A 72,089-nucleotide genomic window follows, 5' to 3' on the forward strand; every position below is an offset into this window, starting at 1 on the left:
TTGTGTGCAACACCTGTGAAAGGTCAAGTCCAGTGTTCAGAGGTCATGGGGAGATTTCATACATCTGTGAATATAGTTTGCATTGTACTTTTAAGCTGAGGTCATTAGGTGGTATTTATGTGATGTTCATTCATGTGTAACAGACTTCGAACTGCCGAACCAAAACTAGTCTTTCCAAAACCAATTAACATTTCGTGCTTTCAGTTTCAGTGCCTGTGCAGCAGCAGTCCGCCATGGGTGCATCCGGCCTGTCTGCTCTACCTGGCCCAGAGACACACCTGCTAGTGTTACTGGCCTCAAGCCTAGCAGTACCTGGACCAATAACTACGCTGCTGCAGTTAACTTGAGCTGCAACAGGGGCTTGAGTTGTCGGTCTCCAGCTGTGCCTGGTCTAACATTATACAACAAGTAGTTCCGACCAAGCAATCTGATTGGTCAACAAGACATTTAGACCGTGCTCAAATCAGCATGACAGCACGCCTGACTCATTACTAAAAATAATAATCCGCCAAGTCTGTGGCAATAGTGTATCAATCTCCATGGCAACATAGTAACTGTCAGAGCTGGAGCAAAAAAAAAAAAAGTACGGCTTGAAATTCAAGCCGAAAAAGTCGGGAGAAGCAGCCGCTAGACGTTTCTCTGTTGACCCCAAGAGAGTGAGTGATTGGTGATAAAATAAAACGGAGCTGTCCGAGGAGGACAGCAGCAGGGCCAGGCTGCCTGCTGGAGGGAGGAAGACGGCCAGCGAGGAGCTGGAGATAAATATGCGGGATAAAGTTATCAGCAAACGGGCACACCACGAGAGAGTGTCCCGCAAAATGATCAGGGCGATGGAGAAACAAATGTACGTCACCACACTATTGTGACCACGGTGAAAACGTTTTATAAAAAATATAAAAGAAAAAAAAAATCAACTTCTCTGTTATTTGCACTAAATTGTCCTGTACTTATGCTGTCTTTTGTTGTACTTTGTTGTTATGTGCGGTGTCCTTGAGTGCTTTGAAAGGCGCCTTAAAAAAAAAAGATGCATTATTATTATTATTATTATTATTATTATTATTATTATTATTATTATAACTTGGGCGATGAAAATAAGCATTTTCTGTTTATCTGTGCAGTATTGATTTAGTTCGGGAAATTCCGAGTCCGCAATAAAACATAAATGTCAGCTCAGACTTCACTCATCTGGGACTAGAAAATCATTTCTGTTGCTAGGTCGTTACTAAGGTTTGGATTATTTGCTGAAGGGGTAAACTACGTTCCATTACACATATGAGTCTACTGACGTGACTGATTTGGTTTCAGTTATTAGTCAGACACCATGTGTTTCCATGGAAACGCAACACACACTCGCAAAAACCTTTAAAATTTGGGAGCAAATTGTCCATCAACATGGATATATTTTGATTATACATTTTATTTTTGTTGGTATTAGTTGTATAATCGCAATATTACCCTCGAGAATGTGCTTTAACGTCATTTGAGCACTTCAGTGCTGCTTGCGGACCTCGGCTCAAGCGCCTCGGTTCTGACCGCATCACTGTTGTGCTCAAATGACGTTAAAGCACACCCTCTCAGTTAATATTGCTTAAGCGACACCTACTGTCACAAGACAATAACAGCAACAAAATGTCCTCTAAATGAGAGAGGGACTGGTTTATATCCGTGAGGCACTACTTTATTAAGTAGCCGTTTACATGTAAAATACATGAAGAAAAAATAAGGGTGTTGTTTTTATTTTTTCCACCCTCTACACTGGTGGAGCCGAAGAGGACCATTTTTTTTTCTAGGGGAAACACAGCTGGCAGTCGGCTGTTTCACCACCACTGCTGGCTATTTGTAATAGGAACCAACCACCACAAAAACACAGACACAACTAGAGAAATGCCTGTCAGAAAATCTTTGACACTGCTGTGTCAAAAATATAAGCTTTTTCCACAGATCACCACAGGGGGGCGTCAAACCACACTAACTGATACTGACACAATGCATGTGCTCCTTTTTACCTCTGAGACGAGGTCGGCTGCAGTGAAGTCCCAGGATGCCAAGTCAAGGTTACCTGTGAGCCTCATTCTCAAAGAGTTGTAGTTCTCTCTAAGTAATAATAACTCTGTCAACTCCTCTTATTATAAACTTTTCATGTTCTTTGAATCTTTCGCAGCTGAAAATGCCCCGCTGCTTTTAGTTAGTTTTAGTTGTAGTTTAGTATTCATTTGATTTGATTTTCCCTCATAAGTATTTTATTAGATGTATGTACATGCAATAATTACTGTTCATGCCACTAATTTGATGATTTTGAGGGATCAGGAAGAAACCTTTACATGGTCTCACTTTAAGGCGGGTTTGTCACAACTTCACCCACAGGAAGTGAGCTTGGAGAAAAACAGAAATAGTCTCATAAACAGAAGTGAAAATGAAGAAAGCAGAAAGCTCCCCTCTGTTCCATTGTCTCTCACCATTCACTACTACTTTGACATCATGAGTTAGTGAGCATAGATTGATGATTGAAAAGGGAATTTAATTGATTTTAGCATAAGGCTGTAACTTAACAAAATGTGATAAAGGTGGAGGTACCTGAATACTTTCTGACTGCACTGTGTGTACACACAACACACACCCTCATTGAAATACAGGCACTGTGGATGCAAGAACTGTTGGACGGCATAACATGTACAGATTAGATAACAATAAAATGTTAGTGTGATGTAATATGATTAAATCCAATGATCTTGTGTTTCTTAGATGTTGAATTAGGATGAGGAACAAACCTTTGCAAGAGAGATGAGCTCATAATTTATTTACAGTGGACAGGAAATGTAAAGGTGTCAAAGGATGCTGCGGTTGACGTGACTGCAGTTGTTTGAGCTTTGTGTGAAAGGGAAGAAAGAACAGAGTGAGAACTGCACTCAGATGAGGAAGTGGATGAAAAACTCTGCTCTCACATTTATAAGAAATTTTAACTTCTGTTTTATTTTTGCTGCATTTTTATTAAATGAAGGAAGTTTGATCAGAAACAGAGTGACAGTGTGGGTGCTGGATGTGAAGATGGGGCACACTCTGCTCGGTGTGCTCGGGTTATTCTGTGAGTACATCTGTGACTTTCTATGTGATGTTCAGTATTTATATCAGTGTAGTAGTTGTGTACACATGACCTTTGTTGCTGGTCTTGGTTCAGATTGGAGGATTATGTTAAGTATATCACTCAACTAGTTACTTTTGCTCATACCTGGACAATGCATGTACAGTATATGATCTAAGGTATTATGTATATAGCTGTGGAATTACATGTATTGCTTATTTTACTCGGCCTCTATATATTGAAGAGTTTTAAATGTGTTTCCCACCTCTGTAGCTGTGTAGCAGAATATCATCACAGAAATGTGTGATACTGTTGATTGATAAACAATAGTTGCCACTGATGAAACTCCACCTGGATTTTGTATTTGATTCTGGTCTAATGAAGTTTGAATCTTTATTTTAGTGCTGAATACACTCCTGTACGGACATGCTGAAGGTGACTAGTTATCTTTCCTATATTGACTGATTATGTTTGTCCTATATGTCTCCTACTGTATCACTCTTGATCACTTGTTTTTGCAGTTATGTTTTTCCATATATGTTTCATTTTACTCAGTGCACATTATGAAATGACTGGATTAGTGCTCAGTTGTTAAAGGAAGCTAGTTGGAAAGTGTAGCTCTGCATGATACCACTGACTTCACACTGGAATAAGTTTAATGACTGTAAAGCTGCTTCAGTTTGTGTCTCTGAAGCTGTGTAGAAAAAGCTGTTCAAGCTGCTTTGTTAGAAAGATGAAATTAACAAAACCTTATCTAACATAATAATAAAAATTATTACAGGATTGTTACGAGAAGTTTTAAACACATGAGTTTACCTACACTCATGTAGGAGTAGTGTATGTCGTCCAGGGAGCTGATTGGTTCCAGCCTTGAAGCCAGAAGTTTAAAGGTCGGCTCTTCCAAGTTCCTGTGGGCTCTCCTCTCTCAGCCAGACTGCCAGCATGTCTGTTTGTGTTTTAGATGTGTTTTTAGATAAAACTTTTTAAAATGCTTCGCTGCTCGTGGTCACAATAATGGCGAGTTTTACTGCAAAAAAGTCCACTTGTTCAAATGGCATACATAAAGAAAACAAACCTCACTATTCATGGGTAAGTGCAGAATGTCAGTTTTGGTTTTGTATCTAATGACACTTGTCTTCCAAAAACTAGAGTCCAGATCAGTAATTTAATTTAAAAAAGCACTGAACAACTTCTGTGAACATTTGTTAAAAGACAGCAGTAATCAAATCTTAGGACTAATTGACACCTAATACATGTAAGTGATGAATGGATTGACTTTACATGCCTTCACTGCAGTCAGGATAAAATAAAAAAGGGGAGCGAAGTTGGTGACAAATTATAAACCAAAGTGTCTTAAATAATCTAACTAGTTGTAAATCTCTGAAACTAAAAAATAATTGCTGTATGTCTGCAAACATTATTACTTTAAAGTCTCTTTTTATAATATCACTGCTAAATTACTCAGTTGAAAGATAAATCATGCATTGTTTTGATTGAGCTTATTGATAAAACATCTGTTTACCTCTGTTACATTGGCGTTGATGCAGTCCTGGAAATTCCTGAATTCACTTTGTTTAAAAGGGATTAATTAACAATATTTAATTTCTTTTCAATAAACCAATCAATACAATTCAAGCAACTTTTGTCTCAAAGCTGGAGGTGGCTTAGAGCACTTAATGAACTGCGACTTAAGAAAATGCTGCAAATAAATGAAACTTGAGCAAATCAAAAAACACTTTCACGGATGTGACACTAGTGGAACTGAAGACTGACAAATATCGTGACCACTTTTCAGTGATATTGACAAGTTAATTTTAGATTTCACAAACTGCCTGATTTAATTATTTCAGATATTGGGTTCATGTACTATCATAGTTTTACTACTAGTGGTCTCTAGACATGTGTTTAGTATTGAAACATATTTATCTTGATGTGAACAACTTTTCTCTGTTTTCTTGTGTTTTCTGTTCTTGCAGCTGTTTGTGGTGTCAACATTGTTCAACTAAACAATTCATTGAAACAATAAGTGTTTTCATTGAGTTGTGTAAAAGTGTATAAACATCTTTGATGACATGTCCATGACAGTTATTTCTTTGTTTTCTTGTTCTTCTAAACCAAACAGCAGGTAGACGTGGAGTCACACTGACAGCAGACAGAACAATCATACCACTGGGGGGCAGAGTGACACTGACATGTTCTGTGGAGGATCCTGCTGGATTCAAATATCAGTGGTTCAGACAGACGTCAGACTATTCTTTTAAAACTCCTCTTCAGACCGAAAATGTTGATCAATCATACAGAGTTATCTCACAAGGAGGCAAATACACCTGCAGAGGATGGAGTAGTGAACCACGCGTCATCACACCTGATAGTAATGCAGTCGTCATTGAGGAAACTGGTGAGTTTAGTATTTTCTAATGGAATAAACAACATACAGTCTTTATGTTCTTAAACAATGACCAAAATGCTTTGCTGCTGGTGGTTCTTGGGGGATGGGAAGAGGAGAGTCTCATTTTCATCTGGTTCCAGGTTTTTCCCCTCGACCCTGGTCATAACAAATATTATACAAAAAAGTCACAAAACAGTCCAGTTGTTCACAGGTCATACATAAAGAAAGAACAGAACAACAAACCTCACTATTCATAGTGAAGTGCAGAGTGTCAGTTTTGGTTTTGTATTTAATGTCCATCAGACACTTGTCTTCCAAAAACTAGATGAGTCATTTGTAAAAAAAAAAATAAATAAAATAAAAATGTGAGAGATGAATGGATCGACTCGGCATCAAAGAAAAACGGGGAAAAATTATAAACCAAACTAAAGTGTCTTAAATAATCTAAGTAGTCATAAGTCTTTGAAAACTACAAACCTCCGAAACAGTCTCAATGCTCTTTGGCATCATTTCTGTATGTCCTTAAACTTGATTACTCTTTAGTCTCTATGTATGTGTCAAATCATCAAAACCTATTTAGTGTTGATGTAATATTACAGCTAAATAACTCATATGTTGTCAGATAAATCAAATGTTCTTTTGATTGAATGTATTAATAAAACTCTCTGCCTCTGTTACATAGGTGCTGATGCAGTCCTGGAAGTAACTGAATTCACTTTGTTTGAAGGAGACTTGGTGACTCTGCGCTGTAAGAATCGTACTTCACAACGTACGATGAGAGCTACTTTTTACAAAGATGGATCACCTCTTCAAAACAGAAACCATCAGTTATCCACAGCAGGAGAAATGACAGTTCGAGTGTCAGTGTCAGATGAGGGCAGGTACAAGTGTCAGTTTGCTGATGGGACAGAATCTGAAGAAAGAGAGCTGAGAGTGAAAGGTAAGAAGCTGTCTCACTGTGATGAAGAAACATTATCATTGTTTAAATGCTGCACCAAGAATACAAAGAACAGGTCACACAATCTCTAAACATCAAACATTCACTTCTTAGCTTTTCTAAGCTTTCAGTTGCATTTCACCGTCTTCATCCAGTCGAGTTTTATTCTTCTTGAAGTAGATTCAACATGAAGTCTTCATACTTCTCTTAAATACTATCAAGTGCTGAACGACAAGTTAAGCTTTCATCTGCCTTCAACTAATCAATCAATAAACAGCCTGACAGTCCTCAATTTCAAGAAGCTCTTGTCTCAAGAATACTGGTGGCTAAAAGGGTGATTTTATGATTTCAGATATTGGGTACACGTATACAGTCTTTTACTACTAGTGGTCTCTAGAAATGTGTTTAGTATTGAAACATATTTATCTTGATGTGAACAACTTTTCTCTGTTTTCTTGTGTTTTCTATGCTTGCAGCTGTTTTTGGTGTCAACATTGTTCAACAAATCAGTTCATTGAAACAATAACTGTTTTCATTATATTAGGTAAAAATATAACAACATTTTTGAAGACATGTCCATTACAGTTATTTCCTTGTTTTTCTAAACCAAACAGCAGGTAGACGTAGAGTCACACTGACAGCAGACAGGACAATCATACCACTGGGGGGCAGAGTGACACTGACATGTTCTGTGGAGGATCCTGCTGGATTCAAATATGAGTGGTCCAGACAGACGTCAGACTATTCTGTAAAAACTTTGCTTCAGACTGAGAATCTAGATGACAAATTTAGAGTTATCTCAAAAGGAGGCAAATACACCTGCAGAGGATGGAGAAGAGAACCAGATGTCGTCACACCTGAAAGTAATGAAGTCATCATTGAGGAAACTGGTGAGTTTAGTATTTTCTGATGAAGTAAACAACCTGCAGTCTTTATGTTCTTAAATAATGACCAAAGTGTGAAGGGAAAGTGATTGTTAATCATGTTAGTCCAGTACCTCTCACTTTTCTGACAAAAAGAAAAATAATCTCTTTCATCATGTCAACAATGAGCTACTGGTTTGACCTCCTTCACTTTGTGAACAGAAACAAAGATTTGAGAATGGTTCCTTTATGTTGTTCAGTTTATTTATTAATATCTGGAATTGGGAGGTTGTTCATGAGGAAAAGTTTACACAGTACTGCTGCTAATACTGTAGTTGTGAATAAGAAGAAGTGGAGGTGGCTGAGAAAACACACAATCAGCATGTTGTGCTGGGAGTTAAACATTAATGTTATTAATGCCAAAATCACTACATGTTTCTTTTTTTTAACAAGATTTTAAGCAAAACAAACTTTAAATCCTGATGTTGAAAAGGTGCTGATAATGTGACCCTAACGGCTCATTAGCATTGGTATGACATATTCCTCGTTAAAAGACTGTCATGTTACATAACCTGCTAACATGTAGCCTACTGTTATAGATGCATCTTGTGTTCAGAGTGCAGAGAGAAATTAAAACTCCCCTGGAGGAACATGGATTATTTTCATCTTATTCGGGACATGATGGTGGTGCACTTCAGCCTCTTGTGGTCTAAATGAGTATTACAGAAAGAAACACTTAAAAGAATTAGCCTTAATTTCCTCTTGAAAAAATGTTTTTCACTGAGTTTAACATACAGAAAAAAAAAATCCACCCTAAATGTTTTACACTCTTACTCACACATGAACAAAAAATAAATAAAAAATTACTTTGGAGCACCTGAAAATAATGTCTCACTTGCCCCTCAGGTCTTCTTACATTTTTGTTTCCTTTCTGTGAATTCTTGAACATGAACAGTTCCAAACAAGGCTGTTGTGACTCTGCAGCCAAACTGGTCTGAAATACACAGAGGAGAGACGATCACTCTCAGATGTGAGATCAAAGATGGAGGAGACACTGACTGGGAGTATGAATGGAGAACAACCAGCTCAGAAAAACCTTCAAATCAAAATGAACTCAGCATTAGATCTGTTTCTGCATCCCACAGTGGAGACTACAGGTGTAAGGGCAGAAAGAAAAGAGAAAAGTCTTCAACAGATTGGAGTGATCCCTTCAAACTGACAGTATCAGACAGTAAGTCACATCACATTTCTTTCAAAGTGAAGATTATACAGTTCATTAAAAGGCTGTTTTGGTTCATATATATTTAAAGCAAATCTTCAGTATGTACTGATTGTGCAGAATGTATTTGATCCTCTATCAATACATGTTTTCATTCTGAAAAATCATTTTCCAACAGAACCCCAGTCTGTCCTCACTGTGTCTCCATCATGGCTGAGTGCTGGAGCCTCAGTAACTCTGAACTGCAGTGTTAAAGATCAATCTGCAGGATGGAGGTTCTACTGGTATAAGACTGTTCCTGATCCATCAGACAACTCCTACAGCTATGAGCTGCTACCTGGCAGCAGCAGCAGTGGGACTGAACAGGATTCCTACATTGTTCATGGACAGACACACACAGCAGGATATGTGTGCAGAGCTGGAAGAGGAGATCCAGTGTATTACACTGATTACAGTCAACCTCAGTTTGTCTGGTCTGCAGGTCAGTAAGTCCGTTTAGCTTTTCTCTACCTTTACATGATCTTTTCCTAACTCCTAGTTCTTTTTGTGCTGCCACTGAACTGAGACTAAACACTGAAAGAAGTTTAAAAGATCATTTAAACTGCGCTGTCCTTAATCTCATCCAGTGACTTACTGGGAACAAAAAACGGCCCTGGCATTTTCACCCACCAGCGGCCCACGGAAGGGGGGTGCGCGCGCCCACGCGCACGCGCAATTTTTAACGCACGTAAAGAACAGGCACTTTTGATAGCCCCGGTGATAGTAAACGTAAATTCCCAAGCTATAAACAACTACACCCCAATACATAAAACACATTAATAAATCATCAGAGCCAGCCGCTCCATAATACAAACGTGTCTTACCGTCACGCAGTCATCCATGTCTACCTCTTCATCCTCCTCTTGCTCATATTCCTCAGTCTTGTCTTTCTCCCTGGTGTGTTGGTGCTAGCAGTATTAGCGCTAGTGCTAGCTGAAGCTGCACTTGATTTTAAAAACAAATCAGTCGGTTTGCAGCATTTTTCACCGTCAACCAACAGTGCTCTCTGAGATTTCTCTCTTTTTCTCCACTCCCACCTTGTGTCGCTTGATACCTCGATTCATTTTTTTGCTAGCTTAATCTCAGTCAACTCCCAACCTCCAACTTCCAACAACCACACTCAGACGGTCCACTCGATTCAGTCTTGAAATTCCCAGAAGGCATTGCTTCATTTTAACTTTTGCAAACAACTATTCAAATAAAAAAATGCAGGTAGATTTGTTTTATTTCAAACCATGCATGTTTTTGAACATCTGAATAAGACATTTCGCTACAAAACAATGCAGAGTGATGTAAAAGTTTGTAACCGTAGAAGGTAACCATGACTGTGATATAGAGACTCGTATGTGGCATATAAATAGTGATTAGATAAGTGTTGAAGAAGTATTTAGGATTACGGGAAGTTGGGTATCCCTTTAGTTTAAAAACTTTATTGACACTCGAAACAGCCAGGAGAAATGAGCTTGGAACTGCGCTCATGAGGATCACTTGCCATTTATTTATGGAGTAGCGGCCGCCTTTTGACGCAGCCGCCCCGCTATATTTATTTATTTATTTATTTAGCCTATTTATTCTTTTGCGGCCGCAGCCGCCTATTGATGCAGCCGCTCCGCTATTTATTTATTTATTTATTTGTTTGTGATGCGGCCGCCAGCCCAATGGCCAGTCCATCCCTGATTTCATCATATTCCTGCAATGTTATTTTGCAGATTTTCATCCAGCATCGCTCAGAGTGAGTCCTGACAGAGCACAACACTTTTCCTCTGAGTCTGTCTCTCTGAGCTGTGAGGGAAACTCTGCTGAGTGGAGAGTGATGATGTTTACCAAAGCAGATCATCTGTCCAACTGTTCTGACTTTGGGACGGTGAATGGATCAACATGCAACATCCATAAATTCAATAACAATTCAGCAGTGTACTGGTGCGAGTCTGGATCAGGTCAATTCAGCAATGCAATCAACATCACTGTGCAAAGTAAGTTCATTCTTGGTGATCATGTGTAAATCAATCAAAAATAAATAAACTTGTCATTTTTCTTTCCTCTGACTTCTCATGTCAGTCCTAACCTGTCACCACCAGGCTTTTCTATTAGGGAGGTTTGATTAATGTAAGAATAAGAGCAGAATGTAAGTGTATGTGTGACAAATGTGATTTTCTTACTGTTTCACAGATACAAATATTATCCTGCTGAGCTCTGTCCATCCTGTGACTGAGGGTCATCCCGTTACTCTTGGCTGCAAATCGAAGACAGAAAACTTGGTCTCTAATGTGCTCTTCTATCGCAATGGATATCTCATCCAAAATGACACCAGAGGGCAGCTGAATATCTCTGAAGCGTCAAAGTCAGACGAAGGCTTCTACTGGTGTGAACACTCAGGAAATGTGTCACCGCAGAGTTGGGTGGCCATCAATTGTGAGTATCGTTAAAACTTCCTTTTTCAAAATCTGTCAACGTCTTCAACGAAATGGTGTCGAATATGTCACCTTCCTAGAAGTAATGATGGCTGGAAAATGTCCAATTTACTATAAATGTCTCATACATTTACTATCATCATTGTGAAGAGCTGATTTTAAACTGTATTCTGACATCTTGGTATTTATCGTACTGTCAGTGTTTACTTGTGTATCACATCATGTGTGGCATTGAAACAGGGATCTTCATTGTGTCTGTTCATGTGTATTTATACCTCTGAACATGTAAATATGTGTAATATACTCTTATGTTTGTGTAATTTTTTGTGTTGTGTCTCTACTATGGCTTGATGTGATACAACTGTGGTATTAAATAAATCACTTTATAAATTCAGCAGTGTCCAGGCCTGAAAGCTCTTCAGTTCCTGTTCTGTTGATTGTTGGGCTGGTTTGTGGAATCGTTCCTATTATTCCTCTGCTTGTTTTATTTTGCTACAGAGCATCCAATGGTGAGACCTTCTTCTTCTTTTATTAGATGATTTTTAACTATTCAGATACACACACATACTCTGATCTCATGAGATAGAACAGCAGTATAACAACCATCTGACAACAAATGTCTTTTTCACAGATTCATACTTTGTCAGGTAGGTGCAACACACTCTCATCAAATTTTGAACATAACATCAACACATTTTTATGTTCCTATTTAAATGTATTGTATCTGATACGTGTTGTAGACCAGTTCAGTCTGAGAGCGCCAACGCAGAACATGTGGACTACGAAAATGATAATTACTCTGCTCTCCTCCATGGTAAGCAGTTAAACTAATCATTATTTTTTTACATATTATATTTAAAGTAATCTAAAAAGTTTTAGTTTGTTTAATGAGTATTGTAAACTAACCTTGTCTTGATATTTATTTCTCTGTAGGTGATGTTTGTCTCTATGAAACAATCAGAGGACGTCAAGAATCTGAACATGGTACAGTTTATACCTTTTTATTTAACATGAAGCTGTTAGAAATACTAGAATAAGACAATCTAATTTAACTGTTAGTGTTGTTGTCTTCTTGACAATCCTTGAGCATATTTATTTATCTGGAATGACATATTTTAGACTGAGTTACACATCTAACAACAAATGTGTTTTTTACAGATTCATGCTTTGTCAGGTAGGTGCAACACTCTCTCATCTCATGTTGAACATAACATCAACACATTTTATGTTTCTATTTAAATGTATTGTATCTGATGCGTGTTGTAGACCAGTCCAGTCTGAGAGCGCCAACACAGATCGTGTGGACTCTGAGAATGATCATTACTCCACTCTCCTCCATGGTAAGCAGTTAAACTAATATTATAAATCTAATCTTAAATACTTATACAGTGGGGTCCAAAAGTCTGAGACCATTGAAAATATAGTATTGTCCCGTAAACTTGGAAATGATCAGAAAGTGCTAAGAAAGTGTGAGTCTGAGCATCAAAACATTTCCAGACTCCAGGTTTCTAAAGGAGCAGTGCATGTAACAATATAAACTCTAAAACACTTCACAGAAACTGGATCAGTTGTATCCAAAGCACGATCAGACAGACCCAACGTGACCACACTGTGGGAGAAAGATGTCGTACATACCCTGTATAAAGGTTAGGCCTGATAAGGTATGGATGAGGGCATAGTGACGTCTGATCTATGAGTTTATATCTCTCATGGTCTTTGCAAACTCAGCAGTTGGAAGCTGCTGTAGAAATGTCTACAAAACGGATCTCTGACAAACCAAGGCTGCTGTTTATGTAAACTCATAGGACGGCCTTCGATCTATCTGCAGTAGCAGACTTACTGTCTTCTACACATTTTCTTTCTCTTCCTCACTAAGTCAGAGGTGAGAAGCTCTGCAGTAACTTCACACTTATATGTTGTTAAACAGATAAACATGTATGGGAGGGCTGCTTCCTGAGCTCAGAGGATAGAACCTGAAACTAGAGAAGGTTTTGGGAGGATTAACTTGATGATGCACTGTGCAGACAGTTGTGCTGTCATTCTGTTCCTCCTTCATCAACTTTGTATGAACTACTTCAACGTGAGTCGTCGGCGCCTCTGAGTCTTCTTCTCTCCTGAATGGTCAAGCCAGCCGAAATTCCCCAACACACACTATCAGAAGATCAATAAATCAAGCTTCGTTCCCTGAAAGACAGAAAAACAACTTCATCACAGATACAGAATTTGATAAATACACACACAAGAATCCAATCAGGTGAAGTCTGACAAAGGAAAGCTGTCTTGTAGTCGTCTCGAGGACGGTCACATTGAAAATGGTCAAAAAATCTGAGGTCTCACATGATTAAAGTGTTGTGAACAGTTAAACTGATTAAACTAACCTTAATATTTATTTCTCTGTAGGTGATGTTTGTCACTATCAAACAATCAGAGGCCGTCAAGAAGCTGAACATGGTACAGTTTATACCTTTTTATTTACCATGGAGCTGTTAGAAATACTAGAATAAGACAATTAACTGTAAAAGTTAAAACATTTAGATTTCAAATTAATCCAATAATCTCACATATTCTTTTATTGAGTGTAAAAACACTGCTAAGATTCAGTTCTTTATTGGGAGAGTGACGGGGGGAGAAAGACAGAGGGGGAGGGGGAAGAGAGAAATGGGTGAGAGAAGGATAGGGAGATAGGGGGAGGGAGAGAGAAGGGGAAAGAAAGAGAGAGGTGGAGAGAGGGGGGAGAAAGGGAGACAGACAGAGGGGGAGAAGGGAAGAGAAAGAGAGAGGGGGACAAGGGGAATGAGAGGAAGGAGAGAGGAGAGAGAAAGAGAGGGGGAGAGAGAGACAATGGGGAGAGAAAAGAGGAGAAACACTGGGGGAGAAAGACAAAGGGGGAGGGGGGGGAGGGAGAGTGAAGTGGGAGAGAAAGGGATGAGAGAAGGAGGGGAGGATAGGGAGAGAGAGGGGGGCAAGAAAGAGAGAGAGGATGGAGAGAGAGACAGAGGTGAAACGTCATAAATTATCCTGAATCTCTTTTTTTGTTTACTTTGCTTTTTCTTTCAGGTCAGTAAAGAAATCTGCACGAACTAAACCAATGGAACGGACGACAACATGAAAACTACATCTGTGTACTTTGACAGCTTTTATGGAATCACTGTGTGCAGCTGTGCTGTCCAAATAACAAACAGTGTCAGTAAGATCGAAAAATAGAGAATAACAGAGTCAATCTGTTGTTTTTGTAGGAAACACTGAATGCAACTTTGATACAATATGTTTGAGCTTGTGTAGCAGGGTACCAGCTTTAAAGTCAGCGTCTTTGTTAAGTGTTAGATCCAGGATAGACGTCAACACTGACTTTTGATAGAAGTAATAATCTGCTATCAAACAACATCTCCTATTGCATGTACAGTATGTATGTTTTCTCTCATTTATTTTATTTCATTTTTAAGTTAACTGAGAGATATTGTTTGTAATTTTTCACCTCATATTTTAAAATCTTTTGAATATTTTATACATCAATAAACAGTTTGTTTTCCAGCAGTAAGCTGTCAGTTGTGTTTTTAATTCCTTTTTTGACTGCACAGCCAAACTGCCACAGAGCCCTGTAGCAATGATCATGTCCCTTAATGTCAGTGTGTCTTAAACAGTGTTGATCTGTTTCATCCAAACATCCTGCTGGTTCAGATTTGGAAACTTCAAGACATCTATGTAACTTGTACACATGTACACTGTGTACCTTCAGTGAGAGGGTAGGATCACAGCGTTACATACATGTTGACTTCAACATACAAGTTTTCAACACACAACATTGTCATGATGTAATGAGTTTAATTTGTTGTCAGCAGCTACATTACATCTGACAGTTTGTTACACACCTGAGATTTACGACAGTGTTGTTGCACTCATAAACTGTGGGGGACGCTAAATCACACAAAATTAAAATTTTATTTTGAAGTCCTGCAAGAAGACCTGATCTGACCTGACTTCTTGGATAGACTGCAACGTTTATCTGGATGTACTTGATATGGATGCTGTTTGATGGGCTGTGAATCACCGATATCAACGTCACGTCACTTCAGCACTGGACAGCTCCTCTGAGACTTTCCCAACAGCAGACTAACAGACGGTGAGGCAGCTTCAGCACCGGACAGCGACACCATCTGTTCATCCGGGCCTGTGCTGCCTCAAGATTTCCACAAGCTGTCTCACAAGCCTGACGCAGTTTCATCCTGAAGTTACTGACATATTCCAGCAAACTGTGTTCCGTCCCTTCACACAGCCACTTCTCCCTCAACAGCTTCAAGGGACCACGTACAGTATGGGCAAACACCAGCTCTGAAGGACCAAACCCAAGAGACTGCTGTACCACTTCCCTAATGGCAAACATCTGCAGGTGAACCCCCTCATCCCAGTTCTTTTAAACTGCAGACAATCAGTGTGTAGCATGGTCTTCAATGTCTGGTGAAGCACTGAGCTGTACAGGGAGTCTTCTTCTTCTTAAAGGATGGTAATACAGTGTATCAGTGTGAGTTTACCAGGTAGCAATGATAAGGAGATGTGATTTAAGTTAATACAGAGACAGGTCAATGAAACGTCTTAAACTTTATTTTAAATGAACATCATCAGGTTGATGAGTAAGTCAGTCAGTGTACTTGATAGACTCCATTCACTGTGCAGGTGAAATAAAAGCTTTTTCCACAGATCACCACAGGGGGGCGTCAAACCACACTAACTGATACTGACACAATGCATGTGCTCCTTTTTACCTCTGAGACGAGGGCGGCTGTAGTGAAGTCCCAGGATGCCAAGTCAAGGTTACCTGTGAGCCTCATTCTCAAAGAGTTGGAGTTCTCTCTAAGTGATAATAACTCTGTAAACTTCTCTTATTTCAAACTTTTCAAGTTCTTTGACTCGCAGCCGAAAATGTCCCCCTGCTTTACTCCACTCAGTTTCTACCACAAGAGACAAAAAAAGACAGGTTGTAAATGATGACACTGTCTAATTCTTGGTATCTCAGCATCATGTCTTTATGTGTGAAAAGGAACTGGAAACATATTTCAGTCATGCTGATGAGAACTGGCTTTGCGTGTTGTTCTCACGCTAAGACATGTTAGAGTTTATTTTAGTATTTTGTTTATTTGATTTGATTTTCCCTCATTATTATTCTATTTGATATCTGGAGTCATTCTAGTAACATGAGGTAAAAACTAAGTTATCTCACTTTACTGCTGTCTTTACTCCATCTTATCAGGCTGCAGCTTACAGGCCAGGTTACGTCTTCAAGATCAAACGTTGTGAAACATTGACAGCTGATATAATATTTGGCCTTTTTAGATTAATATGTGAAGACACCTGACTGATAATCTATTCTAACTCATCCTTTAACTGACTAAAAACACCACTTTGAAAACTTCTTTATTCTGAGGTCAAACAAGAAACAGCTGTTTTACTCTGGTGAGTATTTGCTGATGTAGTACTTGAAACAGAATTGTATTTGCGTCATAGTGTACACATAACATCTTTATCTTTACATGGTCTCACTTTCGGGTGGTTTTGCCACAACTTCGTCCACAGGAAGTGACTGAGCTCGTTAAAAACCGAAATAGTCTCATGAACAGAAGTGAGCATGGAGAGAGCAGAAAGCTCCCCTCTGTTCCATTGTCTCTCACCAGTCACTACTGTACATTTCCTTCCTAAAATCAGGTCCCATGAAGTCCACCAGAAGTGGCCTGACTACTTTCTGCTTTGACATTATGAGTTACTGAGCATAGATTGATGAAGTAAAACGGAATTTAATTTATTTTAGCATAAGGCAGCAACATGACAAAATGTGATAAAGGTGGAGGTACCTAAATACTTTCTGACTGCACTGTGTGTACACACAACACACACCCTCATTGAAATACAGCATAACGTGTACAGATTAGTTAGCAAGAAAATGTTAGTGTGATGTAATATGATTAAATCCAATGATCTTGTGTTTCTTTTTAAAGATTTTTTTGGCATAGACACCTTTATTAAGCAGTAGACAGATAGGAAATATGGGAGAGAGAGGGGGATGTGACATGCAGCAAAGGACCTCCGGCCGGAATCGAACCAGGGTCGGCTGCGTTTACGGCATGCGCTCTAACCACTCAACCACCTGCACGCCAGATCTTATCTTATCGCCAGATCTTATCTTTCTTAAATGTGAAATAATAAATACCTTTGCGGGAGGGATTAATTTATAATTTATTCACAGTGGACAGGAAATGTAAACATGTCAAAGGATGCTGCGGTCAACATCACTGCAGTTGTTTGAGCTTTGTGTGAAAGGGAAGCAAGAATAGAGTGAGAACTGCACTCAGACGAGGAAGTTGATGAAAAACTCTGCTCTCACATTCACAGAAAGTTTAACTTCTCTTTTCTTTCTGCTGCATTTTTATTGATACAACGTAGAAAGTTTGATCAGAAACAGAGTGACAGTGTGGGTGCTGGATGTGAAGATGGGGCACACTCTGCTCGGTGTGCTCGGGTTATTCTGTGAGTACATCTGTGACTTTCTATGTGATGTTCAGTATTTATATCAGTGTAGTAGTTGTGTACACATGACCTTTGTTGCTGATTTGTCTTGGTTCAGATTGGAGGATTATGTTAAGTTTATTACTCAACTAGTTACTTTTGCACTAGTTTTTGCTCACATACAATGCAGGTACAGTATATGATCTAAGGTATTATGTATATAGCTGTGGAATCACATGTATTGCTTATTTTACTCGGCCTCTATATATTGAAGAGTATTTAAATGTGTTTCCCACCTCTGTAGCTGTGTAGCAGAATATCATCACAGAAATGTGTGATACTGTTGATTGATAAACAATAGTTGCCACTGATGAAACTCCACCTGGATTTTGTATTTGATTCTGGTCTAATGAAGTTTGAATCTTTATTTTAGTGCTGAATACACTCCTGTACGGACATGCTGAAGGTGACTAGTTATCTTTTCTATATTGACTGATTATGTTTGTCCTATATGTCTCCTACTGTATCACTCTGGATCACTTGTTTCTGCAGTTGTGTTTTTCCATATATGTTTCATTTTACTCAGTGCACATTATGAAATGACTGGATTAGTGCTCAGTTGCTAAGAGAAGCTACTTGGAAATCGTAGCTCTGCATGATACCACTGACTTCACACTGGAATAAGTTTAGTGACTGTAAAGCTGCTTCAGTTTGGTTCACTGAAGCTGTGTAGAAAAAGCTGTTCAAACTGCTTTGTTGGAAAGATGAAATGAACAAAACTTTATTAAACCTAATACAAAATTATAACAAAATATTATACAAAAAAGTCATTAAAAGTGTTTACTGATTACTGATTTACTGCAAAGAGTCCACTTGTTCACAGGTCATACATAAAAAAGAGAACAGAACAATAAACCTCACTATTCATAATGAAGTGCAGAATGTCAGTTTTGGTTTTTTAGCTAATGTCCAACAGACACTTGTCTTCAAAAAACTAGAGTTCAGATGAGTCATTTGGGAAAAAAAAAAAAAAAAAAAAAGCACTCAACAACTTCTCTGAACATTTGCCTTGACATTCCTTCACTGCAGTCAGGAGCAAAAAAAAAAAAGGGCAAGAGATGAGAAGCAGCGGTGAAATAAAAACAATCATTTCATTCTTCTTTTTATTTTTATTTTTATGGCCCAACACTGTTTATAGTTGTGTGAAACTGTCTCTTCCAACAGTCTGTCGCTCACTCCCTCATGTTGGGCAGTGACATGGTGTGTTTGCTGCCTCATGCTGTGTTTCTTGGTATAACCTCCTGCAGCTGCAACAGTCACAAGTTGCCAAATGCTTCACAAACAGATGGCTGACAAATTATAAACCAAACTAAAGTGTCTTTAATAATCTCAGTAGTCGTAAGTGGTATGAGTACAATTATCAAGAAAATATATAGTATTGATGTAATATCACTGCTAAATAACTCATATGATGTCAGATAAATTATACAACATTGTTTTGATTGAGCTTATTGATTTTTATAACCATATTAACTTTCCTCTGATTTCAGATTTTTTTTAGTATACATTCATGTTTTATGAAATATGCCAAAGGATACTCTAGTCACATTATTGCCAAATGTAAAATGTTGTAATCTATATATAACTTCTTTAAATTATATAATGGCTTGTTTCCTAACAGGCATTACAGCAGAGGAATCACCAACGAGGCACTACCGCCTGAAACACGGCTCATTTTGTCTATGATTTGGGAATTCATCACAACGTGACGATATCATGTGGACTTTTAATGAGGACATGATTGTTTTAAATAAAAAAGTCACAACCAAGACAGAAAAAATTGAATATAATCCGAGTGACATGTCCTTGTGTATCAACAATGTCACTGAGACAGACAGTGGCATCTACAAAATATTATTTGTCAATAGTAAAAATAAGCAATCAATGGAGACCCACATCCTAATTGTTGAAGGTAAGTTCTATATAGTTCTTTGTCTTTAGTAGGTGTTTGAGTCTTTTTGTCCTTTAGAGTTCAGTCTATATCCTAGCAATACCAAGTTTCTTTACTTTGCAGTATTTATCTAAAGACCATCTTTAAGATTCAGGACATGAACATATGACCTGTAATGAAGCTAAACCACCCCTTTTTAAGTTGATATACTTTTTTTAAATTCTGACTTCAACCATGTTCTTCAGTCCATTAAAGGTTGCATACAAATCTAAGTAAATGTGTAATCCCTTTCTATGTTCATGTTAGTATTTCATGTTTTAGTCCTCTTGTTTCAACTCTTTCAGTTACGTATGATGTCAGTTTTAAGGATTTGATGTTTTTATATGTTTGATAAAGAATGTTTGATAAAGAACATGACAGTCATGTTACATAACCTGTTAACATGTACTGTAATAGATGCATTTTGTGTTCAGAGTGCAGAGAGAAATTAAAACTCCCCTGGAGGAACATGGATGATTTTTATCTTGTTCAGGACATGATGGTGGTGCACTTCAACCTCTTGTGGTCAAAATGAGTTTTACAGAAAGAAACACTTAAAAAATGAATCTTAATTTCCTCTTGAAACATTTTTTTTTCTCTCTGTTTCACACAAACACAAAAGCAAGAAATCCGTCCTGACTTCTTTTTCACACTTACGCAGACATGAACATAATCATCTAATTAAAATAAACATGAAGCACCAGAAAATAATGTGTCACTTGCCCCTCAGGTCTCCTAACATTTCTGTATCCTTTCTGTGAATTCTTGAACATGAACAGTTCCAAACAAGGCTGTTGTGACTCTGCAGCCAAACTGGTCTGAAATATACAGAGGAGAGACGATCACTCTCAGATGTGAGATCAAAGATGGAGGAGACACTGACTGGGAGTATGAATGGAGAACAACCAACTCAGAAAAACCTTTAAATCAAAATGAACTCAGCATTAGATCTGTTTCTGCATCCCACAGTGGAGTCTACAGGTGTAAGGGCAGAAAGAAAAGTGAAAAGTCTTCAACAGATTGGAGTGATCCCTTCAAACTGACAGTATCAGACAGTAAGTCACATCACATTTCTTTCAAAGTGAAGATTATACAGTTCATTAAAAGGCTGTTTTGGTTCATGTATATTTAAAGTAAATTTTCAATATGTACTGATTGTGCAGAATGTATTTGATCCTCTATCAATACATGTTTTCATTCTGAAAAATCATTTTCCAACAGAAGCCCAGTCTGTCCTCACTGTGTCTCCATCATGGCTGAGTGCTGGAGCCTCAGTAACTCTGAACTGCAGTGTTAAAGATCAATCTGCAGGATGGAGGTTCTACTGGTATAAGACTGTTCCTGATCCATCAGACAACTCCTACAGCTATGAGCTGCTACCTGGCAGCAGCAGTGAGACTGAACAGGATTCCTACATTGTTCATGGACAGACACACACAGCAGGATATGTGTGCAGAGCTGGAAGAGGAGATCCAGTGTATTACACTGATTACAGTCAACCTCAGTTTGTCTGGTTTGCAGGTCAGTCTGTTTCTATCTCTTAAGAAGCAGATGTTATATCAGCTCTGTTCATCTTTTTTCTAAATGATGATAAACATACAGTATGTTGAAAAAAGTATATTCATTTTAATGTAGTCATATGATCTTGATTGTGTCACGTCACACTGTCCACCTTACTGGGTGGAATTGACTTGTTTCCTCACTTTTTAACCTGAAACACAAAAAGAAAGTTGTGATATTGTGGATAAAACTTTACTCTTATTTGCAAAAAGTACTTTTAGTCTAGATACTTAAGCTCTTTTAATTTAATTTAATTTAATTTAATTTAATCATTTAATTGTAGGCAGTTCATATCTAAAGATCTCTGTGCTCTGTTTGACCTCTTATCACATGTTGTTTTTCAGATTTTCACTCATCAGCGTCTCTCACAGTGAGTCCTGACAGAGCTCAACACTTCACCTCTGACTCTGTCTCACTGAGCTGTGAGGGAAACTCTACTGAGTGGAGAGTGAAGAGGTTATCACCTGAGGACAGATACCTGTCAGACTGCACCGCCTGGGGGACAATGACTGGATCTACATGCAAACTAAAGACTTACTGGCGCAGTGCTGAAGTGTACTGGTGTGAGTCTGGATCAGGAGAGTTCAGCAACACAGTCAACATCACTATACAGGGTATGGTTTTATGATATTTTGTTTTTCTTTGACTTATTATTTCAAACATCCCATTGTGTGTTGAGGAGTACAGTACACTGACATGTTAAGAGTTCTGCCCAACACTCTGCTTCATGATCTCTCTAGTAATTAATTGTTTTCACTTAATAAACATAGTTAAGTGTTTCATCACACTGTGATTTTAACCAGATATGGATATAGAATATAGATTTGTGGCTGATCTGTTCTTCAGTTTTTAGGTCCATGATCACCATTTAAAGTCCAGTGTGAAGGATTTAGTGACATTTAGCTGTGAGGTTGCAGATTCAGCAGCTGAAAGGGTTCTTGAAAAGTAAGACACACAAGGTGTATGAAGATAAAACGTCAGATTTTATGATCTCTGTTAAATCAATGAGAAAAGTCAAAGAAAAAAACCCAGTATGTATCTTTTCTTATCTCTCTACATCCACTCATTCTCAAGTTCCTCGACCAGATGATCTCTGACTGAAACCTTGTATTCTTTGACTGTTTAACAGATAAAAATATGATCCTGCTGAGCCCTGCCCGTCCTGTGACTGAGGGAGATTCTGTTAGTCTGAGCTGCAAATTAAGAAGACAAACATTTGACTCCATTGTGTTTTTCTATCACAATGAGAAACTCATTCAACGTGACACCAGATGGGAGTTAAATATCTCTGCAGTGTCAAAGTCAGATGAAGGATTCTACAAGTGTCAGTACTCAAGAACAGAGTCAGCACAGAGCTGGATGTCAGTTCAGGGTGAGTAGGATTAAAATGATTCTTCCATTTTCTTTATGTAAACTGTGTTTCTGTCTGAGAAAGAAACGTTGAATACTTTACTGAGTTTGAAGCAGCATTCATTTCAGATAACTTCCCCTGATAGATTCAGTAGAAAAGAATGTTTCTTTTGAGCAGAAGAAAGTCTCTCTCTTGTGAAGAGCTGATTTCACACTGTATTCTGACATGTTGGTATATATTGTACTGTCAGTGTTTACTTGTGTATCACAACATGTGTGACATTGAAACAGGGATCTTCATTGTGTCTGTTCATGTGTATTTATACCTCTGAACAACAACTGTGCTATTTATTGAAGCACTTTATAAATTCAGTATTAGAAACATGCTATATAAGTTTATGAACAATTATTTGTTATTTACTACAGCAGTGTCCAGGCCTGAACGCTCTTCATTTCCTGTACTGTTGATTGTTGGGCTGATTTGTGGAATCGTTCTTATTATTCTTCTGCTCCTGTTGTATCGCTACACACCTTCCAAGGGTGAGACCTTCTTCTTCTGTTATTAGATGTTTTGTGTTTATGTTGAATTGAAATACAGACATATTCTGATCTGATGAGATAGAACAGCAGTACAACAACTCACAATACAAAACCATGTAACAACAAATCTTCACCTTTTTTACAGATACATGCTTCAAGAGGTTGGTGCAAAACTGTTTTATCGCATTTTGAACATAACAGCAAGACATTCAATGTTCCTGTTTATTAAATGTTTTGTATTTGCTTCATATTTTAGGCCGATCCAGTCTGAGAACTCCAACACAGATCATGTGGTCTACCAGAATGAGGCCCAGTGTGATACATACGACTCTCTCCTCCATGGTAAGCATGCAGTAATCTTCGTATATTCACACTTTTAAAGGACACACATGACCTGAGGATCCTGTCTGCACTGTAGGTGATATCTGTCTGTATGAATCGATCAAACACTCTGAAGACACTGAAAATGGTACAGTTTATACCTTTTATTAACATGAACATCACGTGAGAAATGCAACATCTTCATGATATCAGTTGCAGGTGGATCCCAGGACCCCACATATTCTTCGATTGAACTGGAAGAAGGCTGAAATACAATTTCTTTCCTGTATGGATTCATGTGATTGTCTTCACAGGGCCGCAACATATACCAGAGGAATCAATTCACTCTAATGTGGGGACAGGAGCTGCAGGTCAGTTACAAGTATTTTTTTGGGCCTTTTATGGCTTTATTGACAGTTTAGCTGAAGAAGTGACAGGAAACAGGGTAAGAGGGAGGGGGAGTGACACGCAGCAAAGGGACCCAGGCCGGGAGTCAAACCCGGGTCCGCTGTAGCGAGTACAAAGCCTCTGCACATGGGACGTCTGCTCTACCAACTGAGCTAAATAGCGCCCCAGTTACAACAGACGTTTGTATGCACATCATAACCACATCAGACACTGCTGTATTGTCATGAAATGAAAACAAAGGGCATCCAAAATGTCCATTATTTTTATTCTTCCTGCCAATCCATCTCTTCATCCATCGAGCTGCACAGTGTCAGCCAGATGTCACAAATCATCTTTACGCTTTATCTTTGTTTTCTGTGGCTTTCTTCCAGCTCTGTGTGGAGAGAGAAGAGGAGGAAGAGGAAAATGGTTGACAGAATTTCATTAGACTGCTGTAGAAATATGAGATATGCTCAGTATTGTGTACAGTTAATTTGTTAGCAGAGGATGTAAAATAATGGCTTCATATGGATTTTATTGTCTCTTTTAGCACAAGACTACTGAAGCTAAATCCCTGTTTTATGTACTCACTTCATCATTACTTTTCATTTTTACAGTTATGTTGTCACCTTTTGTTTTTGTTCAGTTTTTGTAGGAAACATTGAATGCAACTTTGATACAATATGTTTGAGCTTGTGTAGCAGGGTACCAGCTTTAAAGTCAGCGTCTTTGTTAAGTGTTAGATCAGGATAGACGTCAACACTGACTTTTGATAGAAGTAATAATCTGCTATCAAACAACATCTCCTATTGCATGTACAGTATGTATGTTTTCTCTCTGTCATTTTTAAGTTAACTGAGAGGTGTTGTGGGTATTTTCTCACCTCAAAGTATTTTATATTCATCGTATTTTAAAATCTCTTGAATATTTTATACATCAATAAACAGTTTGTTTTCCAGCAGTAAGCTGTCAGTTGTGTTTTTAATTCCTTTTTTGACTGCAGAGCCAAACTGCCACAGAGCCCTGTAGCAATGATCATGTCCCTTAATGTCTGTTTGTCTTAACGTGTTTATATTTTTCATCCAAACATCCTGCTGGTGCAGATTTGGAAACTTCAAGACATCTATGTAACTTGTACACATGTACACTGTGTACCGTCAGTGAGAGGGTAGGATCACAGTGTTACGTACAAGTTTTCAACACACAACATGATGTTATGAGTTCTGTTTGTAGTCAGCAGCTACATTACATCTGACAGTTTGTTACACACCTGAGATTTACGACAGTGTTGTTGCACTCAAACTGGGGGGGGGGGGGGGGGCAAATCACACAACATTCCAATTTCTACATAATGTTGTTTTAATTTGTATTTTATGTCATGGTTTTAGTTGTAGTTTTGTTGTTTCCTGTTTTATTTTGAAGTTCTGCCTTATGTTTCCTGTTTAAATTTACATTTTCAAAATGAGGAAGTTATGATCCGTATTAACGATCACAGGAACACTAGAGGAGCCGTTGTAAACGTCGACACAATTTCTGGTGACAGTGGCGAAAAGGAAGAAATCAGGTGCTCAGCTCCATCAGAGTCCTCTTGGAGGAGGACAGCACCCACACTGGTGTCACTTGAATGGACAGCTAACTTAAACGGCAGGTCTGAATGAGGTGTGGAAAGGACAGGCACAGCCACTGAGAGGCTCTTCATCTGCTCAAACGCTGGCTGACAGACATTGGACCACTCGAATCTCACCTTCGGACTCAGTAGTAATAACCAACCATCGCTAAATAACGACGGAGATCAGTTTGGTTGGTTGGAACGGGAAAAGAGGTGATGCTCTCTTAGCCTTAACAGGAAGGACCTGTCACAGTAGCCTGCAAGAACTCGCACAGAAAGGCAAACCAGAGAATAGAATAGAATATACTTTATTGTCCCTATAGGGGAAATTTGTCAGTGACTCAAAGTGCATAGTGCGTAGTAGTAGCTGCCCTAACAGACAATAAACACACATAAAAATACATATAACAGCTAAAGGCTTACACATAGGCTACATACACACTCATAAAAAATCCAATAAAAGATTGAAACAATTTTTTAAAGAAGTAGGCAACGTTCATCAGACTTAGAAAAATGGCTGCCGCATTACGCATACCAAAAGTCATGACCTGTAAGAAGACCTGATCTGACCTGACTTCTTTCATAGACTGCAACGTTTATCTGGATGTACTCGATATGGATGCTGTTTGATGGGTTGTGAATCACCGATATCAACGTCACGTCACTTCAGCGCTGGACAGTTCCTCTGAGACTTTCCCAACAGCAGACTAAGGCTACGTTCACACTGCAGGTCTTAATGCACAATTCCGATTTATTGCTCAAATCCGATTTTTTGTTTGGCTGTTCACATTACCTCTTTAAATGCGGCCTGTCTACGGATTGCTGTGTGAACAGCTCACGCTCCTGAAGTGACCTGCATGCGCAGTTGATCATTGATGACATCACGCCACAGCGGTGTTTACAGAAGCGAACATGGCAACGGCAACCGGTAACGTGGGACTGTATGGCTTAATGCTTAAAACAGTGTGTGGCGGCAGCCGGCAAATTTGTGAGCGGGTGATATCACGAAGGAGGAAGAGGAGAAAGAAAATTCATATTTTAATGATGGCTCTATGCGGAGCAACATCTGTATCCGCCTGCTTCACTGCTGTCCTCCATGTTTGTTTTGATTATGTTCGTGGCTCCCGCTCGCTCCTGCCTGTGGCACACTTTTTTTTCAATCAACTTTGTTTGTCATTCATTTACAAAACAGTGCAGCGCGGGTCAGAATGACGTCAAAGTCGCATTAAATGTGACCTGGCTGTTCAGATTGCGGTCGCATTCAAAAAAATCCGATACGTATCCGATTCAGTACCACATTTAAACGTGGCCTGAATCTGATTAGAAAATGTCAGATTCAATGCAAATCAGATATGGGTCACATATGAGCGAAAAAATCAGATTCAGGTCACTTGTAACTGCAGTGTGAACGTAGACTAACAGACGGTGAGGTAGCTTCAGCACCGGACAGTGGCCCAGGGCTCACAATAGCCTCATCTGTCTCTGAACTGGATTACGCGTCCAACGGAGCTTACTCCCTCTCACAGTAGAATTTGAACATGTTAATGTGACTGTGGCAGGTTCTGCGTCGGAAATCTGGCAATCTACCACTTCCACTTCCACTTCCCTAATGGCAAACATCTGCAGGTGAACCCCCTCATCCCAGTCCTTTTAAACTCCAGACAGTCAGTGTGTAGCATGGTCTTCAATGTCTGGTGAAAATGCTCAAGTGGCTCTCAGGATGATATGCACTGGAATTTCAGTGTTACATTTTTAGTTGCTTTGGCACCTGACCAAACACACGAGACGTACAATTTAACCCAGGTACGCAATGATAAAATGCATTTTACCTGCTGATTCAAATGCGCCTGTTCCACTCATCAATGAAGGACTTACGTCTTAACATTTATTGTATTTTCAAAAGTTACAGATACAGAAGAGTATTCCCACAGTCATTGGTCAACATGTGTTAGAATGATATACTCTGTTTATAGAGCTGGAAGAGGAGACACTGTATTGCACTCCCAGCATTGATTCACTCATTAACAACCTTCTATATACAGTATCTCACAAAAGTGAGTACACCCCTCACATTTTTGTAAATATCTTATTATATCTTTTAATGGGACAACACTGAAGAAATGACACTTTGATACAATGTTAAGTAGTGAGTGTACAGCTTGTATATCAATGTAAATTTACAGACATAAATACAGCCATTAATGTCTGAACCACTGGCAACAAAAGTGAGTACACCCCTAAGTGAAAATGTCCAAATTGGGCCCAATTAACCATTTTCCCTCCCCGGTGTCATGTGACTCGTTAGTGTTACAAGGTCTCAGGTGTGAATGGGGAGCAGGTGTGTTAAATTTGGTGTTATTGCGCTAACACTCTGAAAAAAAGAATCGTTGCTCCACATAAAGATGGCCAAGGCTATAAGAAGATTGCCAACACCCTGAAACTGAGGTACAGCATGGTGATCAAGACCATACAGCGGTTTAACAGGACAGGTTCCACTCAGATCAGGCCTCGCCATGGTCAGCCAAAGAAGATGAGTTCACGTGCTCAGCGTCATATCCAGAGGTTGTCTTTGGAAAGTAGACGTATGAGTGCTGCCAGCATTGCTGCAGAGGTTGAAGGGGTGGGGGTCAGCCTGTCAGTGCTCAGACCATACACCACACTGCATCAAATTGGTCTGCATGGCTGTCGTCCCAGAAGGAAGCCTCTTCTAAAGATGATGCACAAGAAAGTCCGTAAACAGTTTGCTGAAGACAAGTAGACTAAGGGGCCGTCCACACGGGTGAAAACGATCTTTTTTTTCTCCGTCTTCCTCGTCATCGTTTTAAGAATATTTGCGTCCACACGTCTTCACTGAAAACGACTGAAAACGACCGAAAACGCTGTAGTTCATATTCCAGGCCAATAGGTGGCGCTTGACATTCACCAAAAACGGAGAAGAAGACACGGAGCATGCGCATCAAGCTTGCGCTGTAAACAAACAGACAGTAGACGGAGAAACCGAACACAGCAAGAAGAAGATGAAAATGGCTAGTGCAAGGAAACCAGAATCGTTTGTGTGGACCGGTAATGAGATCGAACTGCTGCTACGGCTCACACTCAACTACAAGGCATGTAAGTTGCAAGAAAGGCTCAATATCTTCTGCAGCACGAACACGAGCATGCAGGCCGCCATTGTTGTTGTTGTTATGGGACGTCGCGGGGTGGGGCGATGGCGTCATCGTTTTGGAAAGTATGCGGATTCGCCGTCCACATGAAAACGGGAGGGCTGCGTTTTTGGATTTCTCCACCCTGAGAACCGTTTTCAGAAAAGTGCGTTTTCAGGCGCTGCGTTTTCAGGATCCGTATGGACGGTCGGCCAAAACGATGCAATACATGTGCGTTTTCGCAAAACGGCGTTGTCGTCTGGACGGGGCATAAGGATAGATGGATCACTGGAACCATGTCCTGTGGTCTGATGAGACCAAGATAAACGTATTTGGTTCAGATGGTGTCAAGCGTGTGTGGCGGCAACCAGGTGAGGAGTACAAAGACAAGTGTGTCTTGCCTACAGTCAAGCATGGTGGTGGGAGTGTCATGGTCTGGGGCTGCATGAGTGCTGCGGCACTGGGGAGCTACAGTTCATTGAGGGAACCATGAATACCAACATGTACTGTCATACCGAAGCAGAGCATTAGCCCCTCCCTTCGGAAACTGGGCCGCAGGGCAGCATTCCAACATGGTAACAACCCCAAACACACCTCCAAGACGACCACTGCCTTGCTAAAGAAGCTGAGGGTAAAGGTGATGGACTGGCCAAGCATGTCCCCAGACCTAAACTCTATTGAGCATCTGTTGGGCATCCTCAAACGAAAGGTGGAGGAGCACAAGATCTCTCCCATCCACCAGCTCCATGATGTCGTCATGGAGGAGTGGAAGAGGATTCCAGTGGCAACCTGTGAAGCTCTGGTTAACTCCATGCCGAAGAGGGTTTAGGCAGTGCTCGAAAATAATGGTGGCCACTAGGGCTGCACAAAAAATCGTTAAAAAATCGCGATCTCGATTCACACATACACGTGATCTCATTTCTACACACAGCGATTCTGAAGCATTTTATATCTCGAGCCGAATCACAAACAAATGCTCCTATTTTCCTCCCGGATTTTTTGAAGCGCCCCCAAACGCAGCACGGCCGCTGCCTCCTCCCTCAACCTGTGGTAAAGCGTCTTTACAACACGTGATTCAGTGGCGGAAGCCCACCTGCAGTTGAGTGTTTGGAAGGAGTGTGAGAAGCCGTTTTTAGACAAGGCAGCAAGCCGCCAATCTGCCCGTCCTATTGACGGCTAGGTCCGCGGTTTTAGACAGAGGGCGGCAAATTGGGGGTGTGTTTTGGTCCGCCGATTTGCTGCCTCGGACGGTACACTTATTTCCGCCTCGACTGCTAGCTTGTTGTTGTAGCGACAAGCTAGGAACGGTCGCTACTTTCAAATTAAAAGCCCCCCGCTAAGAACCCAGTTCTAAACTCCAATGGGGTGCAATGTAAAGCTCTTATTTTGAAGACAAATTTGTTGTCAACTGTTTGCAGCCCAACTTCGGGCTTCACGTCACGTCACCTCTGAGGCGGCTTTTGGAAAAGGAAGAATATTATGCCTCCGTTTTAGAAAGCCGATCACAGCAGCTATCACATATCACCTAGCCAAAGCTACGGCCCCAATAAACACTGTACAACATGAGGTTTTAGAGGATGCCCTCTCATCTTGGAGACTAATTTTTTTTTTACTTTTGTAAAAATCATTTATCATCCAATGATAGAACTAACAAAACAAAAAAAACATTGCTTTTTCATACTACAATGGTTTTTTTTTTGTTTTGTTCAAGTTCATCAGTGCAATAAACATTTTGTGAAAAAAATCGTGCCAGAGAATCGTGATCTCAATTCTAAGCAAAAAAATCGTGATTCACATTTTTTCCAGAATCGTGCAGCCCTAGTGGCCACACAAAATATTGACACTTTGGGCACAATTTGGACATTTTGTGTGAGAGCAATAACACCAAATTCAACACACCTTGTCCCCATTCACACCTGAGACCTTGTAACACTAATGAGTCACGTGACACCGAGGAGGGAAAATGGCTAATTGGGCCCAATTTGGACATTTTCACTTAGGTGTGTACTCACTTTTGTTGCCAGCGGTTCAGACATTAATTGCTGTGTGTTGAGTTATTTTGAGGTGACAGCAAATTTACATTGTTATACAAGCTGTTACACTCACTACTTTACATTGTATCAAAGTGTCATTTCTTCAGTGTTGTCCCATGTAAAGATATAACAAAAATTTGCAGAAATCACTTTACTGTATATGCAACCCACAAGTCAGTCTTCAACTTATCATCTAAATTGCTAATTCTGTGTCATTTATTCAGTCTAACTATTTTATCATAATGCTCTTCTAAGAAAGAGAGTTGAAAAAATTGCAGCGCCCAGCTTTAACTAGAACAACAGCACAGTGTCAGAATATATTGTTCATGAAGAACTTGTTTGCTGCTTTCACAGCACCATCACTGTCTTTGTTAATAAACCTCAGACGCTGGTAAGAGAACAACTTCTGATAAAACATCACGGTGTGCTGAGGTATGCAGACTAGTACCTATTATCAGCTCATATCAGACAAAAATAGATTTTTATTGGTTTGAAATGAAGAGGAATATTTTAGTTTTTCAAGCCACTGTTCATTGACTATAACATTAAGTCCTGACGGTGTAGCACTGAGCTGTACAGGGAGGCTTCTTCTTCTTAAAGGATGGTAATACAGTGTACCAGTGTGAGTTTACCAGGTAGCAATGACAAGGAGATGTGATTTAAGTTAATACAGAGACAGGTCAATGAAACGACTTCAACTTTACTTTAAATGAACACCATCAGGTTGATGAGTCAGTCAGTCAGTGTACTTGATAGACTCCAGTCACTGTGCAGGTGAAATAAAAGCTTTTTCCACAGTTCACCACAGGGGGGCGTCAAACCACACTAACTGATACTGACATAATGCATGTGCTCCTTTTTACCTCTGAGACGAGGGCGGCTGTAGTGAAGTCCCAGGATGCCAAGTCAGGGTTACCTGTGAGCCTCATTCTCAAAGAGTTGGAGTTCTCTCTAAGTAATAATAACTGTCAACTCCTCTTATTTTAAACTTTTCATGTTCTTTGAATCTTTCGCAGCTGAAAATGTCCCCCTGCTTTACTCGACTCAGTTTCTACCGGAAGAGACAAAAAAAGAAAAAGGAAAAAAAAAACACTTCTTAGGTGTGAATGATGTCACTGTCTCATTCTTGGTACCTCAGCATCACATCATTATTTTTGAAATGGAACTAGAAAGATATTTCAGTCATGCTGATGAGAGCTGGCTGCATGTTCCTTCTCGCGATAAGACACGCTACACTTTATTTAAGTATTTTGTTCATTTAATTAGATTTTCCCTCATTATTATCCTTCTTGATGTATGTATGTGCAATAATCACAGTTTTTTCCACTTTTTAATTTGACTTTTTTGAGGGAGCAGGAAGAAACCTTTACATGTCCTCACTTTAAGGTGGTTTTGCTACAACTTCACCCACAGGAAGTGACTGAGCTCGGAGAAAAACAGAAATAGTCTCATGAACAGAAGTGAGCATGAAGAGAGCAGAAAGCTCCCCTCTGTTCCATTGTCTCTCACCATTCACTACTGTACATTTTCTTTCTGAAATAAGGTTCCATGAGGTCCACCAGAAGGGGCCTGACTTCACCGCTCTATAATACAGAGTCAAAATCTGTTTTTTAGAATATATTTGCAAATATTTTTTTTGATGCTACATAACAAAATGTGATAAAGGTGGAGGTACCTAAATACTTTCTGACTGCACTGTGTGTACACACAACACACACCCTCATTGAAATACAGGCACTGTGGTTGCAAGAACTGTTGGACGGCCTAACATGTACAGATTATATAACAATAAAATGTTAGTGTGATGTAATATGATTAAATCCAATGGTCTTGTGTTTCTTAGATGTGAAATAAGGATGAGGAACAAATCTTTGCAAGAAGCTTTTTTATTTATTCACAGTGGACAGGAAATGTAAAGGAGTCAAAGGATGCTGCGGTCGACGTCACTGCAGTTGTTTGAGCTTTGTGTAAAAGGGAAGCAAGAACAGAGTGAGAACTGCACTCAGACGAGGAAGTTGATGAAAAACTCTGCTCTCACATTTATAAGATAGTGCCGTCAGTGCCAGTGCTGGATGTGAAGATGGGGCACACTCTGCTCGGTGTGCTCGGGTTATTCTGTGAGTACATCTGTGACTTTCTATGTGATGTTCAGTATTTATTTCAGTGTTGTAGTTGTGTACACATTTGTTGCTGATTTGTCTTGGTTCAGATTGGAGGATTATGTTAAGTATATTACTCAAATAGTTACTTTTGCACTAGTTTTTGCTCACATACCTGGACAATGCATGTACAGTATATGATCTAAGGTATCATGTATATAACTGTGGAATTACATGTATTGCTTATTTTACTCGGCCTCTATATATTGAAGAGTTTTAAATGTGTTTCCCACCTCTGTAGCTGTGTAGCAGAATATCATCACAGAAATGTGTGATACTGTTGATTGATAAACAATAGTTGCCACTGATGAAACTCCACCTGGATTTTGTATTTGATTCTGGTCTAATGAAGTTTGAATCTTTATTTTAGTGCTGAATACACTCCTGTACGGACATGCTGAAGGTGACTAGTTATCTTTTCTATATTGACTGATTATGTTTGTCCTATATGTCTCCTACTGTATCACTCTGGATCACTTGTTTCTGCAGTTGTGTTTTTCCATATATGTTTCATTTTACTCAGTGCACATTATGAAATGACTGGATTAGTGCTCAGTTGCTAAGAGAAGCTACTTGGAAATCGTAGCTCTGCATGATACCACTGACTTCACACTGGAATAAGTTTAGTGACTGTAAAGCTACTTTAGTTTGGTTCACTGAAGCTTTGTAGAAAAAGCTGTTCACACTGCTTTGTTAGAAAAATAAATATCAAATCTATTAAAGATTATTACACAAGAAAGTCATCATAATGCCACTCAGTTGAGTCCACGTGTTCACAGGTTGTACAAAGAGAAAAGAACAGAACAATAATCCTCACTATTCATAGTGAAGTGCAGAATGTCAGTTTTGGTTTTGTATCTAATGTCCAACAGACACTTGTCTTCCAAGAACTAGAGTCCAGATGAGTCATTTGTAAATAATAATTAAAAAAAAGCACTCAACAACTTCTCTGAACGTTTGCCCCGACATTCCTTCACTGTAGTCAGGAGCAAAGAGAAAAGAGGACAGAGAAGTGAAGCTGTTGTAAAATTAAAACAATCATTTCATTCTTATTAGTATTATTTTTATTTGCGTGATACAGTCTTTTACAACAGTCTGTCGCTCACTGACTCATGTTGGGCAGTGACATGGTGTGTTTGCTGCCTCATGCTGTGTTTCTTGGTATTACCTCTGGGAGCTGCAACTGTCAAACTGCTTCACAAACAGATGTGTGACAAATTATAAACCGAACTAAAGTGATTTTAATAATCTAAGTAGTCGTAAGTCTTTGAAAAATCCAAACATCCAGAACCGTTCCAATGCTCTTTGGAATAATTTCTGTATGTCTTTAAACATTATTACTCTAAAGTATATGTATGATTAAAATCATCAAAACAGACTTATTATTGATGTAATATCACAGCTAAATAACTTGTATGTTGTCAGATAAATCAAATGTTCTTTTGATTGAACATATTAATAAAACATCTCTCTACCTCTGTTACATAGGTGCTGATGCAGTCCTGGAAGTTCCTGAATTCACTTTGTTTGAAGGAGACTTGGTGACTCTGCTCTGTAAGAATCGTACTACCAGTCATACGATGAGAGCTACCTTTTACAAAGATGGATTACCTCTTCAAATGGACAGAAAACATTGGTCATCCACAGCAGGAGAAATGACCATTGATCCAGTGTCAGTGTCAGATGAGGGCTGGTACAAGTGTAAGTTAGCTGATGGGACAGAATCTGAAGAAAGAGAGCTGAGACTGAAAGGTAAGAAGCTGTCTCACTGAGATGAAAACACATTATTATTATTTTTAAATGTTGCAGCAAGTGCAGCGTGATACATCACAAAATATCTAAAGTCCACCTAATAGTTTTTCTGAGCTTTCAGTTGAATTACACCGACGTCATCCAGTGACGTTCATTTTTGTTTGCAACTGTCACACACTCGTCCTGGGTTTTTTGTCACGTGAATTTCATGTTTCATTTTGAAAAATAACTCTCCTCTCGTTTCAGGTCACTTGCCCTTCCTCATGTGTCACCTGTCTGACGTCTCCCCTGATCCCTGATTGTTTCCACCTGTTTCCCATTACCCTCATGTGTCTTATATTCCGCGTCTCCCTTTGTCCTGTGCCAGAGTATTTCCTTCATTCGTGTACCTCCAGCCTATGACCACAGTCCTTGCCTTGATCTATGCCAAGTGCTCTCATGTTTGTATTCTCGATTCCTTGTTTCCTCTTAACAAGAGTGATTTTTTTGTTGTCATTTTGTCAACTCAGTTTCTAAGCTTAGTTTAATTTTCTTAGCCGTTCTTCTTTCCTCCGTTGGAGCGTTTTTTTGTTGTTAAATTTTCATAGTTCTGTCCTCGTAAAAGTAGATTAGTTTTCAGCCTTTTCTCTACCTCCATTAGGAGTGATTTTCTGTTTTTTGTTTTTGCTTTGAGGTTTCTCTGTGTTTTGTTTAATGTGTTATTCCTGGATTTCCTGTTTGCCAAGTTTAATAAGAGAGTTCTATAGCCTATTTGTTTGTCACTCTTTCTTAAGAGCAGATAAGTGAATTTTCAGAATAAAAGCCTGCTTGAACTATTGTCGCTCTGCATCTGAGTCCTCCTTTCAGTCCAGGCCTGACAGCAATAAATCCTACATAACCTCTTCATACTTGCAGACTTAAGTGTTTAATTTCAAGCAGATTTTGTCACAAGGGTACAAATCAATTCATTATACAGTAAGATCTCCATTGTGTAATGTATTCAAAATGTTTCCTGTTTTTGTAAACCAAACAGCAGGTAGATGTAGAGTCACACTGACAGCAGACAGGACAATCATACCACTGGGGGGCAGAGTGACACTGACATGTTCTGTGGAGGATCCTGCTGGATTCAAATATCAGTGGTCCAGACAGACATCAGACTCTTCTGGAAGAACTTTTTTTCAGACTGAGAATCTTGATGAATCAAACAGAATTTTCTCACAAGGAGGTAAATACACCTGCAGAGGATGGAGAAGTGAACCATATGTCGTCACACCTGAAAGTAATGAAGTCATCATTTATGAAACTGGTGAGTTTTGTATTTTCCAATGGAATAAACAACCTACAGTCTTTATGTTCTTAAACAATGACCAAAGTGTGAAGAGAAAGTGATTGTTAGTCATGTTAGTGCAGTACCTCTCACTTTTCTGACAACAAAAAAAGAAACAAGTTTAAATCTCCTTCATCATGTCAACAATGAGCTACTGGTTTGACCTCCTTCAATTTGTAAACAGAAACAACGATTTGAGGATGCTTCCTTTATGTTGTTCAGTTTCATTTATCAATATCTGGAATTGGGAGATTGTTCATAAGGAAAAGTTTACACAGTACTGCTGCTAATACTGTAGTTGTGAACAAGAGGAAGTGGAGGTGGCTGAGAAAACACACAATCAGCATGTTGTGCTGGGAGTTAAACAATGTTATTAATGCCGAAATCACTACATGTTATTATTTTAACCAGATTGTAAGCAGAACAAACATTAAATCCTAATGTTAAAGAGGTGTTGATGTTCATGAAGGCCTTTTACCAAACCATTTAAAAAAAAAAAGTATAATCCAGCCTCCATGATAAACTGGACATTAGACAAAAGACTAATACAGAGGGAAAATGAAAATGTTCTTCCATATTGCTGTGGTCAAAACAGCCTTGTGTCTGAACTAAATGCATCCTGTGGAAGGCTGCTTGTATTTATGGCGACTGTTGTTCAACTCTGAAAGCTCTTATCCCTTCAGCAGCTGCTACTGTTAACTCTGCTTGGCACTTCACTGACCTTTGAGTAGTTTCTACTAATTTCAACAATATTACTGGTGTGTTAGTGATGAGTTGGTTTTGAAATGTTTGCTGCAGAACAGAACAACATGCATCTGTTCAGTGTTTAATCCTGTTTGAATCCTAACTGTATATTTTTATGTCAACAGTTTCCGACACGGCCACTTTGACCCTTCAACCCAACTGGCCTCAGATATTCAGAGGAGAGACGATCACCCTCAGATGTGACATCAAAGATGGAGGAGACACTGAGTGGACGTATAAATGGTCAAGAAACAACTTAAACACACGTCCAACATACAATGAATACAGAATTATCCGTGCTACTGAGCCTCACAGTGGAGAATACAGGTGTAAAGGAAGAAGAGACTTATATTCCTCAACAGAGTGGAGTGATGTCATCAAATTGACAGTATCATGTAAGTTGGACTATCTGTCATTCATACTGAAAATGTTTTAATGTTTTCATTAATCTAAATTAACATTTGTATCCAACAATAAGTGATAAGGGATAGTGTCAGTGGTTGTCTGTGTTATGTGTTCACTCTGTGATAGACTGACAGTCTGTCCAGGATGTAACCTCGCTCTCATCAAATGTGAGCTGGGATAATCACCCTGTGAGCCTGCAAAGGATAAGAGGCTACACATCATTGATCATTAAACAGTTGTCTTTCAACAATGAAAAACCACAGTGAAAGTGTTCCGCTTGGCTCTTCAACACTTAAACACAAGGTTTTACCTTCACAAATGTAACATTCAGTAGTGCAGCAGCTAATTCATTAAGAAACCCAGGAAAAGAGAGAGAGGCATGACATGTAAGAGAGCTCCTTGGCCAGGTTTAAACTAGTATGTGTCCAGTATTTATAAATTAATTCACTGTTAATATTAATAAAATTGTAAGTCTTACAGTTGAAGTATTTCTTGTCTGTAGGGGCTGCACTATATAAACTGAAGTAAATCACAGTGATATTAATTTCCTTTTTTATGTCTTTGTTCTGAATTAAACAGCAAACAGACCAAAGGCTGAACTGAGGGCTGATGACAGAGACATTCCTGTAGGGGGCAGTGTGACCCTGACATGCTCTGTGAACCCATCATCATCTGGTTGGAAATACTTCTGGTACAGAGGAGAGAAAACATCTGAACCTCTGACCTCTCAACTCTCAGCTGGACTAATCAGAGTCTCAGAGGAAGGAGTCTACTGGTGCAGAGGAGGAAGAGGAGAGCCAGTTTACTACACAGAGTACAGTGATTCAGTCACTGTCTACATGATTAGTGAGTTTGATATTTGACATACATTGTACTTATATTTGTTGATTGATTAGAAAAATAAACGTGATGTATATTTAACTGTTTGTCATTTTTGTTTCTTTCTGTGAATTCTTGAACATGAACAGTTCCAAACAAGGCTGTTGTGACTCTGCAGCCAAACTGGTCTGAAATATACAGAGGAGAGACGATCACTCTCAGATGTGAGATCAAAGATGGAGGAGACACTGAGTGGGAGTATGAATGGAGAACAACCAGCTCAGAAAAACCTTCAAATCAAAATGAACTCAGCATTAGATCTGTTTCTGCATCCCACAGTGGAGTCTACAGGTGTAAGGGCAGAAAGAAAAGTGAAAAGTCTTCAACAGATTGGAGTGATCCCTTCAAACTGACAGTATCAGACAGTAAGTCACATCACATTTATTTCAAAGTGAAGATTATACAGTTCATTTAAATGCTTTTTTGGTCAATATATATTTTTAAAGTAAGTATTCAGTATATACTGATTGTGCAGAATGTATTTGATCCTCTATCAATACATGTTTTCATTCTGAAAAATCATTTTCCAACAGAACCCCAGTCTGTCCTCACTGTGTCTCCATCATGGCTGAGTGCTGGAGCCTCAGTAACTCTGAACTGCAGTGTTAAAGATCAATCTGCAGGATGGAGGATCTACTGGTATAAGACTGTTCCTGATCCATCAGACAACTCCTACAGCTATGAGCTGCTACCTGGCAGCAGCAGTGGGACTGAACAGGATTCCTACATTGTTCATGGACAGACACACACAGCAGGATATGTGTGCAGAGCTGGAAGAGGAGATCCAGTGTATTACACTGATTACAGTCAACCTAAGTTTGTCTGGTCTGCAGGTCAGTAAGTCCGTTTAGCTTTTCTCTACCTTTACATGATCTTTTCCTAACTCCTAGTTCTTTTTGTGCTGCCACTGAACTAAGACTGAACACTGAAAGAAGTTTAAAAGATCATTTTAACTGCGCTGTCCTTAATCTCATCCTATTTCTGCAATGTTATTTTGCAGATTTTCATCCAGCATCGCTCAGAGTGAGTCCTGACAGAGCACAGCACTTTTCCTCTGAGTCTGTCTCTCTGAGCTGTGAGGGAAACTCTGCTGAGTGGAGAGTGATGAGGTTCACCAAAGCAGATCGTTTGTCCAACTGTTCTGACTTTGGGACGGTGAAGGGATCCACATGCAATGTCCATAACTTGACTAAAAATACAGCAGTGTACTGGTGCGAGTCTGGATCAGGTCAATTCAGCAATGCAGTCAACATCACTGTGCAAAGTAAGTACATTCTTGATGCTCATGTGTATCAAAAATAAATAAACTTGTAATTTTTATTTCCTCTGACTTCTCATGTCAGTCACAACCCACCGAGGCTTTTCTATTTGGGAGGTTTGATTAATGTAAGAATAAGAGCAGAATGCAAGTGTATGTGTGACAAATGTGATTTTCTTACTGTTTCACAGATAAAAATATTATCCTGCTGAGCTCTGTCCATCCTGTGACTGGGGGTCATCCCGTCACTCTTGGCTGCAAATCGAAGACAGAAAACTTGGTCTCTAATGTGCTCTTCTATCGCAATGGACATCTCATCCAAAATGACACCAAAGGGCAGCTGTATATCTCTGAAGCGTCAAAGTCAGACGAAGGCTTCTACTGGTGTGAACACTCAGGAAATGTGTCACCGCAGAGTTGGGTGGCCATCAAATGTGAGTATGATTAAGACTTCCTTTTTCAAAATCTGTGCACATCTTCTACGAAATGGTGTCGAATATGTCACCTTCCCAGAAGTAATGATGGCTGGAAAATGTCCAATTTACTATAAATGTCTCATACATTTACTGTCATTATTGTGAAGAGCTGATTTTACACTGTATTCTGACATCTTGGTATTTATCGTACTGTCAGTGTTTACTTGTGTATCACATCATGTGTGACAATGAAAATGGGATTTTCATTGTGTCTGTTCATGTGTATTTATACCTCTGAACATGTAAATGTGTGTAATATACTCTTATGTTTGTGTATTTTTTTGTGTTTTGTCTCTACTATGGCTTGATGTGATACAACTGTGGTATTAAATAAATCACTTTATAAATTCAGATTTACAAAGATGTTATATAAGTTTATTAATAGTTCATATTTACTATTTTTACAGCAGTGTCCAGGCCTGAAAGCTCTTCAGTTCCTGTTCTGTTGATTGTTGGGCTGGTTTGTGGAATCGTTCTTGTTATTCCTCTGCTCGTTTGGTTCTGCTACAGAGCGTCCAATGGTGAGACCTTCTTCTTCTGTATTAGACGATTTTTAATCATTCAAATACACACACATACTCTCATCTCATGAGATAGAACAGCAGTATAACAACCATCTAACAACAAATGTCTTTTTCACAGATTCATGCTTTGTCAGGTAGGTGCAACACTCTCTCATCTCATGTTGAACATAAAATCAACACATTTTTATGTTCCTGTTTAAACGTACTGTATTTGATATGTGTTGTAGACCAGTCCAGTCTGAGAGCGCCAACACAGAACATGTGGACTACGAGAATGATAATTACTCTGCTCTTCTCCATGGTAAGCAGTTAAACTAATCTTTATTTTTTACATATTATATTTAAAGTAATCTAAAACAATCTTAGTTTGTTTAATCAGTATTGTAAACTAACCTTGTCTTGATATTTTTTTTCTCTGTAGGTGATGTTTGTCTCTATGAAACAATCAGAGGACGTAAAGAAGCTGAACATGGTACACTTTATACCTTTTTATTTAACATGGAGCTGTTAGAAATACTAGAATAAGACAATGTAATTTAACTGTAAGTGACTTGAGCATATTTATTTGTCTGGAATGACATATTTTAGACTGAGTTACACATCTAACAGCAAATGTCTTTTTCACAGATTCATGCTTTGTCAGGTAGGTGCAACACTCTCTCATCTCATGTTGAACATAACATCAACACATTTTATGTTCCTATTTAAATATATTGTATCTGATGCGTGTTGTAGACCAGTCCAGTCTGAGAGCGCCAACGCAGATCGTGTGGATTACGAAAATGATCATTACTCCGCTCTCCTCCATGGTAAGCAGTTAAACTAATATTATACATAATTTTATATACTACAGTGGGGTCCAAAAGTCTGAGACCATTGAAAATCTCTAATATTGTCACGTAAACCTGGAAATAATCAGAAAGTGTTAAGAAAGTGTGAGTCTGAGCATCAAATCATTTCCAGACTCCAGGTTTCTAAAGGAGCAGTGCATATTACAATACAAACTCTAAAACACTTCACAGAAACTGGATCAGTTGTATCCAAAGCACGATCAGACAGACCCAACGTGACCACACTGTAGGAGAAGGATGTGGTACATACCCTGTATAAAGTTTAGGCCTGATAAGGTATGGATGAGGGCATAGTGACGTCTGATCTATGAGTTTATATTTCTCATGGTCTTTGAAAACTCAGGAGTTGGAAGCTGCTGTAGAAATGTCTACAAAACGGATCTCTGACAAACCAAGTCTGCTGTTTATGTAAACTCATAGGACGGCCTTCGATCTATCTGCAGTAGCAGACTTACTGTCTTCTACACATTTTCTTTCTCTTCCTCACTAAGTCAGAGGTGAGAAGCTCTGCAGTAACTTCACACTTATATGTTGTTGAACAGATAAACATGTATGGGAGGGCTGCTTCCTGAGCTCAGAGGATAGAACCTGAAACTAGAGAAGGTTTGGGAGGATTAACTTGACAATGCACTGTGCAGACAGTTGTGCTGTTATTTTGTTCCTCCTTGATCAACTTTGTATGAACTACTTTATCGTGAGTCGTCGGCGTCTCTGAGTCTTCTTCATCTCTCCTGAATTGTCAAGCGAGCTGAAATTCCACAAAACACACTTTCAGAAGATCAGTAAATCAAGCTTCGTTCCTTGAAAGATAGAAAAACAACTTCATCACAGATACAGAATTTAATAAACACACACACAAGAATCCAATCAGCTGAAGTCTGATGAAAGAAAACTGTCTTGTAGTCGTCTCGAGGATGATCAGCCGTTCCTAAACCACTTCTTAGTTTGTGAAGCAAGACAAAAGACTGGAGGTGGGTGAAGAAATACCAGAATTCTTCAAAGAGTCAACTTTTAACTCAAATTGTTAAGCTGATTTTATCAATAAAAAAAATATTGTTGCATTCAGAACAAATGCAAAGTAGAGCTGTTGTGTGGTCTCAGTCTTTTTGAGCCTATAAACACATTTTAAATGGTCAAAAAGATCTGAGCTCTCACATGATTAATGTGTTGTATACAGTTAAACTGATTAAACTAACGGTGTCTTGATATTTATTTCTCTGTAGGTGATGTTTGTCTCTATGAAACAATCAGAGGCCGTCAAGAAGCCGAACATGGTACAGTTTATACCTTTTTATTTACCATGGAGCTGTTAGAAATACTAGAATAAGACAATTAACTGTAAATGAATTATTGACAATCATTTAAGTTTAAAACATGTTTAAATTTCAGATTCATCCAATAATTTCACATATTCTTTTTTTGATCGTAAAGAATTCCGACATCAACCTGAATCTCTTACTTTTGTTTACTTTGCTTTTTCTTTCAGGTCAATAAAGAAATCTGTACCAACTAAACCAATGGAACAGACGACAACATGAAAAACTACTTCTGTGTCCTTTCATAGTATTTTTTTAAAGTTGATCTAATAGCAGCTGTTTTAAAATTAATGTATCATATGGTTTTAATCTTCTGTTGTGTTTGGTATAAAGACTTTAGATTATCTCACTAATTGAAATGTTTTGTTCTGACTCCATTGTTGTTGTTTGTTGTTGCAAAGAACAAATATTTTGTGTCGAAACCTGGTACGAGGTGATTGTGCAACTTTAAAGTCATCTTCTGTAGTTTATGTTTATAAAGAGTTAAACATTTATAACATTTCATATATTTTATTTGAAAAAATAATGATATTGATATTCTCTATATTTTATGTTTTTATATATATGTATATTTTCACAAGTTGTTTTTTGCATCAATAAACTTTATGCAGTAATAAGCTGTCAGCAGTGTTCTTCACAGATTTAGAGGGAAAACAGGAATATAACTGTAGTTAATCAAGTTTGAAAAGTCTCTTCATATTCATATCACTACTTACTCTACATAATGTGTGTTAGTCTCAGGCCCATTCAGGCATGTCAATTATCTCAGTGTCTCAACATGATAATTCATACTGTGGATGTGTTTTATATCTCATTTACATTTCATGTTATTTATTCAACTGGCACCAGAGGTAGTTTCAAAATCAAAGTCAGCCGACTAAATTAAACCATTTTTTTCTCTTTAGAGCGATAAGAAGGCAGCAACATGTTTGTATTTCATCTATTCTTTGTGGAACAGAAGAAATAAAATCGACCACCAAATAAAAGTTATGACCTCATTTTATATTAAATTCAGTTCAGAGAGTATGAAGCACACACACACAGGATGTAGAGGCCTACACAGTGTAATCATACAACAACATAGGACACACAAATGAACACAATTAAATGTTATTTAGTATATGATATGATTAGATGTAATGCTCTTATGCTTTATTGGTCCGCATCATGAGAAGCAGAAGAGTGCAAAAGCAGGTGGAAGTTATGGTCATCCAAAGCCAAAAGGTACTTTGCAGCCACACTGGTCTGAATACTGGGTTGGTGAATGAAATCATAAAGACAGCTGCAGATTTGTCTCTTCCCTCCACAGAACACAGTGCATGATGGGAAAGAAACATCTGAATGTTTTATATCCAACGCCAAATTTACAAGAAAGCATCAATGCTTTAGAATGTGTTGTAGCTGTTTCACAAAGTTTGTTAACTTTCTCCTCATGAACCAACTCTTAAAATCAAGTGATTTGTAAAGGGAGTCTGGTGGTATTGCCCTCACGAGTCACTTCCTTTCAAACGTTGTCCAAAGCCGTGACTTTCACCCACAGATTAAAGGACTGAGGTGGGTACTGCTCTTGTTTTTCCCCTCTGCTGACATGGAGGGGGAGATTGAGCCGGCTCGTCACTGGTCAAAGTTCTCCAGGACCATGTAGGAGCCGGGTCACACAGATGGAGGTGAACTTTAAACTCTGAACAAACCATCCATGAAGTGAGAGATCATTGATGGAAAGCAGATTAAAGACAGTAATAATTAGCTGAGAAAAGATGCGAACAACCGTGTTCACCAGCTACAAATGGTCCATTTAAAATAATCACATTATATTTAGCCTAGTTTTTGGTTTGTTGGACATCTGACAACTGAATTGTCTGTGGTCTGTTTATGAGGAAGTCCAACAATCAACTACAACAAAAACTAAGAAATTATTATCTTCATAAGAAATGCAGTCCTTCTCCTGGGTTAGACATATTCACCAAGTTCATTATTACACATGATTAAAACATTCAGATGTCAAATGTTGAAATGAGTTGAAAAAGTCCCTCATGACTGAGAATGTTTAAATAAAAATAACATTTATCAAATATTAAGAAAAAACAGGGATTTTCACAAGACACACAGGAGTTTGACAGTACAACTGTTTATTTTTCCGCATCGTATAAAACAGAAAGTGCTTCACAGAGTCAGAAGTGCTTTGCAGAAGATAAAATATTTGGTTCGGTTTGAAAGATAATTTAAAAACAATAAAAACTAAGACAAATAAATATGTGAACATAAGGTTCAAATGTGAAGAGTTCTGTGGTTTTATACCAACAAAATATAAAGGTGGACTTACACCAATGATTGCAAAACTGAGCGAATGATAAGATTCAAACAGTGTTTAATGTGTTTATGCTGGTGAACTGCTTCTGTTATTAATGTTTCAGGTAAGCTGAGTGATAATGCAGTGGAGCCTTTTCACATCAATCTGTACTTCGACCTGGCAGCTGCAGTATAACATGATGAGACCTGACATTCACTGACTCCAGTTTCAAGGGGTTCCTGCTGTCAGACACATTCACATATACATACAGGTATGATTACTGTATTAAATATGAAATATATACAAACACTGACCACGACAGTGTACTTAGAATAATATGCAATAAAGTCAGTGGAGGCAGATAAAAGTGCTGGTATGGAGCACAAGCTGGTTTCAGTGTAGTTTGAGAAACAAGTTACAGAAACTGGATCAAAGTTAGACTGATGTTTGTCCTGTTGTGATGTTTGATTATATATAATTAATGTTTATATAGAAATATAAATATCAAGATATGTATTGTGTATCGCTATAAAGAGCTGAAGCCACGCCCCTTCAGGTTTGAAGAGAGACTAATAATGTATTGATCCTGTTTGTATCCTGTATGTTTAAGCCAATAAAATCTAAATGTGTCATCAATAATTAATAATCAAATAATTAAAAGATCAGACTGTGAAAATACGTCATTATAAAGACGACACAGCCAACAGTGTCGTTAGTGACGCTGTCTCGTACCTTGTAGATGTACGAGAGCTGCTCCTGTATATCAGCAGCTCACAGAACTGACCAACTCTCCTTTCACATATCAGCAGTTGTCAAGAGCAGATTTATTGTGATATTCATCTTTTTACGTCCGTTTCTGAGCCCAGCTGGCGGCCATATTGGTGTTGTTCACGTGTGTTGAGCGAGGCGATGTAGTTCACTGAGCGCTTTGACACAAAACTACATGAGACTTTACTTCATGTTACACAAATTAAACGATTAATAAATGGGCATAATCAATATTGCAACTGTTAGTGAAAACAGCTGTTTGTATCCCCATTATATTAAATCTTTAGATCCGTTATTAACCAAATCTCTTTTGACCCGCAGGGAGTACGCCAAAGTAAATGACAACGCAGTTTTATTTCGAGGCCTAATTTGGACCCAGAATGTAAGAAGTGATGAGGCTTTATATCTGCTCACATCGAAGCAGCTGTGGATGAAAGTCGCTCAGACGATGAACTGTATTGATCTCTATCACAAACTCAGTGATGGCACATCTGTCCTGGTGTTGATCTGAGTGATTGACATGAGAGAAAAGTAAGTTCAAACAAAGCACCGACACAAACACATCATAACACACAGATTAGTTCCATTCAGAACAATATGAAGAACAGACTCACCTTTATTACATCGATGAACGGCAGGAGGAGAATTATTAGACCAGCAACTATGACAAATCCACCGTTAATGACTCCAAAAACAGTTTTGACTTTGTTCCAATCAATTGATGTCACTTCCTTCTTCGGCCCTCCTGGTGTGTGTTCTGCATCTGCATGAAGAAAACCAAAAACATTAAAACCAACTCTGCAAATGTAGAAACGAGACAATAAGTGACTAAATAAACAGGTAACAACAAGTAAACATCCGTCTCACAACCAGCTGCTGGTCACGTAACAGAAGTTGCACCACATGGCCACAAGGTGGCACTGTGGCGAATGGATTGACTTATTTACCAAAACCTGCTGAACAGAAACAAACTTTGGTCCTCTGAATTTTACTCGGATCAAGTGAGATTTATTTCAGGGTGTTCATTTTGTATTATTCAACATTTTGTGCTTCATGTGAGTACAAGTCAGTGTACAGACATTTGAAAACAGCTTAAAATATTGAGTTCATATTAACCGGATGGTACAGTGCTTTATGTGATATATTCAAAAGGTCAAATAGTGACATTAAAGCAACGAAATGGAGAGAGATGGAGCAAGATGGTTGGTCGTTAAGTCTCCTCTTCATGTCGTCAAATACCAAATATCAAATCTCCTGTTCTAGTGTCGTTAACACCAACACTCCCCCGGTCCTTCAAACACTGAACGACTACCTGAGTTGATGAGCCAACAATAGCTACAGTTAGCAGTAGTTAGCGGTTAATTTAGGGATATGCTGCCCTCTATTGGTTTGGGTATGAATTTCACAGGTTTTGCACCTTTAAATAAGTTTCAGACATCATATTTCTTTAACATTTTCACTACCTGGTGATTTCCCCTCAGCCAGCTGGTTCCTTATGTAGACTTTTCTAGTAAAAGTAGACAGTGTTTGTATAAATCACTCTTCATTTTAACTTCTCGTACCAACTGTTTCTCATGCATGACGTGCTTTCAATTTGAACAACAGGGCTGAAAATGGAGACAGGGAATCAGGCTCAGCTACGGCCAGTGACACCTCCTACGACATGGCAGCTTGTTTTTGAACTTCCTGTTATATTTTTAAAAAAGTTCAGTGAAAATTGTGTTTCTGGAGTTGCCAAACTCATAAAAATATATAGAAACTAACCTTTGAGGGTTGAAATGGGACAGATTTGGCACCAAACACATTTCACTGAGCTGTTTTTAAAATCGAAGTTTCCAAACAAGCCGCCATGTTTGTCCAGTTTGAAGGGAGTTTGCACAGTTGCACATTGTCGGTCAGATTGATTTGGCACCAGTTTCCCATGGTGCATTATTTCTCTGTGAGTAACATCGGTGACCTACCTTCAGTTAACGCTGGTGTGAACACATCGCTGTTCTCTCCATGAGAGGTCACATTCAAGACAAAGTGTTCTGTGGGTGTAAATCAGGAGGCTGTTAGATTCTGACGTCTGACCCGTGTGGCAGTAACATGTTTCCATCCTGCACTACAGCAGAGTTCGGCTCACCTGTGGTCTCCAGCACCTATCTCCTCGTCACCTTGTTATAATCTGCAGCCAGATCACACCAGTAGTTTCCAGAGTCTGCAGTCCTGAGTCTGGACACATGAAGTCTGATCCGTCCGTCTCTGAGGGCGTCTTCGTCGCACTGGACTCGTCCTGCAAACTGTTGATGCTGAGACTCTGGGACCTCGATGCCGTTAATCATCTCATACAAAAGCTTCAGAGGCTTTGACAGCAGAAAACAAGCCATGTTGGTGAGAGACATGTCGGTTTTGGTGTGACTGTCCCACCTGATGGTGATGTTATCCTCCTCCTCTGCCTGATAGAAGGCGGCTGCCGTTTTCCCAGCAAACATCCCTGCAGACGAGAGAGAGGGCAAAGAGAGACGTCATGTGGACTTGCATCAAACTTTACCTCATTTCAGCCTGAAGCACTTTTATCATGAACTGAGAGATCCTGGAGCCGCATGAGTGTTCAGTCTGAACTAATGCTGTCCATTATCAGGAGGCCAGAACGGACACTTTGAAGGGCATTATCCTGCTTATACCACAGTCATGTGCCAAAGATAAAACATATCATAGTTTATTGATGTTTTCAGGCATTTTGAGATGACAATGCTACCTTTTTCATAAACAATAACCTCCTGGCAACACCTGAGGGTTTGACTAATAGCTGGAACACATATCAACTTCTGCAATTGGAAACCATCACTGGAGCTACTTGAGTAGTTTCATATGTGTCACTTCAGCAGGGGTTAATTGACAACCTGCAGCCAATCAGAATGGAGGATTCACCGAGACCATAGTATCAAGTTCTTTAACATTACACCTGTCAATAGAACTGCAAGAATTAGTCGATTAATAGATCAAAGAAGATTATCTGTCAACTATCAACATGAGTAATTGTGAGTTGCAGGACTACTGACCACAGACAGAGGAGGTCAGAACGACGAGCAGAGCAATCAAATCATCTTCTTCCTGTCAGAGAGGAGACAGTTTTGTTAGAGGAAGAAGATTTGATTTCATCAAACAGAGCAGGTTTTAATAGTAAATATTTTATAGTCAACTGGTTTTATAATGAAAGAACATAAAAGTACTTTTGGGTCTATTAAACTTCAGAGTGTGTGTTATATCTCACGTCCCGATGGATTAAGTGACAGATTATTAGTCTTAGATAAAACCTATTAATTTTTAATGCTTCAGTTCTTTATAAATTATCACAACTCTAATGTAATCAATCTGCTTGAAGAATATCACTAATTCCAACCTTTAAATACAGTTTAACAACAATAGACACAAAATGAGAATGTAAATAAAAAGGAGAATAAAACAGATATTATCTCAGAGTGCATTTATTACAGTAGTGTGCTGAAATGAAATCCCACCTGTTTGTGTGTTTGTGTTACAGGTGTGTCGTCTGTCAGCTGCTCCCAGGAACCATGAATGCATCCACAAGTGCAAGACCAGGAAGATGAAGACACAGTTTTCCTGCTGAGCAACTTCCTGGTTGCATCTCACCAATCTGGTTCTGACTGGAAAGGAAACAGTTGTTTATTTTCCTTTCGTTCTTTATTTATATCACACAGAGCTGCACTGCAGATGTTCAGTTCATGTTGACAGCATTTACATGAGTTTACAGTTACACACAAATGATACTTAATTAGCTTTTAAGGCTCGTTATGATCATTTTTGATGACAGTTTTCTATTCTAAACACAATTATTACACTGAATTAACAACAATTGTCAAATAAACAATCTTTCGACAGAGTTTGTGTTATAATCCGAGTTTTGCGGGGCTCTCTAAAAGTCAGCCTGATACTAACAAACATTAAGGAGGAGATACACAGATCCTAGTGGAGCAGGTGCACCAGGACAAATGGATACAAATTATTTTTTACACAAATAAAAGAATATATTCATATAAAACTTTGGCCGAATGAACAAGTAAACCGAAATAGATAACAGTATATCGTAAACCGCGTTTCAATACAGTTCCTTCTATGGACCAAGTCTTAAAATTGAGCGTTTTGTAAGGGAGGCTGGTAACTTTCTCCAAAGTTTGGTCAGTTTCTCATGACGCAACAACTCCTCAAATTACGTGATTTGCTAAGGGAGTCCAGGATTTATATCCATTTATATCAATCATGTGAAAATGGCACATGACATTGAAAAAAATCATTATTTGTGAATTGTGACTAAGATAATGGTTGTTGGTGACTTATTAGTAACTCAGCTTTTCTCATGTGTTGAACTGGAAAACGCGTCAAAGATTCAGGATGCATTGACACTTTTGACTGAGATAAACAACACTGTTATTTCTGACACTGGGGAAATGAAGAAATAGACGATGAACAGAAATGAATAAAAATGTGTAGATAGTGAGTAATTATGTTAGTTGATAGTTAAAGGGAAGCTGCACTTCCTTGTTGTTGTTCTGTTCGCGTCCCCTGCGGAATGTGCGCAGTTTCCTATCAGTCACTAACTCTGAATATTAAATTAAATCCAGGAGGAGGTTTTTCCCTCTGACATCAAACTAGTTGAATAATCACGAGGCTCCAGTGTTGTTTTGGTAAGAGTGAAAGTAAAGTTGGATCAGCTGTTCTGGCTGTTTACAGTGAGGCCATAACACACACTCAGAAATATGTCTTTTTATCAATTAGTGAATAAACAAGCTGTTCTCAGAGGACACTATGGTCCCGGAACACTGTTTGAAGAAGCTCAGAATACATTTTGTCAGTTCCATTTTTCTATGTTAGCCATCACAGACGCCATTTACAAATCACGCGATTTTAAGAGTCGGTTCCTGAGGAGAAAGTTACAATCTTTGTGAAACAGCAACGACTATCTAAATCCTTTGCACTTTCTCGTAAATTCGGCGTTGGATATAAAACATGCAGATGTTTCTTGCAAAAAGTGTGAGTTCTTCCTGTTTAAAGTTCATCCTGTCTGCTGATGTCCGAAGAGTTTATTTTCTCCCAGCAGCTGTTTAACTCACTGTTTCAACTGGTCTCATCATTTACACCAAATTAAGACATTTTCACGGCAAACTTGTCAAATTTTACAAATAGCTACACTTAACAGTCACTAGCATAAACTGTTTCTTGTGGTCCGTGGATAAAGTCACCAGACTCCATGAAGAAAAAGCTACATTTTGGGACGTGTTGCGTTAATAGAAACTATATAAACTTTTTCTACAACACATTCTTACTACTTGGACCTTCTTATTAATTCGGCTAAGGTTACCACTTCAGATCAAACTTCTTTCCATCAGGAGAAAAGTCGAGTGTTTCCCATCATGCACTGTGTTCTGTGGAGAGGAGAGAAAAATGAGCTGCCGTCTTTATGATTCAATTCTGATGCTTCAAACACACATCGATACATAAGAGAGCAAGGTGGAAGGTAAACAACATAAACAACATGACAGTGATCAGTCAGGTGTGGATGAAACTGTGATGAGACAACAGAGACAGGGGCCCGTGTAAGGGACCTGAGCTGACAGGTCCATCACGCCTCATCTACAAGGTCCACAAGGTCAGTTTTTAGGGACAGGTAATGAGCTGGTTTGTTTTGTTTGGGGAAATGTATTATTATTCTGCATTATGTAGCCAACGTTAGCTCCTTATGCTCCGGTCGTATGTGTTAGCCCATTGTTAGCATCATCAGCTTGTAGCTAACGTTAGCTAGGTAGTTATGGTAGACTACTGCCCTATGAAAGGTATTTTCATGTAATGTCTCCGGTCACAGGCAGGCCAACGTTTACATGTACTGTGGATATAATCTATATAGCAGTGTTCACACATGCACTGCTACACAGGGCTGTTTGGACATTAACAGGTGTTGCACACAAGAATTAGTTTGCCTCTCACATACAGTTTGTCTGGCTAAAGGTCAAGTCCAGGGGTCATAGGTCATGGGGAGATTTCATACAACTGTGAATATAGTTCGCATTGTACTTTTAAGCTGAGGTCGTTCGGTGGTATTTATGTGATGTTCATTCATGTGTAATAGACTTTGAACTGCCGAACCAAAACTGCTCTTTCCAAAACCAATTAACATTTCGTGCTTTCCGTTTCAGTGAGTATGCAGCAGCAGTCCGTCATCCGTGCATCCGGCCTGTCTGCTCTACCTGTCCCAGAGACACAGCTGCTAGTGTTACCGGCCTCAAGCCTAGCAGTACCTGGACCAGTAACTATCCTGCTGCAGTTAACTTGGCTGCAACATGGGCTTGAGTTCTCTGTCTCCTACTGTGCCTGGTCTTACAACGACACCTACTGTCACAAGAAAATAACAGCAAAAAAATGTCCTCTAAATGAGAGAGAGAGAATATTCAGCACTCAACTTGTTCTACACATGCGTGCTCTGATTAATACATGTATTCTTTAATTTTGAAACAGTACCCTTATGTTGTCACTGCATGGCTAATTTAATGAAATGTATATTGTATGGACAAAAAACTCTCCCTTACTCCTCAGGGCTTCTGTATTAACTAAAACAACAGCACAGTGTTGGAATATATTGTTCATGAAGAACTTGTTTGCTGCTTTCACAGCACAAATTCTGATAACACATCATGGTGTGCTGAGGTACGCAGACTGGTGGAGAACTATTATTGTCTCATATCAGACAAAAATAGATTTTTTTGGTTTTAAATGTGACTTTATTCAGAGGTAAATCAAGAAGAGGAATATTTTAGTTTTCAGACAACTGTTCATTGACTATAACAGTAATTCCTGACTGTGCAGCACTGAGCTGTACAGGGAGTCTTCTTCTTCTTAAAGGATGGTAATACAGTGTACCAGTGTGAGTTTACCAGGTAGCAATGATAATGAGATGTGATTTAAGTTAATACAGAGACAGGTCAATGAAACATCTTAAACTTCATTTTAAATGAACATCATCAGGTTGATGAGTAAGTCAGTCAGTGTACTTGATAGACCCCAGTCACTGTGCAGGTGAAATAAAAGCTTTTTCCACAGATCACCACAGGGGGGCGTCAAACCACACTAACTGATACTGACACAATGCATGTGCTCCTTTTTACCTCTGAGACGAGGGCGGCTGTAGTGAAGTCCCAGAATGCCAAGTCAAGGTTACCTGTGAGCCTCATTCTTAAAGAGTTGGAGTTCTCTCTAAGTAATAATAACACTGTCAACTTCTCTTATTTTATACTTTTCATGGTATTTGAATTTTTCGCAGCTGAAATTGCCCCGCTGCTTTTAAATATATTTAATTTGTAAAGCACTTTACATTTAGATAAATCTCAAAGTGCTACAGGAAAAGCACCAATACAAGAAAAACATTAGTAGAAGAAAAAAAAAAAGAAAAACAAAACACCTGAAAGTCAATAGCAACTTAGTGATCATAGGCTCTACTAAAAAGGAAAGTTTTAAGTCCTTTTTTAAAGCATTCAACAGTCTGTGGTGCCCTCAGGTATTCAGGGAGGCTGTTCCATAGACGAGGGGCAGCAGAACAGAATGCTCGGTCCCCTAAGGTGCGGAACTTAGTCCTGGGGGGCTGGAGACGGTGAGAGTTGGTCGAGCGGAGGGGTCGAGATGAGGTTTGTGGGGTTAGCAGTTCTTTAAGATAGGAGGGGGCGTTGCCATGGAGGGGGCGTTGCCATGGACGCACTGGTGGGTAGTTAGTTTTAGTTGTAGTTTAGTATTCATTTGATTTGATTGTCCCTCATAAGTATTCTATAAGATGTATGTGCATGCAATAATTACTGGTCATGCCACTAATTTGATGATTTTGAGGGACAAGGAAGAAACCTTTGCATGTCTTCACTTTAAGGCGGGTTTGTCACAACTTCACCCACAGGAAGTGGCTGAGCTCGGAGAAAAACAGAAATAGTCTTATGAACAGAAGTGAGCATGAAGAGAGCAGAAAGTTCCCCTCTGTTCCATTTTCTCTCACCATTCACTACTACTTTGACATCACGAGTTAGTGAGCATAGATTGATGATTGAAAAGGGAATTTAATTGATTTTAGCAAAAGGCTGTAACTTAACAAATTGTGATAAAGATGGGATACCCAAGTACTTTCTGACTGCACTGTGTGTACACACTGAAATACAGGCACTGTGGATACAACTGTTTGACGGCATTATATGTACAGATTAGATAACAATATAATGTTAGTGTGATGTAATATGATTAAATCAATTGGTCTTATGTTTCTTAGATGTTAAATGAGGATGATGAACAAACCTTTGCAAGAGAGATGAGTCCCATAACAGTGGACAGGAAATGTAAAGGTGTCAAAATATGCTGCGGTCAATGCCACTTCAGTTGTTTGAGCTTTGTGTGAAAAGAAGCAAGAACAGAGTGAGAACTGCACTCAGACGAGGAAGTTGATGAAAAACTCTGCTCTCACATTTTTAAGAAATTTAACTTCTCTTTTCTTTCTGCTGCGTTTTTATTAATACAAAGTAGAAAGTTTGATCAGAGACAGAGTGACAGTGTGGGTGCTGGATGTGAAGATGGGGCACACTCTGCTCGGTGTGCTCGGGTTATTCTGTGAGTACATCTGTGACTTTCTATGTGATGTTCAGTATTTATATCAGTGTAGTAGTTGTGTACACATGACCTTTGTTGCTGATTTGTCTTGGTTCAGATTGGAGGATTATGTTAAGTATATTACTCAACTAGTTACTTTTGCACTAGTTTTTGCTCACATACCTGGACAATGCATGTACAGTATATGATCTAAGGTATTATGTATATAGCTGTAGAATTACATGTATTGCTTATTTTACTCGGCCTCTATATATTGAAGAGTTTTAAATGTGTTTCCCACCTCTGTAGCTGTGTAGCAGAATATCATCACAGAAATGTGTGATACTGTTGATTGATAAACAATAGTTGCCATCAGGCACGTGCACATATAAGGCCCAAGGGGTGCTTGAGCCTCTGCCCTTTTTGCCTCGTATTATAAAGTGCCCTTTTTGTGTATTTTTTTAATGATTACATAAATTCCTGTTGTGCATAGGGATGTAAAAAAACGGCGGTATAAAAACACCACGGTTATCTTCCGTACGCATTTCATACGTAATAGGGTGTTGTGAGTGTGTTGAGCCTCAAGTCACTTCTCTGTCTGCTGCTCCACTCTGTCTCTCACAGAGGAGAGAGAGAGAGAGCGCCCATTTGTGGTTGTTAAGCTAACTGCTTGTTAATGAGAGTTAAGAATAATCTGACAGCTGTCTGTGTCGGCTGTTTATCTTGCCACAAATCTTAAACTTCTTTCAGATATTGAGTTTACTGCTACTTTGCTGTTGTAAACATTGTTGTTCCTACTAACAGTCACAGAAGTCATTTCTTGGTTTTGTCACATTTTTAGATGTGTAGCCTGTATTTCTAGTTTGCACTTGGCCTCCAATAAATAGCCAAATAATAAACCAGCGTTGTATTGCTTTTTAAGAATTGCAGCTGAATTGCATGTCTTCCAAACCTCAGTATTATGATGATGTGAATAAACTCATGTTGACAATAATTTGTTGACACAAAAGAAACGGCAATTGCATATCACTCACAGCTACACAGTATACACAGCTAAGTAGTTATCTTTCTATAAGTACCTTGTTTATTAATTTTACATTAATTAATCTACATATTGTGTTATTAAGGCCTGAAAAAAAAATTGGCGCGCGCTTTGCACGCGCACATACTGCCCTTTCCTGACTTTGAGCCCCTGCCCCTCTATAATCATTTGCACGTCCCTGGTTGCCACTGATGAAACTCCACCTGGATTTTGTATTTGATTCTGGTCTAATGAAGTTTGAATCTTTATTTTAGTGCTGAATACACTCCTGTACGGACATGCTGAAGGTGACTAGTTATCTTTTCTATATTGACTGATTATGTTTGTCCTATATGTCTCCTACTGTATCACTCTTGATCACTTGTTTCTGCAGTTGTGTTTTTCCATATATGTTTCATTTTACTCAGTGCACATTATGAAATGACTGGATTAGTGCTCAGTTGTTAAAGGAAGCTACTTGGAAAGTGTAGCTCTGCATGATACCACTGACTTCACACTGGAATACGTTTAGTGACTGTAAAGCTGCTTTAGTTTGGTTCTCTGAAGCTATGTAGAAAAAGCTGTTCAAGCTGCTTTGTTAGAAAGATCAAATGAACAAAACCTTATCATATATAATACAAAATTATAACAGGATTGTTACGACTGCAGTGTAGTTTTAAACATGAGTTTACCTACACTCATGTAGGAGTAGTGTATGTTATCCAGGGAGCTGATTGGTTCCAGCATTGAAGCCAGAAGTTTAAAGGTCGGCTCTTCCCAGTTCCTGTGGGCTCTCCTCTCTCAGCCAGCATGTCTGTTTGTGTTCTACACGTGTTTTTAGATAAAACTTTTAAAAATGCTTTGCTGCTGGTGGTGCCTGGGGGAAGAGGAGAGTCTCATTTTCATCTGGCTCCAGGTTTTTCCCCTAGGCCCTGGTCGTAGCAAATATTATACAAAAAAGTCACAAAACAGTCCAGTTGTTCACAGGTCATACATGAAGAAAGAACAGAACAATAAACCTCACTATTCATAGTGAAGTGCAGAGTGTCAGTTTTGGTTTTGTATTTAATGTTCAACAGACACTTGTCTTCCAAAAACTAGAGTCCATATGAGTGGTGAGTAAGAACACTCAGCAACCTCTCTGAACATCTGTTAAAATACAGCAGTAATCAAATCTTAGGACGAATTGACACCTAATACATGTAAGTGATGAATGGATTGACTCGACATGCCTTCACTGCAGTCAGGATAAAAGAAAAAAGGGAAGCAGGGCTGGTGACATATTATAAACCAAACTAAAGTGTCTTAAATAGTATAAATAGTTGTAAATCTTTGAAATTAAAAATAATTTCTGTATGTATGTAAACTTTATTACTTTAAAGACTCTATTTATAATATCACTGCTAAATTACTCATCTGTTGAGAGATAAATCATACATAGTGTTTTCTAATGGAATAAACAACCTACAGTCTTTATGTTCTGAAACCATGACCAAAGTGTGAAGGGAAAGTGATTGTTAGTCATGTTAGTCCAGTACCTCTCTGACAAAAATAAAAAATAAAAATGTTTGAATATACTTCATTATGTCAGTGTACTACTGGTTTGAAAGAAGATGAATGAACAGAACCTAACGTAATACAAAATTATAACAGAATATTATACAACGATTGTAAGTTCCACTTGCAGGTCATACATCAAGAAAATAACAAAACAAAATAAAACTGTGTTTCTGTATGCATATTTCTGTAAAGAGAGCTGATGCTGATCCTGATATGATATCGTATGTTGTCAGTTAAACCATGGTCTTTTGATTGAATGTATTAATAAAACTCTCTGCCTCTGTTACATAGGTACTGATGCAGTCCTGGAAGTTCCTGCATTCACTTTGTTTGAAGGAGACTTGGTGACTCTGCGCTGTAAACATCGTACCACAAGTCATTCGATCAGAGCTACATTTTACAAAGATGCATCACCTATTAAAATCGACACAAACCATTGGTCATCCACAGCAGGAGAAATGACAGTTCGAGTGTCAGTGTCAGATGAGGGCAGGTACAAGTGTAAGTTTGCTGATGGGACAGAATCTGAAGAAAGATGGCTGAGAGTGAAAGGTAAGAAGCTGTCTCACTGTGATGAAAAACATTATTATTGTTTTAAATGCTGCACCAAGAATCCAAAGAACAGGTCACAAAATCTCTAAACATCAAACATTCACTTCTTAGCTTTTCTAAGCTTTCAGTTGCATTTCACTGTCTTCATCCAGTCCAGTTTTATTCTTCTTGCAGTAGATTCAACATGAAGTCTTCATACTTCTCTTAAATACTATCAAGTGCTGAATGACAAGTTAAGCTTTCATCTGCCTTCAACTAATCAATCAATAAACAGCCTGACAGTCCTCAATTTCAAGAAGCTCTTGTCACAAGAATACTGGTGGCTGAGAGGCTGATGTTATTATTTCAGATATTGGGTACACGTATACAGTCTTTTACTACTAGTGGTCTCTAGAAATGTGTTTAGTATTGAAACATATTTATCTTGATGTGAACAACTTTTCTGTTTTCTTGTGTTTTCTATGCTTGCAGCTGTTTGTGGTGTCAACATTGTTCAACACATCAGTTCATTGAAACAATAACTGTTTTCATCATATTAGGTAAAAATATAACAACATTTTTGAAGACATGTCCATTACAGTTATTTCCTTGTTTTTCTAAACCAAACAGCAGGTAGACGTAGAGTCACACTGACAGCAGACAGGACAATCATACCACTGGGGAGCAGAGTGACACTGACATGTTCTGTGGAGGATCCTGCTGGCTTTGAATATCAGTGGTTCAGACAGACGTCAGACTATTCTGTAAAAACTTTGCTTCGGACTGAGAATCTTCATGAATCAAACAGAGTTATCTCACATGGAGGCAAATACACCTGCAGAGGATGGAGAAGTGAACCATATGTTGTCACACCTGATAGTAATGCAGTCATCATTTATGAAACTGGTAAGTTTAGTATTTTCTAATGGAATAAACAACCTACAGTCTTTATGTTCTTAAACAATGACCAAAGTGTGAAGAGAAAGTGATTGTTAGTCATGTTCGTCCAGTACCTCTCACTTTTTGGAAAACAAGAAGGACAAAAGAAAAGATAAATCTTTGAATCTCCTTCATCATGGCAACAATGTGCTACCGGTTTGACCTCCTTCAATTTGTTATCAGACACAATCAATCAAATCTAATCAATCTTATTTATATAGCCCAAAATCGCAATCACATCACTTCAATGGGCTTTACAATTTGTACAGTGAACGACAAAATGTTTCCTGTTTTTGTAAACCAAACTGCAGGTAGACGTAGAGTCACACTGACAGCAGACAGGACAATCATACCACTGGGGGGCAGCGTGACACTGACATGTTCTGTGGAGGATCCTGCTGGATTCAAATATGACTGGTCCAGACAGACGTCAGACTCTGCTGGAAGAACTTTTCGTCAGACTGAGAATCTTCATGAATCATTCAGAGTTATCTCACATGGAGGCAAATACACCTGCAGAGGATGGAGAAATGAACCATACGTCATCACACCTGAAAGTAATGAAGTCGTCATTGAGGAAACTGGTGAGTTTAGTATTTTCTAATGGAATAAACAACCTACAGTCTTGATGATCTTAAACAATGAGCAAAGTGTGAAGGGAAAGTGATTGTTAGTCACGTTTGTTCATTACCACTCACTTTTCTGACAACAAAAACGGAATAAGGTTCTGATCTCCTTCATCATGTCAACAATGAGCTACTGGTTTGACCTCCTTCACTTTGTTAACAGAAACAAAGATTGGAGGATGATTCCTTTATGCTGTTCAGTTTTATTTATCAACATGTTGATGTGTTCGTAATGTGACACTAACAGCTCATTAGCGTTAGTATGACGTATTCCTCGATGCAACAATCCATTACATTTTAAGAGGAAAACAGGCTAGAGTCATGAAAATCTCTCTCAAATTAAAATGAAATATCTTAAATTGACCCATCCAAGCAAGATGAACTGATAGAACATGGTAATACAAGGTAAACAATGGGGATCCTCTATAGGTCAATAAATTAAACTGATGTTCCCCAGAAATATTTATTTGAAATTGTAAAACATTTTTAAACTTAAACTTCTTGGTCCACGGCTCCAAAATATTTGCTCCTGCCAAGAAAAAACTCCTCAGGTTATCAAGCAAAATAGATCGTAAGCAAATATTAATACTATATAATTGAGTTGTTACACTAATGCTGAACATAATATGTTTTATATCAAACTTTGCAATATACAGTACAGTGTCCCACGTGCATCCAATTTCAAAGTTGTCACTTTTAAGCAGTTTTCAACACAGTGTACTTGTTAGAGTTATAAACCAAGACAAATTACTGATGAGCACTTTGTGATACTAAAGGAATATTTTGTGTATATTTCACAGGTGGATTATAAAGTGGACTAATATGTCTTTAAAAATGATCCCATATTTTAGACGTCTTTCCCGACATGGTTGGCTATTAATTGTTTACTGTCTAACCGCGATGTCGAATGGACCTGCCCTGTTAAAAAATAAACACTGACAGTGAGTTAGTGTCAAGACATCCTGTATCTGGCCCTTCAAATTAAAAGCCCTCCAGCCCTGTATACACAGGCCAGCCGCCACATAGAGTTGGACTTAATTTTGACAAGACACAGCTCCAAATGTTTTTTTTTGTTTGTTTGTTTTTTTTCCTGCGACCAATCGACCAATGAAATTTTGGTCGGCTAATGAGTTTTTGGTCGACCAGTGCTTGGTCGACTATTTGGGGGCTGCCCTAAATAAAACAAAGGAATACATCAAAAACATAACTAAACTGTAGGAATGTAGGCAAATTTCCTTGTAAGAAATTTCCACAATAAATATGCTAATAATGTGGTAAAGAAAGACACAACTAACTCAGTAGAGTTAACAATAATCCAATCAGAGCAATAATCCACTGCCACAGTCCATAATAATTCACAATAGGCCTAATATGTATATCTGTGTTGTTAAAGAGATATTCCGGTGTAAATTTAATCCATGGTCTAACACACATGGATCTAACACACGACAACAATACATTGCAGTAAATGGTTCCAAATATAAAACATCAAAAAGCCACAAATAATGCTCAGAACAGTACCAAACTTCAGCAACATTAGAAATAGGGTCCCAGCACTTATTTTGAGGCATAAAACATTTGATATCATTGCCGGATTTGTCGGAATAGATAAACAAAGTCACCACCCGAGAAGGCTTCCTTGTTGTGGGGAAGCCCTGCGAGTCGATTACTGAGTGCAGTAGAGTTCCGCAGCTCAATGATGATCATTAATGCGGGACTCTACTGCACTCGGAATATGTGCTGGGACCCTATTTCTAATGATGCTGAAGTTTGGTGCTGTTCTGAGCAGTTTCACGGTGTGTTAGACCATGGATTAAATTTACACCGGAATATCCCTTTAAGCACACTTCCCATTAGAGACCTATAAACTGAGGACACAAAAAATGATAAATTAATCATAAAAAATAATTCTACAGTAATGCTATGTGGCAAATATTTAACATCAGAGGAGGTTTATGACGGACCAGCAGGTCCACTTGACGAGGATCCAGCAGACATGACAGACTTCTGCCTAACATCACACCCTCCCTCTCAAATGAAGCTAAAACACTTAAGCTAGCCAAACATTCAGCATTTAAGCTAGCCCCTCCACCCACATCATGAAAACAAACCTTACCTTTATCCTGTGAGTGTTTGTCTTCATCTGGTTTCTTCTTTTTTCTGAACCAGATGAATACTGTGATGTGAATGTGCTGTGGGACACAATCGGTGATGTAATGAGCATTACCCGCCTATCAATGGAATTGAGTACGTGTGTGTGTGTGTGTGATTGCGGGTGGGAGGAGGATTGGAAGGAGACAAAAGACTGAGCAGACGGGGCATGAGGAGAGCATCTTACTGCTGCGGCTCAGCACTCTTTTGGGAGGGAGGGTGTCGTTTGCAGTTATTTAGGACTGCCGGCGAGGAAGACAGGTAGAGCAGGGGGTTAAGGCCCCCACACACCTCTCAGACGTCCAACTGCCTAATCCGACCACTCTCCGACCACTCTGTTGCCTCATGTCTGACCCGTTCGGCAGAAAACTTGCATTGAACACACTGCTTCGACGTGCTGCCAGCTCCACAGTAGCGTGTACGTTCTGAGCTTGTGCGAGATGCAATAAACGGGTGGCTCTAGTGTTAAAGACGCTGGACTAGAGGTTTTTGCACGCAACTCTCTTTACTTTCGATCAAAACAAAACGTAACTATTTCAGGTAAAAACAGCTGCATACTAAACATGCAGCAAGGCATTACCAAACAAACACAGATTAATTCGCCCTGAATGGACATAATAACAGCTAGTCTCATGCCAGTACTCCAAAATGTGAAAACAAGAAATGATGGAACGGAGTGCATAGTAAAATTCAGCGCACACAGTATTTCGCCCCTCCCACACACCGCGCTGATTCGCTAGCGCACCTCCAATCAGAATGGTCATACAGCTGGCACACAACCAATCAGAGAATCCAATGGCTCAGAAGTCCGACAGCCCTCCTCCTCAGACTATGCATGTTCAGTCGGAGCTGACAACATCTGCGTGGCTCTGAAAGCTTCCGACGTAGCTGAACACACCGAACAGATATATTCCTGACCTTGCCCGATCCTCCCCAAACGCTTCAGACGTCCAACGGTTGGGCCGGTGTGTTCCTGCCTTTAGTTGTTCCTGTGTTAGGAGGGGAGGTTTGTTGCCTCCTTCAGAAAGTCAGGGCCGGGACTGTAGAAGAGTGCAGTAGCCGCCACCGCTCCTCGTACCTGCTGCTGCCGTGTGTGACACCGACGCCCGGCCGAACTCTGTCTGTGCCGTCCAGCGAAGCCGCTCCCCGGGGAGTTGGACAGGCATCACAAGCTCAGACCCCGGGGGAGGGTCTCGTCGAGCGGGCGAGTTAAGACTTTAATATTGATGATTAATGTATTTCTGTATATGTATGTCGATACCCCTCTCGTGTAATTTGTGTAGTGCGGAGGGGGAGGTTACAGGTGGGAGAGTTACCGTAAGTCATTAGTGGGACATTTATATGGTTTCACTTTAAACGGTTTGAGTGGATTGCTGTGATTTCTCAGGTTGCTGTGGTTGATAAATTGCAGTGCCTCCTGCGTTGAGGGTGTTAACGTGCCGTGGTTTGAAATGGTGTGACTTAAGCTAGAATCTAGCCCTGTGTGTAGTGGTTCTTCACTTAAGTGAAGCGTGTATTGACTGTCCTGTGATGACTGGTGCCTCTTGTCGGTTGTAGCCCTCCTTACCTCTATGACTTAGTGTTTACATATTTAACTTGTGATAATTTAATAAAGATTGTTTATTTTGCTATACCGTTGTGTGATTATTTAAAGGGATAGTTCAGGTTTTTTGAAGTGGGTCATATAAAGCACATATCTAGCCTATAGTCGATCTGTTTCCTACCGTAATCACCAATCAGCGCAGCCTCAGTTTGGAGAAGTAGAGAGCCGCTCCAGCCCAGACGCTCAGCTTTGTACTGCAGTGAAGGGGTCCAGAGAAAAAGCGAAATTTAGCCACCTAAAACAAGGCTCACGTAAAAAAAATCTATATCAGTTCAAGTGTACGTTATATAGAGAAAATTCACACCACTTTACATCACCGTCAGACCGGCCTTTCTTTTGGCACTACATTTTCTCAACCGTAGAACCTCGTATCCCTACGCAGTATTAATGCTTAGGGATACGGAGAGTTAAGTTTCGATTTTATCGAAAGTAAACCTCTCGTCTAGCAACTGGGCCTCGCGCTGTATTCCACCACTCACAGGTCATCTGTTGCCAAGTTGCACTAGTGCGTAGGGATACGGAGGTTCTACGGTTGAGAAAATGTAGTGCCAAAATAAAGGCTGGTCTGACGGCGATGCAAAGCTGACCCCACTCTGACCCTAGCAGTATTTTCCTGCCAAAGGACAAAACCCACATTTATTACAATACTTTCGTTTTGACGCCATGCCGTAAATGACCGGTGTGGGCAGCTCAGCGCAACTCGCTTCGCCTGTCCTTGCTTAGTTGTACTGGTCGTCATGGCAACAGGGTGCAATAGACACAAAATCGGTAGAGAGCAGATCTGACCAATCAGCGGGCTAGGTACCAGGTACTTTTCACACGTTTTCCGTCGTGAAATCCTCCTCAGTTATTGAGACCTGCAACTTGAGGGGGCCCCCTAGTGGTGTGGGGGCCCTATGCACCCAGCATTGTCCGCCTATTGAGATTGAGGAGTGACGTGCCGATTTGGGTTGATTTGGGCGTGGTCTGAGCCGGTCAGCCATGACGGTAGGAGACGCTATCAGTTGTCAGGGGCAACGCCTTCAGAACTTCACAGAGGCACGACTAAACATTCCAGAGCTCTTTAATTTTTGCGCATTTATTTTTCAGCGGGACAGAGATAGATCTACGAATATGAGAAAGAAAAGGAAGAAAGTAAAGCAATGCAAAAAGATAAGGCGAAAGAAAAGGGACCTTACAGGAACAAGCTCACACCAAGCGCAAAACAGAAGAGAGAAGAGAAGATGAGAGAAGCTCTCGGACATCCAAAATATCGACCCATACAAGCTCCCTGCAGCGGAATGGCACAGAGACCTGGACCATTTACCTCCATGCACATACATGGACATCGTCAATTACCTTGTTTTTGGTGAAAGTTACTACACAATGCAGGAGTTTAAAAGCCACAAGTCTTTGGAAAGTTACGAGACTTTCTGCTGTGGCTGGGTGCAGGACTTGGCCATCTACAAGCCTCCAGGTGGTGAAAACAGCGTTGTGCTGGCAAAAAGACATTTTTAGAGAACGTACCTGAGTGAAAATGCAGAGAACACACTCTCATCGACTTGGGGGTGCGATCGAAAGTAAGGTCCTTTCTTCTTATTGCAGCCAACCAAGCAATCCGGCGTCTCCTCGTCAGGTCAGAGACTTGCTCTCCTTGATGCTGTGTCCATTTCGGCAACCTAAAAAACTGTATCCCATTGTTCCTATGTTTTCCATATGTATCGTGTGAGGTACTGGATCAGTTTTTAACGCAGCAGTGACTTCCAGGCATGGTAAAACAGTGCGGAATTGTAAGAACCTCCTCTACTACCGAGTTAAGAACACACGTAAACAATCGTGTTTTGCTGCCGGAATCCTGCCATCATGGCGGAGAGGGGGAAGAACCCGCGAGATACCGTGATATCGAGGGGAGGGGCTCTGTACCATGACGACAACTCCTCACTCTCAATAGCAAGAAACGGCTCTGATTATTGTCATCTTATTCAGGACATGATGGTGGTGCACTTCAGCCTCTTGTGGTCAAAATGAGTATTATAGAAACCAGTGGCGAACTTAGCCATTTGGGGGCTCCCGGTGAACAGTCATTTGGGGGCCCCTGCATCTACCTGTCTAATGTACCTTATATCACATAATGAGATACTCCATCCAAGGGATGAACAAAAGTCACTATCCTTCCTTTCTCCAATCTCACTCAGCCAGTGTAATCCATATTGGATTAAACATCCTTTTCTATTGATATTGCAAACTCTCACATTGCTCTAAGGCATGGATGTGTGCAAATAGATTTGAATTTGTTTCAACTTAAGATTTCCTGATCTTCTTCAGCCCCTGACTAATGCATGTTCTCACTGACAAGATAATCTTGACTCTTCAACTCTCAACAAAGATTTATATGACCTTTACTTGGTTATACAATATTAGTAAAGACTTGACATTTGTTAGTCCAGGGTTAAATAAAGGTTTTAAAAAAGAAAACAGATTGAAAGACACAAGGACTGTCTCCTCACTTGCAGCTTATACCTTGCAGACTGATTTATCTGGTGGTATAGAGCTATATACTAGTAAAGCTATGCTTGAGCAATCCTTCTTCAAGACATCTACCAGTACGCAGGGATGATGAGACGGGCACAGGTGCTGGAACGCATACAGAAAACGGTGCTGAAAACAACATGCAGATGCCCACTTATAGGGCCCTATAAAATCTGTTTTATTTTTTCCCAAATTCCGTTTTTTCCATTTTAATTTTTGGGAATTCCGTTTTAATTTTTGTGAATCCCGATTTACTCTTATTATACTACCAAAAACAGTGTGTTTTTAATGTAAATGACTAAAATGTACACAAATTAAATAGAAATTACCTTAAATTAATTGAGGTGACAAACACATTCCCTCAATCCTGTACCGTACAGTACAGTAAAGTGGATCAAAAACATTTTGACTTACATACAGTAGTATATTTTGTGTTTTTATGGGTTTCATTGAATAAAAACATGGTCAGCTCTCAGGCAGATCCAGAAAAGCCTCCCAGCCCAGGCAGAGTCAGCTAAGAGGGCTGTGGCTAACGGAGCTAGCTAGCTAACAGCAGCTACTGTTAGCAGCAGTTAGCAGTCACTCTGGTGATTTTCTGATAATATGAATCGGACTGGTGGCTAACTCTCACGCATTACACCTTTAATTATGATTTCTCAGGTCTGCTTCTTTGCAAAACAACAGTTCAACTGACACATCCAAGACGTTCGGGAACTGCTCGGCTCTGTACTGAGGGGTAAATGGCAAGTTTCTGAGTTTTTTCGCAGACGAAGACGGAGCCGTGGGCAGCCGCTTCGCCATGCTTAGATTGTTTTGACGGGGGAGCTCAGTCTATGGGGAAGGGGGCGGCGACGACTTGTTGTGCCACCAAGATTTGCTTCCCCCGTGCATTTTTCCCTAGACATACGTTCCTCTTCCACACGAAAACAGCATGTCAGTGAAATTATGGCAAATTCCGCGATATTCCGCGTTAAAAAGTAGATTCCGTTTTAATCGGCCAATTCCACACTCTGCACATCACAAGCAAATGCCCACATCACCACAGGTGGGACTTACAGTTTAAAGTCAGCAATTAATTTCTCAACAGGTCTAACTTGTAAAACATAAAAAAACACAGCACGGTGGCCTATTAATAGACAGTATGCTTACCATATTTAGTTGTCCAAAACACTCCACATCACGACCATGTCCGGATTCTCCTCCTCTCTGTTCTGGGTTTTACTGCATGTGTCTGGCAGTTCTGTGACCTTTGGTGTAGCGCCCTGGCCGATCCGACATGGCCTCAAGTACACTGATTTCTGAATCTTCCTGCTGTAAAATCAAGCTAGCTGATGCCGGGGTACCCGCCTGTTGCTCTAGCTGGCGGTGAACATGACCAGCTGCTGCTGCATTACCCGCCTCCTGCTCCGGCTTGGCTCGCTGTCGGTGATCCCGGCTAGCTGTTGCGGCGCTAGCCTCCTGCTGCAGCCGGTTTTGCTACAACTGCACTCGTCACCGCTTGTCGAGGCTTTTCTGACTCGTTTTGAAGCGTCATGCAACTCTTCCTTCCTTCTTTTTGAAAAAAGACAGTAAATTTAACTGTCATTTTGACATGTTTGCGTTGAAATAACCTTTTGTTCCTCTCTGCTTGCTCCCCAGATGCGCAAATTTCAGACGTTTTTTGCTGTGTCAGAGGCGGGTTTGATGACCCAGTACGCTTTTCAGTGCATCAACAGATCTCGACTCTTTCAAATGATGTTGAATCTTAATAAACAACACAGGATTTGTTCTGTAAGTTAATGTGAATATAATTATTTTATTTTATACATTTTTTAAACTTTTTTATATTATGATTTATTTATTTTTTCTTCACGAGAGGTACCAGATCTGCCAAAATAAGGCCCGAAACACAGGCATCCGGCACACATTAACCCCTCTCTCTCACCGCTATTTACTGTTTTGGATTTTACGCCGTAATCATTTCCGCATACATGCAGCGCGATGACTGTGATGCGTAACATGGAATAGTAATTGATTAGATTAGACATCCTGATGCTACTATTGTGAAGAGATTATTATAAAAACAATAAATATGGGGACTACATGTAAAGAGGGCATTTGGGGGCCCCAAAGGGCCTTGTATGGGGCACGGGGCTCCAGGCAAATGCCTGGTTTGCCCAATAGTACGGCCCGCCTCTGATAGAAACATTAAAACACCTTAATTTCATCTTGAAAATTTTTTTTTCACTGAGATGTTATAAAAATCTTTTTTTTTTAAATCCATCCGTTTCCTTACTGTGAATTCTTGAACATTAACAGTTCCAAACAAGGCTGTTTGAGAAAAAGAAGTTGCGCCTGCCTATGAACCAAACGCAACACACGCAAACCGAACCGAGACAGTCGAACCGAACGTTTCGCACTGTTTTCATAAACCGTTCCATCCCTATTAAAATATACTCCAAATGGTAGCAGGAGGTCAAAGTAGAAATCATAATTTTACCAAAATACTGAACTTTGTTGCAATAAAAATAAAAACAAAGCTAAAGACTATTTGAATTGAGACATTTCATATCTAAAAATCTTTGTCTTTGTTTGACCTCTTTTCACATGTTGTTTTTCAGATTTTCACTCATCAGCGTCTCTCACAGTGAGTCCTGACAGAGCTCAACACTTCACCTCTGACTCTGTCTGTGAGGGAAACTCTACTGAGTGGAGAGTGAAGAGGTTATCACCTGAGGACAGATACCTGTCAGACTGCACCGCCTGGGGGACAATGACTGGATCTACATGCAAACTAAATACTAACTGGCTCAGTGATGCAGTGTACTGGTGTGAGTCTGGATCAGGAGAGTTCAGCAACGCAGTCAACATCACTATACAGAGTATGATTGTATTATATTTGGTTTTTCTTTTACTTATCATTTCAAACATCCCATTGTGTGTTGAGGAGTACAGTACACTGACATGTTAAGAGTTCTGCCCAACACTCTGCTTCATCATCTCTCTAGTAATTAATTGTTTTCACTTAATAAACATAGTTAAGTGTTTAATTACACTGTGATTTGAACAATTTATAAATATAGAATATAGATTTGTGGCTGATCTGTTCTTCAGTTTTTAGGTCCATGATCACCATTTAAAGTCCAGTGTGAAGGATTTAGTGACATTTAGCTGTGAGGTTGCAGATTCAGCAGCTGAAAGGGTTCTTGAACAGTAAGACACACAAGGTGTATGAAGATAAAACATCAGATTTTATGATCTCTGTTAAATCAATGAGAAAAGTCAAAGAAATAAACCCCAGTATGTCTCTTTTCTCATCTCTCTACATCCACTCATTCTCAAGTTCCTCGACCAGCTGATCTCTGACTGAAACCTCGTATTCTTTGACTGTTTTAACAGATAAAAATATGATCCTGCTGAGCCCTGCCCGTCCTGTGACTGAGGGAGATTCTGTTAGTCTGAGCTGCAAATTAAGAAGACAAACATTTGACTTCATTGTGTTTTTCTATCACAATGAGAAACTCATTCAAAGTGACACCAGATGGGAGCTAAATATCTCTGCAGTGTCAAAGTCAGATGAAGGATTCTACAAGTGTCAACACTCAGGACAAGAGTCAGCACAGAGCTGGATGTCAGTTCAGGGTGAGTAGGATTAAAATTATTCTTCCATTTTCTTTATGTAAACTGTGTTTCTGTCTGAGAAAGAAACGTTATATACTTTACTGAGTTTGAAGCAGCATTCATTTCAGATAACTTCCCCTGATAGATTCAGTAGAACAGAATGTTTCCTTTGAGCTGAAGAAAGTCTCCATCATGATTTATTGTGAAGAGCTGATTTCACACTGTATTCTGACATGTTGGTATATATTGTACTGTCAGTGTTTACTTGTGTATCACAACATGTGTGACATTGAAACAGGGATCTTCATTGTGTCTGTTCATGTGTATTTATACCTCTGAACAACAACTGTGATATTCATTAAAGCACTTTGTAAATTCAGTGTTAGAAACATGCTATATAAGTTTATGAACAGTTATTATGTGTTATTTCTTACAGCAGTGTCCAGGCCTGAACGCTCTTCATCTCCTGTTCTGTTGATTGTTGGGCTGATTTGTGGAATCGTTCTTATTATTCTTCTGCTCCTGTTGTATCGCTACAGACCTTCCAAGGGTGAGACCTTCTTCTTCTGTTATTAGATGTTTTGTGTTTATGTTGAATTGAAATACAGACATATTCTGATCTGATGAGATAGAAAAGCAGTACAACAACTCACAATACAAAACCATGTAACAACAACTCTTCATCTTTATTACAGATACATGCTTCAAGAGGTTGGTGCAAAACTGTTTGTCACATTTTGAACATAACAGCAAGACATTCAATGTTCCTGTTTATTAAATGTTTTGTATTTGTTTCATGTTTTAGGCCGATCCAGTCTGAGAGCTCCAACACAGATCAGAATGAGGCTCAGTGCAATGAATACTCCTCTCCTCCACATGGTAAATATTCAAAATAATCTCATATACTTAGGATGTATATGCCTTTTTCTTAAGTATCATACAATTAAAGAGATGACTCTGACTGTGTCTTGTTTTCTGCTCTGTAGGTGATGTCTGTCTGTATGAATCAATCAAACACTCTGAAGACACTGAACATGGTACAGTTTATACCTTTTATTAACATGCATATCAGAAACACCCTGTTAAATTTAAGTGAACAGATTTATGGTTGACAGCACTGAGATCACTTCCATTACATCACATGAGTCAGGATCATTGACTGTATATAAAGATGGACGACATGACAGCTCCCCAAAAGTGAAGCCAGAACATCTGGAACTGCTGGTTAGCATTTAGCTCTAAGCATTGCTTTACCTCCAGCCTTAGAGGTGTGTTAGCATCTCTTTAGATAATTTCCTTATCAACAGTGTGTGTTGTGAAAATATCACCTTTGATGACACGTGACTATTAATGATGTAGTTACTTTGAAAGTGTGTCTTTTTCATCAAGTATCTACATCACTGTGTCTGCAGCACATGTGTCATCATTGTTATCTAGATGTTCCACATGTTCTACTCTGGATCAGATACTGTTTCTGAATCTATTGAGGTTCTGCAGTGAATGTTAGAAATGCAACCACTGCATGATTTAAGAGAACTGATTCCAAATGATCGATATAAAATCCTGTGACTAAATATGTACATTTCAGTTGCAGGTGGATCCCAGGACGTCACATATTCTTCAATTGAACTTAAACACTTTGGGAAGAAGGGTGAGTACTCTAAATACAGGAAGTAAATAGAAATATCTTAAGTGTAAAAAGTATTGATTCATAATTTTTCCGTATGGATTCATGTGATTGTCTTCACAGAGAAGCAACAAACACCAGAGGAGAGATCAGTTTACTCTGATGTGAGGACAGGAGCTGCAGGTACAGTCAGTTGCAACAGTCATGTTCAAAGTTTGGTTTGAAATGTTGCGTATCATTTTACTGGAGGTGATTATTTGTTGTTAATTGTTGTTAATCTTTGTCACCTTTGGTAAGTATTAAAAACTACCACTAGGTGTCACCAGAGTTGTAAATCTCACACATTTCTCTGACCTTTCACACTTTGGAGTTTTTCTAGGTTAGACTTTTTCATAGACAGAATGTGATTGTTAATTTATGTTTTCTGTAATTTATTTAAAATATATTAACAACAACAAGATCAACAGAAGACACAGCAGCTGAGGTGTTGGTGTTGTGATGAAAACTAACTTGGAAATATTCAGATTTTCATTTAAAACTCAGACGCTGCTGTATTGTCATAATATAAACAGAAGGATCAAATATATATTTTATTATTATTCTATCTGTCAACCCATTTGTTCATCCATTCAGCCGTACAGGGCCGTAGTGTATACGTCTGTGCAGCAAACAAATCCTAAGATCTGCCCTCTGTTTCAGACGACAACATACATTTACACAACTAAATTCTGTAGAAATGTAAACTACTCCAGTGGAGACATTAACCCTGACAATGTCCATGTCTGATCTCCATTTATAGGAAGCTCAGCTCCTGCAGCAGCAGATGAAACTGTTTATTCTGAAGTCAAACCGGGATCATCTCTCGGTAATAATGCTGCCGTATAACGTCTGTACTGTAATGACATCTTCCACAGCTGATTAAATGGATACAAGCCAGAATAACATGTCAGGAAGCATCTTGAGTAACCCAATACTTTTGTTTTTTGTGGTTTTCTTCCAGGTGTGTAAGGAGAGAGGAGAGGAGGAAGACCTACAGTGAACTGATAAGTGTCCTGAGAACAGAACGTTTATTCTGGACCAACACAGTTCCCTTAAATGAGCCGAGGTCACTGCTGACCCCACGTCAGATTGTTACTGACACAAGTTCACGCTCAGGTCACATCATAACTCACACATATTCTCAGGTGTAATAATATGTAAGGTCAAAAGAGAATGTCAGTATGTAAGGTGAGCGATGGCTATGCAAGGTGAAAAGGTAACCATTATATGTGAGGTTAAAGGTAAAGAACAAAGTTTTTATCACAGCTGACAGCATTTCATTAGACTGCTGTAGAAATATGAGACATGCTCAGTATTCTGTACAGTTCATTTGTTAGCAGATGATGTAAAATAATGGCTTCATATGGATTTTATTATTGTCTCTTTTAGCACAAGACTACTGAAGCAGAATCCCTGTTTTATTTACTCACTTCGTTACTTTTCATTTTTACAGTTATGTTGTCACCTTTTGTTTTTGTTCAGTTTTTGTAGGAAACATTGAATGCAACTTTGATACAATATGTTTGAGCTTGTGTAGCAGGGTACCAGCTTTAAAGTCAGCGTCTTTGTTAAGTGTTAGATCCAGGATAGACGACAACACTGACTTTTATAGAAGTAATAATCTGCTATCAAACAACATCTCCTATTGCATGTACACGTATGTTTTCTCTGTCATTTTTAAGTTAACTGAGAGGTATTGTGTCTATTTTTTCACCTCAAAGTATTTTATATTCATCGTAATTTAAAATCTTTTGAATATTTTATACATGAATAAACAGTTTGTTTTCCAGCAGTAAGCTGTCAGTTGTGTTTTTAATTCCTTTTTTGACTGCACAGCCAAACTGCCACAGAGCCCTACAGCAATGATCATGTCCCTTAATGTCAGTGTATCTTAAAGTGTTTATCTTTTTCATCCAAACATCCTGCTGGTTCAGATTTGGAAACTTCAAGACATATATGTAACTTGTACACATGTACACTGTGTACCTTCAGTGAGAGGGTAGGATCACAGCGTTACATACATGTTGACTTCAACATACAAGTTTTCAACACACAACATTGTTATGATGTAATGAGTTCTGTTTGTAGTCAGCAGCTATATTACATCTGACAGTTTGTTACACACCTGAGATTTACGACAGTGTTGTTGCACTCATAAACTGTGGGGGGCGCCAA

General features: G+C 39.2%; 2 protein-coding genes and 3 long non-coding RNA genes across 5 annotated transcripts; 4 read left to right on the plus strand and 1 right to left on the minus strand.

The window, feature by feature from the left end:
• The first annotated feature begins 3,000 nt into the window (after positions 1-3,000).
• LOC115589401 (Down syndrome cell adhesion molecule-like protein 1 homolog) lies at positions 3,001-27,947 on the plus strand. The gene is made up of 13 exons (XM_030430243.1): positions 3,001-3,082; positions 3,482-3,514; positions 5,202-5,477; positions 6,151-6,408; positions 7,020-7,295; positions 8,224-8,499; positions 8,666-8,968; positions 21,327-21,596; positions 22,759-22,872; positions 23,018-23,033; positions 23,129-23,214; positions 23,508-23,564; positions 27,592-27,947. Exons 1-13 carry the CDS (start codon positions 3,046-3,048, stop codon positions 27,945-27,947), a joined length of 2,358 nt encoding a protein of 785 aa, XP_030286103.1. The 5' UTR covers positions 3,001-3,045.
• On the plus strand, positions 17,377-19,382 carry LOC115590522 (uncharacterized). The gene is made up of 3 exons (XR_003985765.1): positions 17,377-17,453; positions 17,866-17,898; positions 19,114-19,382. It is a non-coding gene; the product is annotated as an uncharacterized LOC115590522 (long non-coding RNA).
• A 9,551-nt stretch (positions 27,948-37,498) lies between the features above and the next one.
• Positions 37,499-40,518, plus strand: LOC115589402 (high affinity immunoglobulin gamma Fc receptor I-like). Its single transcript, XM_030430244.1, has 9 exons — positions 37,499-37,580; positions 37,703-37,978; positions 38,147-38,446; positions 38,614-38,877; positions 39,063-39,305; positions 39,990-40,005; positions 40,099-40,172; positions 40,293-40,343; positions 40,499-40,518. The coding sequence occupies exons 1-9, from the start codon at positions 37,574-37,576 to the stop codon at positions 40,516-40,518; spliced, it is 1,251 nt and encodes a 416-aa protein (XP_030286104.1). The 5' UTR covers positions 37,499-37,573.
• A 116-nt stretch (positions 40,519-40,634) lies between these two features.
• Positions 40,635-42,256, plus strand: LOC115590516 (uncharacterized). Its single transcript, XR_003985760.1, has 3 exons — positions 40,635-40,680; positions 41,946-41,996; positions 42,209-42,256. It is a non-coding gene; the product is annotated as an uncharacterized LOC115590516 (long non-coding RNA).
• Positions 42,257-45,270: 3,014 nt separating this feature from the next.
• Positions 45,271-48,743, minus strand: LOC115590514 (uncharacterized). The gene is made up of 4 exons (XR_003985758.1): positions 48,600-48,743; positions 48,141-48,192; positions 47,506-47,572; positions 45,271-45,859 (listed from the first exon to the last, which is right to left on the minus strand). It is a non-coding gene; the product is annotated as an uncharacterized LOC115590514 (long non-coding RNA).
• Positions 48,744-72,089: the final 23,346 nt, after the last annotated feature.

This window comes from Sparus aurata, chromosome 10 (genome assembly GCF_900880675.1).
Source record: "Sparus aurata chromosome 10, fSpaAur1.1, whole genome shotgun sequence".
In the NCBI taxonomy this organism is placed as follows: Eukaryota; Metazoa; Chordata; class Actinopteri; order Spariformes; family Sparidae; genus Sparus; species Sparus aurata.

Bases quoted from the DNA above. Each gene is read 5' to 3' on its own strand.
- LOC115589401 (XM_030430243.1), top strand. From the start codon at position 3,046: ATGGGGCACACTCTGCTCGGTGTGCTCGGGTTATTCT. The intron at 8,969-21,326 runs GTCAGTAAGTCC...GTTGTTTTTCAG, and splicing joins TCAGTTTGTCTGGTCTGCAG to ATTTTCACTCATCAGCGTCT. The intron at 23,215-23,507 runs GTAAGCATGCAG...TTGTCTTCACAG, and splicing joins ATACGACTCTCTCCTCCATG to GGCCGCAACATATACCAGAG.
- LOC115589402 (XM_030430244.1), top strand. The intron at 38,878-39,062 runs GTAAGTACATTC...ACTGTTTCACAG, and splicing joins AGTCAACATCACTGTGCAAA to ATAAAAATATTATCCTGCTG. The intron at 40,344-40,498 runs GTACACTTTATA...TCTTTTTCACAG, and splicing joins ACGTAAAGAAGCTGAACATG to ATTCATGCTTTGTCAGGTAG.